This window comes from Trachypithecus francoisi, unplaced genomic scaffold, assembly GCF_009764315.1.
Source record: "Trachypithecus francoisi isolate TF-2019V2 unplaced genomic scaffold, Tfra_2.0 Lachesis_group1, whole genome shotgun sequence".
In the NCBI taxonomy this organism is placed as follows: domain Eukaryota; kingdom Metazoa; phylum Chordata; class Mammalia; order Primates; family Cercopithecidae; genus Trachypithecus; species Trachypithecus francoisi.
In genome coordinates this window covers 11369746-11441834 of record NW_022681454.1, presented here as the reverse complement: position 1 = coordinate 11441834, position 72089 = coordinate 11369746, and the positions used below count along the sequence as shown (strand labels likewise).

Sequence of the window (72089 nt, the reverse complement as noted above, 5' to 3'; positions counted from 1 at the left end):
AGGCACCCACTTCCTTGAAGGGAGTGACCAGGCCTGGCAGAGTTCATCACTTGCTGACTTGCTGACAAAAGAGCCCTTGAGCCCTGAATAATCAGCAGTGGGAGCCAAGCAGTACTTGCCACCAGCCTTGTGTAAGACCCAGGGCCACATTGGTTTCAGGTGTGACCCAGCACATTCCCAGCTGTGGTGGCTATGGAGACAGATGCCTTCTGATTGAGGAAAGCAGAAGGAAAAGAGTATTTTGTCTTGCGCATTGGCACTAGCTTGGTCATAGTAGAGTAGAACACCAAGCATGATCCTTTTTGGCATCATATTAAGGAAAGAGGCACTGAATAGGGTGGGAAAGACAGGTTTGAATCACCTACACCAACCTTCCCTCATTCCCCAGTAGTGGCTACGTGGCACAAAGAGAGAAACAGCAACACCAATTCTAGGTGTTGGCTTCTGGATGGCATTTTGGTACGTATCCTGGGTCAGAGGAGAGCCACCAGGCCTGGAGGGAGACCGTCAAAACTTACAGAGTTCACCACAAGATGAGTCAGTGACCAAAGACTTAGATCACTACAGCTAATCCCTTCAAATACCTGGACAGCCTTCCCAAGAAGGACAGGTACAAACAGGCTCAGACTGTGAAGATTAAAATACATACCTAACTATTCAATGCCAGACACCAATGAAAAATCTGTAAACATCAAGACCATCCAGGATAACATGACGTTACCAAACAAGCTAAACAAATCGCCAGTGACCAATCCCAGGGAGACATAGATGTGTGGCCATTCACACAGATAATTCAAAATAGCTATGTTGAGGTAGCACAATGAAATCCAACAGATAAGTAATTTACAATCCTTCTTTGTAAATTTAATAATTTAAGTTTGATAATTTTTTCAAGTAAATTTAATAAAGAGATTGAAATAATTAAAAAGAATCAAGCATACATTCTGGAGCTGAAATACGCAATTGACACACTCAGGAAAGCATCAGAGTCTCTTAGCAGCAGAATTGATCAGGCAGAAGAAAAATTAGTGAGCTTAAAGACAGGCTATCTGAGAATATACTGAGAGGAGACAAAAGAGAAAAAGTAAAAGCCAAGCATCTCTTCAAAGCCTAGAAAATAGACTCAAGAAAGCAAATCTAAGAGTTGTTGGCCTTTAAAAGAAGGGAGACAGACAGATTGGAATAGGAAGCTTATTCAAAGGCTTAACAGAGAACATCTCAAACCTACAGAAGATATCAATATCTAAGTACAAGAAAGTTACAGAACACCAATCCAATTTTACTGAAATAAGCCTACCTCAAGGCATTTAACAATCAAATTCTTAAAGGTCAATGATAAAGAAAGAATCCTAAAAGCAACAAGAGAAAGGAAACAAATAACATACAATGGAGCTCTGTCTTCCAGCAGACTTTATAGTGGTAAACTTATAGGCCAGGAGAGAGAGGCATGGCATACCTAAAGTACTGAAGTAGAAAAACTTTTTTTTTTTTTTTTTTGAGACGGAGTCTCGCTGTGTCGCCCAGGCTGGAGTGCAGTGGCGCGATCTCGGCTCACTGCAAGCTCCGCCTCCCGGGTTCCCGCCATTCTCCTGCCTCAGCCTCCGAGTAGCTGGGACTACAGGCGCCCGCCACTGCGCCCGGCTAGTTTTTTTCTGTATTTTTAGTAGAGACGGGGTTTCACCGTGTTAGCCAGGAGGGTCTCGATCTCCTGACCTCGTGATCCGCCCGCCTCGGCCTCCCAAAGTGCTGGGATTACAGGCTGAGCCACCGCGCCCGGCCTAGAAAAACTTTTATACTAGAAAAGTATATTCAGTAAAAATATCTTTCAAACATGAGGCAGAAACAAATACCTCCTCAGACAAAGAAAAGTTGAGGGATTTTATCAATACTAGACGTGCTACAAGAAATGCTTGTTGGGAAATCTATTGGAGAGATCTTCAACGTGAAAGAAAAGAACATTAATGAGCAATAAGAAATCATCTGAAGGAACAACAAAAACTGGTAATAGTAAATACACACAAAAAACACAATATTACAACACTGTTTTTGTGGTGGGTAAACCACTCATATCTTGAGTAGAAAGACTAAAAGATGAACCTATCAAAAATAACTACAGCTTTTCAAGACCTAGACAGTAAAATAAGATATAAATAGAAACAACAAAAGGTTTTAAAAAAGGAGGAATGAAGTTAAACTGTAGAATGTTTATTATTTTTCTCTTTCCTTGTTTCTTTGTTACTGTCATCACTACTGTCATCAGTTACAAATAATGGATTATACATTATTATTTGCAAGCTTCATAGTAGCCTCAAATCAAAGACATATAACAGATACACAAAAGGTAAAAAGCAAAAAATTAAAACATATCAACTGACAAAATCACCTTAACTAAAAGGAAGACAGAATTAAAGAAGGAAGAGAAGACCACAAAACAAGGAACCAAATAACAAAACAGCAGAAGTAAGTCATTACTTATTAACAATAAGATTGAATATAAATGGAATACACTCATCAATCAAAAGACAAAGAGTGGCAGAATTGATTTTTTAAAAATACCTCATGATCTGCTGCCTATAAAATATACATCTTACCTATAAGTACACAAATAAAATGAAAATAACGGGATGAAAATACATATTCCATGAAAATGGAAACCAAGAAAGAGTCAAAGTATCTATACTTATATCAGACAAAATGGATTTCAAGACAAAAACTATAAACAGAGACAAGAACGTTATGTAGTTACAAAGGTGTCTGTTCAGCAAGAGGATATAACAATTTTAAATATATATGCACTGGAGCACCCAGGTACATAAAGCAAATATTATTAGAGCTAAGGAGAGAGATAGATCCCAATATAATAGTTCAAGACTGTCACGCCCTACTTTCAACATTGGACAGATTATCCAGGCAGAAAATCAAGAAGCAAACATGGAACTTAATCTATACTATAGGTCAAATGTCTATTTGACCTAAAAGATATTTACAGAACATTTTATCCAACAGATGCAGAATGCCTATTCTTCTCCTTAGTACGTAGATCACTCTTAAGGATACACTATAGCCAGGCGCAGTGGCTCACACCTATAATCCCAGCACTTTGGGAGGGTGAGACAGTGGATCACGAGGTCAGGAGATCAAGACCATCCTGGCTAACATGGTGAAACCCCGTCTCTACTAAAAATACAAAAAACTAGCCAGGCGTGGTGGCGGGCACCTGTAGTCCCAGCTACTCAGAGGCTGAGGCAAGAGAATGGTGTGAACCCGGGAGGCGGAGCTTGCAGTGAGCCGAGATCGAGCCACTGCACTCCAGCCTGGGCAACAAAGCGAGACTCTGTCTCAAAAAAAAAAAAAAAAAAAAGGATACACTATATATTAAGCCACAAAATAAGTTTTAAAAAGTTAGAAAAAGTTGAAATCATATTAAATGTGTTCTCTGACCACAGTGGAATAATAAAACTAGAAATCAGTACAATGAGAAATTTTGGAAACTATGCAAACGCACAGAAATTAATCAGTATGTTCCTGAATGACAAGTGGGTCAATAAAAAATTGAGACGGAAATTAAATATTTTCTTGAAAAAAACAATAATAGAAACACAACATACAAAAACCTGTAGAATACAGCAAAAGTGATACTAAAAGGAATGGTTATACCAACAAGTGCCTACACCACGAAAGTATTAAAACTTTAAATAAACAAGGTAACTATGCACCTTAAATAATTAGAAAAGCCAGAGCAAACCAAACCAAGAATTGGTAGATGAAAAAAATAATAATAAAAGAGCAGAAATAAATGAAATTTAAATTTTAAAATAACACAAAATATCAATAAAATGAAAAGTTGTTTTCTGAAAAGATACATAAAATGAACAAGCCTTTAGCTAAACTAAGAAAAAAGAGATAAGACTGAAATAAATAAAATAAAACATCCAAAAAAAGATATTATAGTTGATACCATAGAAATTCCAAGGGTCATTAGAGGATGCTATGAGCTATCATAGCCAATAAATTGTAAAACCTAGAACAAAAATGGATAAATTCCTAGACACATACACCCTACCAAGATTGAACTGTGAGGAAATCCAAAATGTGAACAGATCAATGAGAAGGAATGTGATCAAAGCCATGTAAAAAGTCTCCCAACAAAGAAAGGACAAGGGCCTAATGTCTTTACTTTTCATTTTAAAGAACACTGAAAGAAGAAATAATGTCAATTCTACTCAAACTATTATAAGAAATACAGAAGGAGAAAATATATGCGAACTCATTCTACAAGGTCAGTATTACTCTGATATCCAAACCAGATAAATGTGAGGTGTTTTCTTTAAGCATAAAAATAAAAAACAAGAACAAAAACAAAAACAAAACTATAGGCCAATATCCATGATGAACACTGATGCAAAAATTCTTAAGAAAATACTAGCAAAACAAATTCAACAACGTATTTATAAGATCAGTCATCATGACCAAGTGGGATTTATCCTAGGGATGCAAGGATAGTTCAACATGTCAGAAGAATGGAGGGCAAAGACAATATGATCATTTCAATGGATACTGAAAAAGTATTTGATAAAGATCAACATGGCTTCCTGATTAAAAAGAAAACCCTAAAAAAACTGGATATAGAAGAAATATACCTCAACAAATAAAAACAATACATGAAAAACACATAGCTAGTATCATACTAAACGAGGAAAAACTGAAAGCCTTTCCTTTAAGACCTGGAAAAAGGTAAGTATGCTCCCTTTTACCACTGTCATTTGTTATAGTCCTAGAAGTCCTACCTAAGGCAATAAGACATAACGGAGTTCTCAACTGGAAAGAAAGAAGTAAACTATCCTTGCTTGCAGGTATTACAATTTTACATTTGGAAAAACCTGAAAACTCTACAAAAGAAAACTATTAAAACTGATAAATTCAGTAAAGTTGCAAGATATAAAATAAATAAACAAAAATCATAGCATTTTTGTATGTCAACAGTGAACAATCTGAAAAGGAGATCAAGAAAGTAATCCTATCTACAATAGGTCCAAATAAAATAAAATACATAGGAATAAACATAACTAAAGAAGTGAAAGATCTCTGCAATGAAAACCATAAAACATTAATGCAAGAAATTGAAAAGGACACAAAAATATGGAAAGATATTCCATACTTATAGATTGGAAGAATCAATATTGTTAAAATGTCTACACTACCCAAAGTAATCAACAGATTCAATGCAATCCCAATCAAAAGACCAATGGCATGCTTCAGAGAAATAGAAGAAACAATCCTAAAAATTATATAAAATTACAAAAGGCCTAGAATGGCCAAAGCTATCCTGAGGAAAATAAAAAACCTGAAGGAATCACATTACCTGATTTCAAATTATACTACAGAGCTCTGGTAACCAAAACAGCATAGTACTGGCATAAAAACAGACATGAAGAGCAATGGACTGAATGGAGATCCCTGAAATAAACCCATACATCTACAATGAACTTGTTGACAAAGGTGTCAAAAACATACATTGGGGAATTGTTTAGTCTCTTCCATAAATTATGCTGGAAAAACTAGATATCCATGTGCAGACGAATGAATCTAGACTCCTATCTCTCAACATATACAAAAGACAAATCAAAATGGATTAAAGACTTAAATCTAAGATCTCAAACTATGAAACTACTAAAAGAAAACCTTGGGGAACCTCTCCAGACTATTGGTCTGGGCAAAGATTTCTTGAGTAATACCCTACAAGCACAACAAGCGAAGAAAAGGTGAACTAATGGGATCACATCAAGTTAAAAAGCTTCTGTAAAGTAAAGCAAACAATTAACAAAGTGAAGAGACAACACACAGAATAGGAGAAAATATTTGCAAGTTACCCATCTGAAAAGGGATTAATAACCAGGACACATAAGGAGCTCAAAAAAACTTACTAGGAAAAAAATCATCTAATAATCTGATTCTTAAAATGGAAAAAGATCTGAATACACATTTCTCAAATGAAGGCAGATGAATGGCAAACAGCTATAAGAAAAGGTGTTCAGGCCGGGCGTGGTGGCTCAAGCCTGTAATCCCGGCACTTTGGGAGGCCGAGACGGGCGGATCACAAGGTCGGGAGATCGAGACCATCCTGGCTAACATGGTGAAACCCCATCTCTGCTAAAAAATACAAAAAACTAGCCGGGCACAGTGGCGGGCACCTGTAGTCCCAGCTACTCAGGAGGCTGAGGCAGGAGAATGGCGTGAACCCGGGAGGCGGAGCTTGCAGTGAGCTGAGATCCGGCCACTGCACTCCAGCCTGGGCAACAAAAAAAAAAAAGAAAAGGTGTTCAGTATCACTGATCATCAGAAATATGCAAATCAAAACTATAATACGATACCATTTCACCCCAGTTAAAATAACTTTTCTTCCAAAAGACAGAAAATGCATAGTATTGGCAAAAGTTTTTCTTCCAAAAGACAGAAAATATAGTTGGCAAAGATGAGGATGAAAGAAAATCCTCACACACTGTTGTTGGGAATGCAAATTAGTACAATCACTGATACAGTTTGTATATTTGTTCCCACCCAAATCTCATGTTAAATTGTAATCCTTCATGCTGGGGTGATGCCTGGTGGGAGGTGTTTGGATCAGGGGTGGATCCCTCATGGCTTGATTTTGTGTTTGTGATAGTGAGTTCTCACAAGCTTTGGTTGCATAAATATGTGTGGAACCTCCTCCTCCATTCTCTCTCTCTCTTGCTCCCATTCTCACCATGTGATGTGCTTGCTCCTGCTTTGTCTTCTGTCATGATTGGAAGCTCCCTGAGGCCTCCCCAACAGCAAATGACACTATGCTTTCTGTGCAGTCTGCAGAAATGTGAGCCAATTAAATCTCTTTTCTCATAAATTACTAGTCTCAAGTATTTTTTTATAGCAGTGCCAGAATGGCCTAATACAGAAAATCAGTACTGAGGAGTTGAACATTGCTGTAAAGATACCTGAAAATATGAAAGCAAGTTTGGAACTGGGTAACAGGCAGAGGCTGAAAACATTTGGAGGGCTTGGAAGAAGACAGAAAGGTGCATGAAAGTTTGAAACTTGTTAAGGACTGGTTAAATGGTTGTGACCAAAATGCAGATAGTGATATAGACAATGAAATCCAGGCTGCTGAGGTGTCAAATGGAAATTAGAAACTTATTGGGAACTGGAGCAAATGTCATGTGTGTTATGCCTTAGCGAAGAATTTGGCTGCATTCAGTTCACAACTTAGGTATCTGTGAAAGTTTGAACTTCATAGTCATGATTTACACTATCTTGCAGCACAAATTTCTAAGTGGCAATGAATTCAAGAGGTGGACTTTCCAACAACATATACTCAGGAACAGAAGCAAAGAAATGGCTTAACATTGGGACTTATATTTAAAAGAGAAGCAGAGCATAAAAATTTAAAAACTTTGCAGCCTAGTCATGTGACAGGAAAAGAAAAAGCTTTTTCAGGAAAGAAATTCAGGTAGGCTGTGAAGAAACCACCTGCTAGAAAAATTTGCGTAACTAAAAGGGTGCCAAATACTAATTTACAAGACAATGGGAAAAAGGCCTGGAAGGCATTTCAGAGACCTTCCCAGCAACTCCTTCCATCACAGGCCCAAAGGCCTAGGAGGACAGAATGGATTTGCAGGCCATGTCTAGAGCCCCGCTGCCCTGCACAGTCTCAGAACCCTGCTCTCTAGATCCTGACTACTCCAGCTCCAACCTTGGCTCAAAGGGCCCCAGACACTGCTCATGCCATGGCTCTGGAAAGCACAAACCACCAGAAGCCTTGGCAGCTTCCATGTGTATTTAAACCTGCAGGTTCACAAAGTACAAGAATAACTGAGGCTTGGAAGCCTCCACCTAGATTTCAGAGCACATATGGAAAAGCCTGGTAGCCCAGGCAGAAGCTTGCTGCAGGGGCATAGCTTACACAGAGAACCTCTGCTAGAGTAGTACAGACGGGAAATGTGGGGTTTGAGACTCCACATGGAATCCCCACTGGGGCACTGTCTAGTGGAGCTGTGAGAAAGGGGTCACCACCCACCAGACCCAAAAATAATAGTTCTACCAATAGCTTGCACTGTGTCCCTAGAAAAGTCACAGGCACTCAATAACATTTTAGGGCAGCCTAAGGGGCTGAACCCTGCAAAACCACAGGGGTGAACCTGTTCAAGGCCTTGGGAGCCCACTTCTTGCAACAGTGTGTCCTGGATGTGGAACATGAAGTCAAAGGAGATTATTTTGGTGCTTTAAGATTTAATGACTGCCATTCTGGGTTTTGAATTTGCATGGGACCTGTAGCCCCTTTCTTTTGGTAGATTTTTCCCTTTAGGAATAGAAAAGGTTAACCAGTGCCTATATCCTCATTGTATCTTAAAAGTAAACAACTTGGTTTTGGTATTATAAGCTTATAGGTAAAAGGAATATGCCTTGTCTCAGATTAGACTTTGGACATATACATATATATTAAGTTCAGGGATACATGTGCAGAACGTGCAAGTTTCTTACATAGGTATACATGTGCCATGGTGGTTTGCTGCACCCATCAACTCATCACCTACGTTAGGTATTTCTCCTAATGCTATCCCTCCCCCAGCCCCCCACTCTCCAATGGGCCCTGGTTTGTGATGTTTCCCTCCCTATGTCTGTGTTCTCATTGTTCAACTCCCACTTATGAGTGAGAACATGCAATGTTTGGTTTTCTGTTCTTGTGTTAGTTTGTTGAGAATGATGGTTTCCAGCTTCATCCATGCCCCTGCAAAGGAAATGAACTCATCCTTTTTTATGGCTGCATAGTATTCCATGGTGTGTATGTGCCACATTTTCTTTATCCAGGCTATCATTGATGGGCATTTGGGTTGGTTCAAAGTCTTTGCTATTGTGAATAGTGTTGCAATAAACATACATGTGCATGTCTTTATAGTAGAATGATTTATAATGTTTTGGGTATAGACCCAGTAATGGGATTGCTGGGTCAAATAGTATTTCTGGTTCTAGATTCTTGAGGAATCTCCACACTGTCTTTCACAATGGTTGAACTGATTTACACCCTCACCAACAGTGTAAAAGCATTCTACTTCTCCACATCCTCTCCAATATCTGTTGTTTCCTGACTTTTTAATGATCACCATTCTAACTAGCGTGAGATGGTATCTCATTGTGGTTTTGATTCGCATTTCTCTAATGACCAGTGATGATGAGCTTCTTTTCATATGTTTCTTGGCCGCATAAATGTCTTCTTTTGAGAAGTCTGTTCACATCTGTTACCCACTTTTTGATGGGATTGTTTGTTTTTTTCTTGTAAATTTGGTTTAAGTTCTTTGTAGATTCTGGATATTAGCCTTTTGTCAGATGGACCAATAGCAAAAATCTTCTCCCATTCTGCACGTTGCCTGTTCACTCTCATGATAGTTTCTTTTGCTGTGCAGAAGCTCTTTAGTTTAACTAGATTCCATTTGTCAATTTTGGCTTTTGTTGCCATTGCTTTTGGTGTTTTAGTTATGAAGTCTTTACCCATGCCTATGTCCTGAATGGTAATAGCTAGGTTTTCTTTTAGGTTTTTTATGACTTTAGAACTTATGTTTAAGTCTTTAATTCATCTTGTGTTAATTTTTGTATACGGTGTAAGGAAGGGGTCCAGTTTCGGTTTTCTGCATATGGCTAGACTTTGGACTTTTAATGCTGGAATGAGTCAAGACTTTGGAGGACTGTTAAGAAAGCATGGTTGTATTTTGCGGTAAGAGAAGGACATGAGATTTGAGAGGGGCCAAGGACAGAATGATATAGTTTGTGTATTTCTTCCCACACAAGTCTCATATTGAATTGTAATTCCCAATGCTGAAGGCGGGGCCTTGTGGGAGGTGTTTGGATATCTCATAGTTTGGTGCTAGTTTCATAATAGTGAGTTCTCATGAGATCTGGTTGTGTAAAATTGTATGGCATCTCCCCAACCCCTACCCACCTTGCTCCCATTCTTGCCATGTGGTGTGCCTTCTCCCCTCTTCTCCCCGCTTGCCCTCTATCATAATTGAAAACTTCCTGAGGCCTCCCCAGAAGCAGATGCCATTATGCCTCCTGTACAGCCAGCTCAACTCTGAGCCAACTAAATCTCTTTTTGTATTGATAATCCAGTCTCACATATTTCTTTGTTTTTTTGAGACAGAGTCTCACTCTGTTTCCCATGCTGGAGTGCAGTGGCAAGATCTCGGCTCACTGCAACCTCTGCCTCCCTGATTCAAGCGATTCTCCTGCCTCAGCCTCCTGAGTAGCTGGGATTACAGGTGCCCACCACTACACCCAGCTAATTTTTTCTTTTTTTTTGTATTTTGAGTAGAGGCAGGGTTTTACCATGTTGTCCAGGCTGGTCTTGAACTCCTGACCTCATGATTCGCCTGCTTCAGTCTCCCATAGTGCTGAGATTACAGGCATGAGCCAACATACCTGGTCTCAAGTATTTCTTTATAACAGTGCAGGAATGACCTAATACAACCACTTATGGAGTACAGTTTGGAGGGTCTTCAATAAACTAAAAATAGGGCTAGCATATGATCCAGCAGTAATCACAAAAATTAAAAATTAAGAAGCAAAGACTCTAGCCAGCCCTCTCCCTCCCGAACCCTTCCAAAAGAAACCTCACTCAGAGCCAGTGACTGAGTTCAAATTCTGTTTTCACTGCTTGGCTAATTAGTGCTTCCCTTTTTAGCTCTTAAAGTGGGGACAGCAATTCAGTTTTTGAAAAATTACACATGCTGATTCATGTAGCATCAAGCTCATGTCTGCAACATAGCAAGTCCTACATGATTATTAGTCATTTATTATTAATAATAATGAGAAATTGTAATGTCACCTCCACTGTGAATCTCTCTTGGATTCTCTCACCAGAAGTACCCCCTTCTTTGTGTAGGCCGTCCCAACAGTCACACTCTCTTTCTTTTCTCTGCATGAGTTTGAAAGCTTTAAGAAGGAGGTAGGGGCCGGGCGCGGTGGCTCACACCTGTAATCCCAGCACTTTGGGAGGCTGAGGAGGGTGGATCACGAGGTCAGGAGACCAAGACCATCCTGGCTAACACGGTGAAACCCCGTCTCTACTAAAAATGAAAAAAAAAAAAAAAAAATTAGCTGGGCATGGCAGCGGGCACCTGTAGTCCCAGCTACTGGGGAGGCTGAGGCAGGAGAATGGCGTGAACCCGGTGGGTGGAGCTTGCAGTGAGCCTTAAAGACATCTAAAAGCTGGGAGAAAATCTAGACTTCAGAGTTTTCAAACTCTTGCTATTTTTCTGAAACAGATCTCTTCAAAAGAAATCTTCGGCAGAAAACTGTTGTATGAAAACATAAAGAGGAGCTTTCATGGTTTGAAGTCTTCAGAACCTTCCGCCTTCTCCATATTCTCTACTTAGTTGTCTTTAAGAGATTCAAGAGGATCCCTAGAGATCTTCAAGGAACATTTAGGGGGAAAATAACATTTGCATGCACACACACACACACACACATACACACACACACACACACACAACTGTAAAAGGAGAAATAATTTGCTCAACTCCAAAAATAGTGGCTGTGGTTTACTCTGTGCTGATTGTGTGTCACGCAGTGTGCAAACACTTCCCAGGCATTAACTTTCACCCATGTGGAAATTCTGTGAGGTAGGGATAGCAGATACCCAATTTACAGAGGAAACAACTGACAATTAGGTCACACAGCTGATGTGGTAGAGCAGGGATATTATTGCAGTGCCTCTGATTCTGAAGCTCCAAATCTGAGCCAATGTTATATCTTTGTTTTATTAAATCAGTGTCGGAACAACAACAACAAAAATTCTCCTCATGGAACTTTGTTTTTGTGGGGAAGACAGATAATAAATAAGATTTGTTTTTTTTTTCTGAAGTGAAATATACATTTGGTTAACTGTAGTAATTAATAAGGAAAAAAGCAGGCACAGAGATTTGTTGAAATTTTATAAATGTCTTCTGGATGACTGAAAATAGAGGTGGATCAAACTCCTTCATTACTTGATTTAAATAATATCCTTCTAGTATCATCTTTCACTTCTGCCACCACACGCAGTGTGCTCACAGAAACTGAGTACTTTCTGGAATCCATTCTTTCTTTCTAGAAAGCTTCCTTCCTTTTCTACCTAGAAAATGCAGCTTACCCAGGTCAAATTTTATCTCTGAGAAACGATCTCGGATGCAATGGGAAAGTGTTAGTTTGCTACTCTTGAGACTTTCTCAACATCACTGTAGGCTAGGAATTATCACTTTGACTTTTGATTATTTGCTTGTGATTAGCTGTCAGCAAGAATTTGTAAGAGTTAAAAGGCAAAGACCTTGTGTGTTTCCCTTCTGAAATGCCAGCAGCCAGTGTGGGGCTTAGATATCAGGGAAGCGCAATAAATACCTGTAAAAATAAATTCACAGTAAAATGAGTTGGAAGAAACTATCTAAGGGATATGGGAACCTCCTCTTGTTGCTATTGTGAATTTTGTCCTGATCAAATAGTACACTTGGGCTACATTAATTTAAACACTTACATTGATGTTTCTCTGAATATAGTATTACATTGTTTAAAATATAAGAAGACAAGATAAGAAATGGCTTTACTATATTTTTTTTTGCATATTTGACAATCAATATCCCTAAACACTACATTTAAAAATCTGACTTATAAATTTTTAAAACCCGGTTTAAAAAATATAAACACACACACAAACACACACATATGTAATTATGTATGCTTATAAATACATCGATTGATATTTATAGTGCTACATCTATAAAAGTAAATATTCCATATATTCTTTTACATAACTTTTTAAAAAATCACAAGTTTCTCACTAGGACCCAGTGAGATCCTAATATTTTAAATTTTCCAACGAGTCAACTGAGATTGAGAATTCTCTTTCAACAGTGTGAAGAACTGTCAACACTTGCTAAGTGTTGATCACGGTGCTGAACTCCTTCCTTTATTTCACTTTCATGTCTTAAATGAACACTTGAGTAGTTGGAGACTAGAGAGTCTAATGATCATTGCCCAAGAACACACAATCAGAAAGTTGAGTGGGGCCCAGCAGCCTCGTCACTGGAGTCTACTTCTGTATCCCCAATGTTGCTTTGCCTCATACACAGGTAACACATGTGATGCCAGGGCTGAAATGAAATCCCTTGATCCAGAGGCTAAACTGTGTGTCCCACATTGCAGTGTATCTTTTAGTGGTTCTTGTAGACACCTTGAGCTATATACACAGACTGGCCACTTCTTGTACAAATATTAGCAGCATGTGAATGTGTGTGTACAATTTACCTAATACTAATATATACTTTTCTTAATTTTAAAAATTGACTTCAACTACATATACTGTCCTCCTCAACCTACAATGGGGTTAAGTCCCAAAATACCCATCTGCTAAAGTTTAGATTTGTTTTGTTTGCTCCTGCCAAGTCTTATGTTGAAATTTGGTCCCCAGTGTTGGAGGTGGGGTCTGGGAGGAGGTGTTTGGGTTGTGGGGGTGGCTCCCTCATCAATGGCTTAGTGCCTTCTTCTCAATAATAAGTGAGTTCTCACTCTATTAGCTCCCCAGATAACTGATTTTTAATGAGCCTGGCACCTCCTCCTCTCTCCCTTCTTTCCTCTCTTACCATGTGATGCTTGCTCCCCTCTGACTTCTGTCATGTGAAGTAGCAGCTTGAGGTGCTCACCAAAAGCAGTGATGGCACCACGCTTTGTGTACATTCTGCAGAACTATGAGCCAAATAAACCTCTTTTCTTTAGAAATTACCCAGCCTTTGGTATTCCTTTATAGCAACACAAATGGGCTAAGACATTATTGTAAGTTGAAAACTTGTAAGTTGGACCATTGTAAAATCAGGTGATTTTCAATTTATGATGGGGCTGTGTTCCAACAAACCCGTTGTAATGCTAAAAAATCAGAAGTCAAATCATCGGAAGTCAGGGACTGTCTGTATTACATTCAAACTTAAAATAAGTATATATTCAGTAACCATACAACCTGATACATTTTCCCACATCAAAGATGTTTGTGATGAATAAACAGACATTGCCAGGATCCTGGAGAAAGTTTCCTTTGTTTTCCAGTTACCTTTTCTCATTCCCAGTATAGGCCACCTATATTCCAACTTCTAACAGCGCAGATGCATTTTGCCTGTTTTTGAAAGTCATGTATTAAACTATTTTGTAATGCTAATTTTATTTAACCTTCTTTGAGTGTGTCTCCCTGCCCAGAAATTCTGGTATATAGTGTAGCATATTAGAAGAAACACTGGACTGAAGATCAGTGACCTGGCAATGCTGGAGATTCAACTGTCAACTTGATACTCTTTGTAACATAGAGGAGAAGTTGCAGGTGCAATGGATTCACTATCACTTCCTCCAAGTTCTTGGGATGCTCAGTGGCTTCCAGATGATTCTGTGAGAAACCCTAGCCCACGCCTCTGGTGTAGCAGGCAGAGATTATCAGTAATGGTTCATCTCATTGTGTTTCTCCAGCCCTAGCAGCTACGTGTGAGCCTCTAAGTCCCTGCATTAGTTTTCCTTTCTATTTCTACTGCATACAGACTGGCAGTGTTTTCCCTGACTGAAATCGAATACCCTTATCACATTATCTAAATTTTGTCATTCTTTAAGTTTATGATCAAACATTTCACCTTTTTTATATTTTTATGTTTCCTTATCTCTAAATTAATGCAGGTGAGTATCACAAGCTATAACGTCAGTCCTGATTATGCTACTTCATGTGTGATGAAGAACTAAACTGTGTTCACAGTGGAAAGCCAGATGGCATAGCAGCAAAAAGCAGTGGGACCCTGGCTTTGGACTACCTGTGTTTATGCCCCTGCTCCATCCCTGAGTAATTGTGAGAGTTGGAAACAAGTTTCTCATCCTCATGGAAGCTCAGTGCTATGGTTTGAATGTCTGTGTCCCCTCCAAAATGTATGCTGATACCTAATTGCCCATGCAACCACATTAATATGTAGGGCTTTCTGGAGGTGATTAGATTATAAGGACATCACCCTCGTGAATGAGATTAATGCCTTATCAAAAAGACTTCTCACAGAGTGTATACCCTCTTCCCTTCCATCCTTTCTGCCATTTGATGAAACAGCATTCATCCCCTTAAGAGGACACAGAATTCAAGACTCCATCTCAGAAGCAGAGTCTGGGACATCATTAGACACAAAACCAACTGGGCACTCGATCTTGGACTTCCTAGTACCCAAAGCTATGAGAAATCATTTTTGTTGTTTATAAATTACCCAGTCTCAAGTCTTTTGTTATAGAGCACAAATGCATGAAGACTTCTTGTACAAGGGTCATAAGTATTAAGTATTTGTTGCTTGTAGTGATGGTGAATGCTCAACCCAGTGGCTGATATTTAGTAAACATTCAATGAGTGTTAAAACATTCTATTCTTTTAATTCCATTTTAGGAGGCAAAGCAGGTGCATGATAATTAAAAGAAAGATGATGGTTTAAATGGTTAACTGAGAAAAAACTTGCAATTAAGGAAATATTTTTCAGTTACATGAAAACTTTGACTCATACAACAGGTTTGGATCCCCATGAGGTTGGATATAGATGAAGTGTAGTATATTTAATGATAATAATATTCTGCATTATATTATTTAGAATATCTTGTATTGATTTATGTAATATACTGATGTAAGGGACTAATTTTTATTATCTGGAATTTGTGTTATAAAAAACTTTAAGAAGGCAAAATTAGAGACAACCTAGCAGTGTTGGGATGTCCAGCCTCTATTCATAGCTAATGCACTTATCACTTTTCAGTCAAATAGTATGGGGTACTCTTCTACTTTCTGTACAAAAATAACAGATTTAACAAGTTCACAGAAGTATTTATGTTTTGACCATAGAGATGAAAATTAAATAATTTGAGGATTTCAATGCTGCAAAATTTCCTTCCCTGTATAAAACCACATTTAACACAAAACATTTAGAAAAAACACACATGAGAGTATTAAATGATATTTTATTTTAATAAACACTATTATATTATTCTATTGTTTTAATATTTTGCTGATGTAATAGAAGAAGAAATCATTTTAATTTTAATGATTTTAGGTTTGTCTTCATGAGTAAGCTTCTCTAATCATCAAAAAATCATTTTGAATACAGGAAAAATAATACCTGTTGTATCAGTCAGAAAAGACTTGTCATGCTATAGTAGCAAATGACCTCAACATCCCAGTGACTTACAACAATAAATGTGTAGTTTTTGCTCATTCTACATGTCCATCACAGGGTGGAGAGATAGGCAGGAAGCTGATCGTTTTACCATTGCAGTGTCCCTGGTTGGTGAAACTGCCACAGTCTTGAAACTTAACCAGTCACTTTAGCAGAAGGAAACGATAATGCAGAGAAGCATGACATGGCCCCAAAGTAACACGTGCCACTTCCCTCTTGGTTCATCATCCCCAAATAGTCACAGGGCCTCTCCCAACTTCAAGTAGGCAAGGAAATGTCATACTACTATATGCCCAGAATGAAAGAGTGAGAAAAAGAGCCAAAAAAATTACGAACAGCCTTCATGATATCATTTCTGCCCTACCATTTGATATCGTGAGAATCAAATAAGGTAAATATGTGAAAAGATTTTACAAATTGTAAAGAACTATAAAAATATGAGACAGTAATGTTATAATGAATGCATTTATTAAAAAATTGGAAAGTTGAATATGGGATGCCAGATTAGATTTTATTTACTGAGAACTTGAAATATTTATGGACTCAGCAGTGTTAATTAATACCAGAGTACCTCATAGACTTGTGGGCCTAGATTTTTATCTTGAGACAGATAAACTTTCTGTTCAACCTTTCACACTTAATGGTAACTCATGTTTGTATTCCCATTCCTCAAATTAATTAGGACCCACAACTGTGAAAACAGTTTTCTATCAGTGGTTCCATCATGAGAGCTGCATAATGTTGATTATAACAGCTGGCATTTTATCATTTGTTTCACTTTTCAATTTTTACTTTCTAATTGTATGCATTTTCTCACATATGTTGATATAAAGTTTACACAGAAAATGAAGAACAAATAAAAAACAAGGTTAAGTCTATAAGAGTTGATTTTCCCAAGGTTACTAATAGTATGAGATGATGAGAAAGTTCAAAATTCACTGGAATTTTATTTCTTCCGATGAATATCAGAAAAGTATGTTATTATTACAAAGCTATCACCATGCTGAAAAGCTCAACTTATTAAGTAGATTACTCAAAAGTATGAGTTATAAAGTAATCTTGGAAATCTTTTGTGATTTTTTGAAACATACTATGTTTTTATGAATATAAGAGAGACAGAGAGGAGAGGGATGAAAGAATGGGTGTGTTCTTTGATACTCTCAAATTATAATCTACACTTTTTGTGCAGCCTACTCATATTTATTCTCTCTGATATTTGCTGCTTCTGATAACATTTTCCTAGTTTTTTGAGCTAGCCTGAATGGTTTTCTTTACTTTTTTCCTATAACCCATCAAAAAATTAAGAGAGTTTCTACTACTATAGATTCTTAGTTTCTGGAGATGTCCCTCTGTTTGATTCTCAACGTGTCTTGTAAAAGTTATTCAATTCTCATACTTTACTGGATATTATCTTAAATTCATAGACAAACATGTATTAGATTCCTACTTTGCTCATATACTGCCTAGTCCCTTAGACTAACAAAAAAAAGCAAACAAACAATTTTCCCACAGTGTTTGGGATAATGCAGGAGTATAATAAGATATTAGTTGTAATAATACAATCAGCTACCTTTTTCAAGCATTGACTATATATTCCAAACTATGTTAAGCAATTTTGCTCTCTGTATTTCAATTAGGTTTCATAATGATTAATGGGGGGAATACCATTATCCTCTTCAGTTTTTAAGGATGAAGATATCTGCTATAGTTTGTATATTTATGGCACACCTCCCCCCAAAAAATTAGTCATCGAAATCTAATCACCAACATTAAGGCATTAGGAGGTGGGACCTTTGGGAGATGATTAGGTCATGAGGATGGGGCCCTTATAAATTAAATTTGTGCCCTTACAAAAGAGTCCCCAGAGACACTGCTTGCCCTTTTCACCATGTGAGGACACAGTGAGAAGGCCCTGACTATGAACCAGGAAAAGAGCCCTCATCAGACACAAAATCTCCTGAACTTTGATTATAGTCTTCTCAACCTTCAGAACTGTGAAAAATAGAGTTCTATTGTTTATAATCTACCCAAATTATGCATTTTTTTCATTATAGTAACTCACATGGACCAAGATAGAAAATTGATACCAAGAAGTGCAGTGCTGTTATATTATCTAAAACTGTGAAAGCAAGCTTGGAGCTGGGTAATGGGTAGATACTGAAAGAGTTTCCAGGTGAATGCTAGAAAAAAAATCTACATTGCTGTGAATGAACCTTACAGAGTGATTCTGGTGAGCGTTCAGAAGGAGAAGAGGAGAACTGCAGAGAAAACCTCAATCTTCTTAAAGAATACCTAAGTGGACCTGAAGAGAATGTTGGTAGAAATATGAACCATGAAGTCCATTCTGAGTATATCTGATGGAAATAAGGAACACATTATTAGACAATGGAGGAAAGTCCATTCTTGTCTTAAAGCAGCAAAGAACCTGGCTGAATTGTGTATATGCCCTCATGTTTGTAGCAGGTAGAACATGTAGGCAATGAAATTGAATATTTGGCTGAGAAAATTTCTAAGCAAAATGTTGAAGATATAGCTTAGCTTTTCTTAACTACTTATAGTAAAATTCAAGAAGAGAGATATGATTCAAACACAGAATTCTTAATGAAAAGAGAAGCAAAATTTAAAAATTTAGAACAATTTTAGCCTATCCATACTGAAAAGGAAGAGAAAGCATGCTCAGGAGAGAACACCAAGGATATGGCCAAATGACTATCTGATAAGAAGATTGGTCAACCAGAACCTATTGTTCAAGACAGTGGAAGAATGACTTTACAGGCAATTCAGAAATCATCAGGGCTGCCACTCCCATCACAGGCCCAGTGTGCAAAGTTCACAGTGAGTATGGGACTATTGCAGGGACCTCACATTAATATAATGCTCAGTGGACCCATGGGTGTGCTACTAGCACATAATTCCAGCCCAGGGAAGCCCAAGTTGCATGACCTAGGTACAGAGGGGCTACAGAGGTGGGGTCATGACTGAGAACCATTGTAGGGGTGAGTCCAGGCACAGAGCAACTGTGAGGGTTTGTTTTTGTTTTTTTTCTTTCTTTCTTTCTTTCTTTCTTTCTTTCTTTCTTTCTTTCTTTCTTTCTCTCTCTCTCTCTCTCTCCTCTCTCTCTCTCTCTTTCTTTCTTCTTTCTTTCTTTCTTTCTTTCTTTCTTCTTTCCTATTTCTTCTTCTTGGAATGGGAATTTCTAGCCTATGCCTGTCTCACAATTGCACTTTGGAAGTACATACTTGTTTGATTTCATCGTTTCACCATTGGAGAACTGGCTTCAGGGTGAATAGTATCCTGAGTTTTGCTCGCATCTGATTTAAATAATTTTTAAATGAGACTTTGGACTTTTATTTGAAAGTGGATGCTGGACTGAGTTAATACTTTGGGGGTTATTGAGATGAAGTGAATGTATTTTGTTTGTGAGAAGAACATGGATCTTGGGGAGTCAGAGGAAGAATGCTATGGTCTGAATGTTTGTATCCCAACAAAACTCATGTACTGAAATCAAATGACCAATGTGATAGTTACAGGTGGTGGAGCCTTTTGGAGGTGATGGAGTCATGAGGGGAGGGTCCCATAATAGAACTAGTGCCTTCTTAAAAGAGGTCCCAGGGCTACTCCTCATACCCTCCACCGTATGAGAACACAGTAAAATGCCCTGTCTACAAATCAGTAGATCAGCCTTCACCAGATACCAAATCTGCCAGTACTTTGATATTTGACTTCACAGCCTTCAGAACTGTGAGAAATAAATTTCTACTGTTTACAAGCTACACATTTTATGATATTTTGATATAGCAGCCTGAATGGACTGAGACAACACCTATGTTTGAATTGCTTCATAAAGTTGCCCTAAATTATACATCATTATATGGCAGGACCTTGACACCAGTTCTATCTCATTCCAGATTTGAAGCAAAGACAAAGCATGGAAGATGAACATTCCTGAGTTAGAAAAAAACTGTTCACACATTATGAGCAAACAGGAAAGTACTAAAGGACAGTTGAATGCAATACTCTTAGAGGCATCACAGCTCATAATTGACAAACATACAGTGAAAACAATAAAATGTTGTTTGTACAAAGAGAAGAGAGAAATCACTATGATCTGAAATTTGGTGAACAGACTTTAGTTATGAGGATTTTATTTATCTTTTCATTAGTTGTTCTGTCACTGAAGTGAATGGGGCACATACACAGGGAATATGTCAGTTTCAGGAGACCTCATTTTTTTTCTTTTCTCCTTCAATTCTCTGTTTTTCAACTGTACAAGTTATTTATGCGATCTGCACCTGTATTTCCTTTTTTTTGCAACATAGTAATCTTATACAATTAGGAGAAATAATATAGCTTACTCTACTTATGGCACATATTTGGTGAGATAATGGATATAAAAACTAGAAAGCATTTAAACTGGTATTGAGTTGACTTTCAACAAATTGATAAAATGGCAAAGATTTGTAGGGAAGATGCATGTTGTTTACATTATATCATTTTATTTTCCAGAAAGGCAAAGATGGATTTGATATTATGAAATGGCAATTCTAAAACCCAGCAGATATTTTGGTGTTTCTGAGCTCTTACTCCAGTGTCCACTTCTCCATAGAATCACCTTTCACTTCTGGGGTCAGAGGGTGAGCTTTAAATATAAATCTGATCAGCAGAACTCTGGAGTCTGGTTGGGAAACTGTATTTTGCACTACAGTTGCCAGAACTGCTTCTAGCCTACAGTTGCTTATTTAATCTTGAATGACTGAGTGAATGAATGTAGGTATGTATTAATGACTAGAAAGATGGAAGAACACTTGGCTGTCTGGCTGAAGGACATGAAAAGATGTTTGAGTGAATGATATGATGGATGGTTTAGACACCGAAGCTAAGTCCATGGCTTATTCCTTCCTTCCTCCTTCATTCATTAAAACGTGTTTATTGTTTAGCCCAAGGAAGCCATCATAATAGACAGAATGATATGTATGACACAGTGCTTGCTTCAAAATATTTAAATGCCAGCACAGAAAAACATATAATCCAAGACATAATGACAGGTCGGTCTTGAGAGAGGTTTGGATAAATGTGAGTAAAAATTCACAAGAGTTATAGATTTTATAAAGGAAGGGATGATTCATGGAAAGTTTTGTGAAAAGGTTATATTATTAGACAGAATGCTGCAATTTCAAAGGTGTGGGAAGGGAAGGCAAAATCATATTGATCGATATGTACTTGTGATGAAGGAGATATTTGGCAGTGTGTATAAAGTTCCCTTGCTCAAATTTGATCTTTCTTGCTTTTCTCCTAGTGAGTTCCTGGAGTGATCTCCCATCTTATGGCAAAAAGGTGAGAGAACTTGGCTGGGCGCAATGGATCACGCATGTGATTCAAGCATTTTGAGAGGCTGAGGCTGGCAGATCACTTGAGGTGAGGAGTTCGAGATCAGACTGGCCAACATGGTAAAACCCATCTCTACTAGAAACACAAAAAATTATCTGAGCATGGTGGTGTGTACCTGTAGTATCAGCTGCTTGGGAGGCTAAGTCATGGGAATCACTTGAATCCAGGAGGTAGAGATTGCAGTGAGCCGAGATCATGTCACTGCACTCTAGCCTGGGTGACAGTGAGATCCTGTCTCAAAAAAAAAGAAAAGAAAAGAAAAGAAAAAAAAGAGGTAAGAGAACTTAGTCTTGCGTCTTGATTCTATTACTGATCACGCAATGTTTGATATGCAAATTACTTAATCCCTTTAACCCTCGCCAGACTCTCCTATACAAAGGGAATGACAGTGCCAGGCTTGAAGTTAAAGCCCTAGAGGTAGGTATCTGCCTAATGAATAAATGGGTACCACGAATGAAATTCAAGAATTGGTGGGGGTCAATGTGTATACAGGGGGATTAGAGAAACTCTGAAGTTTTTTTCAGACTTTTATTTCTGATTAACATTACCTTTGAAAATTCTGTTGTGCAATATGGGAATATTGTAACATCTGAGAGAAAGGGGAAGGAGGGATAAAGTAGAGAAGCAGGTTCTATAAAATGGCAACATTAAGTTACTCTGATGTAACACCTGAGCGTTTACTTGAGTATCTCCTCCAATTCAGTATTTTATATCAACCTTACAATATCCTTCCACAGGGAGACTCATGTACTAGAAACAGTGCAGCAACTTCACTGAGCAGATAAAATTCCAGATTGTGGTTTTACGTCAAAGTACACATTTTCAGAAATATCACTCTTTAATATATTTAGCAATTGCATGGATGATCTACTATCCCTGAACTAAAATTACTCTCTCTACAAATAATCTGCAATTTGGCAGGATTTTGCACAGATGCCTCAGTGCCCTCCTCATTATGTGCGTGTGTGTGTGTTTATTTTTTTGACATTTGCATTTTTTATTGACTCTTCGAGACTTTGGCAAGGTGAAAGGCTTGTGGTGGTTAGGGACCATGTGATAGTATTGTGAGTGGTTTGAATATAATGCCTTTGCCAATGAGCCACCCACACTGTTTAGTTTCTGAGTGCCATTCTCCAATGGATTCCTATCGACTCTCAAAACACGCTTGGCTAGTCGAGGAAATTGTTTGAACTACGTTGGAGACTTCAGTCAATGGTCTAGTAATCACACTAGTCCTTTCATTCCAAATGATCCATCTCAAATGACTTTGTCACATGGAGTTTTCTCTTATGTGATTTATCCTAATAAGACAGGGTACCCACTGAGAATCATCATTGTATTATATGCACGGTTTACATACCACCTCTCACTCTGTGCTATGATCCCCAGGGACTGTAGACAGGAACATCAGTCTTCCACTGTAAAGCATCATTGGGCTCTACCTAAGGAAGCTCAGAATTCTCCTATGAGAGTGTTCATGTCAGAATCAACTAGAATTTATTTCACATTATTGAGATTCTGGTGCTCCCTTTGAGGCAAACAGTTAAATATAAAAATGTGAAGAGCTCTGACATGGATCTGGTGTAATTACTATAAATAACTGGATCCCACAATAAGAGTGCATTTTCTTTTTATAATGGCTAAATACAATTTCCAAGTGTTTTTAAAAATAAGATCACCATTAACATTGAACTATTTTAATTATTACTGAATGGAGTCCATTTTTTATTCCTTGTGTATGTTCACAATATAATAATAAGGTCTTCACATACATGTACATAGCTAGATATGCTTTTATATATGTGTGTATATATAAAACAGTCAAGAAGAATAGAGCATCCTGAAACTCCTAACTTCAAAATTTGGTTTGTTACTTGATTGGCCATATATTTTACACCTAATCTGACATAATCACAATTTTATGTAGAATTTAAAGGTAAAAAAGATGTAAATCAATTGATATCTGCACAGTTCCCAATCTTAAAAAAAAGTAGGATAAATATTTACATGTTAAAATGTATTCGAGAATTGTTTCTTGTTTTAACACCATCATGAGAGTTACAATTCTGTTAGTATACCAAGTGCTCTGAGGTGTCTTGCCATAGAGAAATCCTTTTAGTGTTGTTTCATTGGGAATGAGAGGTTCTCAAAATTATTTGATAGCTTTTTTCGTGAACATATATAAGCACATTAGGTTCTTGCAGAATTGGTGCTCTACTGTTCTTATTTTCAAAAATATTGAATTAGAAACTTTCTGTACATTTTCTAATGTACTCTTACTTTTCCATGGGGTATTGTAGGGGATATTTGTTGTTTTATTTACCTAAAACCTTTCTTCTGGCTGACCAGTATCTTAAATTTACTGTGGAGAAAAAAAAAAAAAATCACTCTTATCTACCTTCACCATTAACTGTAGAGGGAGGCTCTGGATGATTAAATGAACAACTCATTCATTAATTTATTGATTCATTAATTTATTCATTCAGTAAAATATATGGAGCTTTATCTGACATGCCAGACATTTTTGTAGGTGCTTAAGATACAGCTTAAAACAACACAAGCAAATCATTGCACTGATAGATGTGCAAACAGACAAATACATCAGTGAAATGTAGAGAAGATCAGAGTTAAAGAATGCTGTAGAGAGAAACCTAAACAGGGAAGGGGCATTGAACACTGGAGGTGTGATGTAGTGGCTTCCTTGCCCGTAGTAATTTATGGAGAGGAAAATGGATGATCTCAGAGCCCTGTGCTCTGTGGTGGCTAAATTAATAGAATTAAAATAATAATATTGGTTTGGAGATATTGATTCAGTAAATGTTTCACGCACATTAGTGTGAAGAGACCACCAAACAGGCTTTTTGTGAGCACTAAACCTTTTTAATCACCTGGGTGCGGGCGGGATGAGTCTGAAAAGAGAGTCAGCGAAGGGAGACAGGGATGGGGCTGTTTTATAGGATTTGGGTAGGTAATGGAAAATTACAGTCAAAGGGAGTTGTTCTCTGGCGGGCAGGGTCTGGTGCTCAGTAGGGGAGCTTTTGAGCCAAGAGAAGGAATCTCACAAGTTAATATCACCAGTTAAGGCAGGAACCAGCCATTTTCACTTCTTTTGTCATTCTTCAGTTACTTCAGGCCATCTGGACGTATACATGCAGACTTGGGCTCAGAGGCCAGACAAAATGTTTGTTGAATGATTACCACATGTCAGGCTCAGCTATGAAATTATGGAGATGGTAATTAATGAAACAAAGATCTCTGATCTCATGAATACAGTTGTGTGCTAGAAAATATTTAAGAACAGACTCTTCAAAAAATCAAAGTGAGGCTTGATTTGGATCATTTGTGAATGTTTGTTAGGTAAATAATACACCATGACCAACTACAAGGTACCACTTGAATACAAAGTCGGGAAGAATAAGTATATAATCAACTTTTATGTGAAAGTAAAGGCAGGCTCAAATCCACCATTGCGTGTATCTTATATTTTAGCCTGTCATATAAACGTACTAAATGATTAAAGTAACACATGCATTGGCAGGTGATAGGTTCTAGTAAATAAAAGAGAGTACAGCAGTGTAAGAGGGAATCAGGATGCTGAAGGGAGGCAGAGTAGCAAGCAATAAAATAGGGAGCTGCCAAGTATTTCTAATGGTGCTCAGAGGTCCGCAGGAGGCCTGAGAATAGAACTTTGGATTTAGTAACACAGCAACATCAATGTCAGGCCTCTGAGCCCAAGCCTGCAGGTATTCATCCAGATGGCCTGCAGTAAGTGAAGAATCACAAAAGAAGTGAAAATGGCCTGTTCCTGCCTTAACTGATGACATTACCTTGTGAAATTCCTTCCCTGGCTGATCCTGGCTCAAAAGCTCCCCCACAGAGTACCTCATGACTCCCACCCCCGCCAGCCAGAGAACAACCCCCTTTGACTGTGATTTTCTACTACCTACCCAAATCCTATAAAATGGCCCCACCGCCATGTCCCTTCGCTGACTCTCTTTTTGGGCTCAGCCCGCCTGCACCCAGGTGAAATTAACAGCCTTGTTGCTCACAAAAAGCCTGTTTGGTGGTCTCTTCACATGGTCATGCATGAAAATCAACATTGTGGATGTTTACAAGGATCATTTCAATGGATAAAGAGTGAGAAAGGTTCTTAGTGGATCCAAGAAAGGTAATAGGATTAAATAATTTTATCAGGGCAGATTTTAACTTGAGCCTGTGATTTATGGAGAAAGTTGTGGGGCCTTTCCAGGCATGCTCAGAGCTTGGCATTCTCCATTCAAAGTTATCCTCAAAGGTTACGTGGAGGCTGGAGAAAGTTTGCATTATCTAAATAGTTATAGGATTCTGAGGTTTTCTTGTGACTCCTGCCTTGAGGAAATAACACTGGAGAGGGGTGGCCTTATCTAGAACTTACACACAAAACTCATTGACTTGCTCTTGGTTCTTGCTGATAGAGAGGCATAGGCTGCAGGTAGGTCCAACTTAGCAGGAGCACTGGAGAATTGCAGATAAGCTAATTAATATATTTCATATCTCCAATACAATGGCTGGATATGGTGTGACCCAATGCAAATCAATGAGAGTTAGGTTCCCATGTTTTAGTTTATCTGCTGGAGGAGACAAGATCTGTAGCTGCTGGATTCGAACCCTGGGTGTGCAGGAGAGTTTTAGTTGGGACAGTTATATTGTACTTGAGCAGGTAGAGCCTAGAGCTAGCAGAGACTCTTAGTGGATCCACAATAGGGCTGAGAGATGGAGAGCAGCTGAGCCTTCTTGCCAACAGTAAGTCCTAAGTCAAGCCATGCCTGCAGCTTTCCCTAGCTCTGACCATTTTATTCACCTAAGCTAACATTAGTCACTTTTTAGGCTTAAGCTGATTCATGTCAGATTTTCTGTTGAGGTTTCTACCTGATCCAGGTAGGTTTTACTATCACCACCCGAGTACAGGTGAGAAAACCAAAACTTATTTCTCAGTGAATGACTAATTGTTCTAGTTCACACAACTAATGAATGAAACCAGGTATAGCTCAGGACCATCTACTTTCCCCTTTCTACTGAGAGGGAAACATCAGTGAGTTAGAAACAAAAAAAAATAGCAGAAATAAAGAGAGTCTATAATTAGAAGAGATTTTCATGAGCTTTTTTCTGATCTCCTTAGGAGAAACTTTCTCCTTCAAGAGGAAAATATTTGATTTCTGATTCTGCACCCAAGCTTTAAGCTTTTTCCAATTCCAAATGATGCTATTAACAAGATAAACCAAGATACATAAAAATCAGAAAGTTAGACATCAGAGGGGATGGAAAAAAGAGTAGGGTTTACATGGGACTTAAAAAGAAAATTTAATTAGAAGCAAAGATAGCTCTGATATCTTCTCTACATTAGTGTTAAGAAGGTAGAGGAAATTATAAGTATGTAGGTAAATAGCTGAGGATAGTATATGTCATGGGAATTGGGGGTCCTATTAAGAAAGCCAATGAGGGGTAAATTCTACTTAATACTGCTTCCTAAAGAAGAGCAGATACAAAAGGAACCAACTAGGGAGAGAAGACTATGGATCACTCACGTCCTTAGCTAATGAGTTCGTGGCAATTTTGGTGTGGGGCGGCAGGAAAAAGGGGCAGGTAAGCAATATGAAGTGAATGTGAAAGTTTAGTTAATAGAAGCGTAGTTTTGAGTATCCACTGTCTGCTAGTATTTTGAGATTTTTATAATTTTTACACAGAATCATGTTATCTAGCCTATGCCCCAAAAATTAAAAAATAAATAAAGCAACAAAGAAGAGGAGCTCATAGTTATCTAATGTAAAGAGATCAATCAGGTCTTATTGCTTATAACTCACATCACGTAGCAGTGGCTACACAGTACTGCACTGAAAAATATATGGTGGGTGGGTGTAAACTAACAGAAAAATAATTCTTGATCACTGGCACTGTCTGTCCTTTTGATCCCAGAGTGATGTGGACATACCTGTGCTATGTGCTTCTTCCAAGATCTAGTACCCTGGATTGGCGGTCCATACAAACTGTACCATTGGGTCCTCATAACCCTCCTGCAATGATCAGCTATTGTTTCTTCTGCTAAGCATACCTCCTTTCATTTCAGAAGGGTATCCATAATTTTGGTAAATTCCTCCAAACCCTACTTCAACTTAATAGCTCCAGAGGAAATTGTACATTATGGCACACTGCTTACCATGAGGAGTGGGGAAGTAAGACAAATTGGGCCAGAAATCTGCCCTAGGATTTTTAAGACACAACTGATAGAAGAGCGACTGTTGCTTGGTAAGGTGAGAGATGTGAACACTGAAGCTGCTAGCTGCTTAGCCGGACTTCCACTCCCTTAGTTTAGAAAAAGTTTGTCTAAAAATCAGAGATAGGCAGCCCACATGCAGAGAGAAGCAGTGATAAGAGATATAGTCCGACAGTCCTAAAGGCCTTTTGGTCATTGACTCAGGTTATCTGCAAAGCTAGTTTCATCTCATATTCTGTGGCTTGGAATACAAGAGCCTGTAAAATCCATCCTTGTTCTAAGAGAGGTGTTTCAGTTTTTATCTTTTCCAATCATGAGAGATATGGCCTTTTCTGTGCTATGAGTGTAGAAACCAAGGCTTACAATGGCTAGTTAACCTGCCTGAAGTCACACTGCTACCAGCTGTTGCTTGAGAAGTTGTTAGTTCTTTTTCCTTTTATATTTACAGGCATCAATCCAGCTACGCACATGATCAACTGCTCCAGTTTATTGATCAATCTCCTGAAGTAACTTCTTTTGAGTGGATATCTGCGATCACTCTATTTAAAAGAGTACCCTTTATTTCACATCTCTCGCACTCAATGTTTTCTTTTTTCTTTCAATTGCTTGTCATACCTTTCCCTAGACTATGAACTTAATGTGAAGTTTGTCATACTTACCATGATATCCCCAGAACCTAGAATAAGTATATGTCCATACATATTTTTAAATACCCGAATAAACATTTATTTTTTAAATGGTAGAATATTTTACCCTGATCTGCTACTTCTGTTTTCACTTCATAACAATTGGAGATTTCTAATTTATGATAATTGAGTATTCCATTATGTGAGTGTAACATAATATAGTTAATAATATTCTTTTTTTAAAATAGAGTGTTGGTGGGGGACACGTGTGCAGGTGCTACTTGGCTACATTGTGTAGTGGTGGCATCTGGGCTTCCAGTGTACCCATCACCCAAACAGTGACTCTTGTATTTTCTAATCTTTCATTGTCAGGGGTGAAAGTTGCAATAAATCTCCTTTTTGAACCCTTTTTAAAAATTATACATGAGTCTAACTGTAGACTGGGTCAGAAAGAATGCCCATTTGATATGTGTTGTCATTTTGTTCTCTAGTTGAGAATGTAACAGCTTATCCTCTAATCACTGACAGGGGATATACTCATCCCCTTTCTTCTTGCAATTACACTGTGTTTTCACACCTTTTGCTCTTTCTCAATCTGGTAGATGAAAATGATGTATTATTGTAGCCCTGTTTTGCATTTCACTCATGAGTGAGATTTTTTTTTTTTTTTTTTTTTTGAGACGGAGTCCGGCTCTGTTGTCCAGGCTGGAGTGCACTGGCTGGATCTCAGCTCACTGCAAGCTCCGCCTCCCGGGTTCCCGCCATTCTCCTGCCTCAGCTTCCCGAGTAGCTGGGACTACAGGCGCCCACCACCTCGCCCGGCTAGTTTTTTTTTTGTATTGTTAGTAGAGACGGGGTCTCACCGTGTTAACCAGGATGGTCTCGATCTCCTGACCTCATGATCCGCCTGTCTCGGCCTTCCAAAGTGCTGAGATTACAGGCTTGAGCCACCGCGCCCGGCCCATGAGTGAGATTAATCCTACTTTTATATTTTATGCCCAACTGTGTTTTCTGTGAAATGTGTATTTTGCTGATTATTTTCATGAGCTGTTGTTATTCTTATTATTAATTTGTATTAACTATTATATTAAGAAACTATGACTTGCGCTCATGACATATGCCTTTCGTTTGAACTCTTATTTTAGTTTTCGTGTTGAAGTAAATTTTTAGTTTATACTTTCCATATTGTCATTTTTAAACATTTGACGACTTCTGGTTTTTATTATTATTAAAGATGTCTTATTCATAAGAATTTATTTATGATCCTCCCACATTCTTACTTTTTTTAAAGCATTTGTAGTTTGTATTTATTCTGGATTTTGTTTTATTTTTACTTATATATGGGACATCATACACGTGTAACTTTACACTATGAATCTTGAAAGAAAGATAGTCTGTCTTTTCAGGGATTGGAATTCAAAGACATGAAGTATACTAAACAAGGGGTAGATTTTTAATGTTCCTTACGTGCTTCTATGTCAAGCATTGAGAAAAGTGAATTCGGTTTTTATAATAATTTATTTTTATCTACTTTCCCAGTAAAATTTTAGTTTTCCTATATTAGTATTGATTATATATTCTTAGCTACACACATACACATTTAAAACCACTTCATCTCTATTTAAATTTATAAGCTTTATCTATAAATGATTCTTATTTTCTTAACGTGCCCTCAAATTACCTTAACATTTTAGCACATCCTTTGTTTACATTTCTCTGTAGAAAATTACTCACATTTCTATTTTTCAACCTCTGAGTAAATTTACAGTTATAGATATTTTTGCTTTGTAATCCAGTCTGATATTTTTGTACCTAAATAGGCGATTTAAATTTATTTTAATTTATTGATATAAAATATAGATTTGGTCTTAATTCTGTCTCATATTTTATGCGATGCCTTCTGCTTTTACTGATTCTTTAAAAATTCTTTACTATGTGAAGCATATTTCTTTGGTATTTGTGTGTATGTTCCCAGATAATTCAGAATTATGTTCCACTAATGGCTTTTCTTAATGTTGTTTTATAACTAAACCTTTATATAAAATATTGGCTATTTTATATAACTCTTGCTATTCTATTGATTTAGACAGAAAGTGTTAAACACTATGAGCAAGTATACAATTATGATAGTTGTGTCTTTGCTTAGGTTCTTCCAAAAGCCGACCTTGAGACAAACAGTCGAATGTAAGATCGTAAGTTCTTTATTGGGGAAGTAACAGTAGGGAAGTAGGAAAAGAAGAAACCAATAAGGTGGCCTCATCAAGCAAGGTCCCTCCCTAGAAGACTGCAGTGAAATCCTGCTGGGAAATTCTGGATCCAGCACAAAACACCATCCTCAGAATCATCTCAGGTGGAGGTGAGGGAGCTGGAGTGATTGATGATAAATCAACCCACACTAGGAAATTATCGAGGGCTGCTTTCTGGGGTGTTAATTCCCCTGCAATTTTGGCCTTTTTACAGTCACAAAAATGTGAAATCAATGGCAGAGACAGCCTACAACAAAGAAATGCAGGTGCTAGAATTTTGAATTCAATCTGTTCTACCCTAAAATGGGCAGAGCACTCACGGTAATTATCTTATACCGCTCAGATCCACCCATGCTGTATATGAAAATCCTGCAAGCAGTTATTTGAGACAACGGCCTATTTCAATATCTTAAAAAAAGGAAAACTTGCAAAAGACAAGCTCTAGTCCCCACTGCCAGAGCTGATCCTAGCAGCTTAACAGGTACAAATCACCTCTTTCCTCGGCTACACACTCTAGATTACCCCATCAGCATTTCTGCCAGGCATTTGCAGTTATTAAGGGATTTAGAGGCATAAAAGTTTCCCCCCCAAATTTCAAGTATTTCATACTTAGTACTTTCTATCACCAATATGTAGCAGTAAAACTATCTTGTCATGATTATTGGGGTCTTTTACACCTACCAGTTACAATCATTCTTTTCTTTGACTCCTAGTCTACTGGCATGAAGAGCCTTATGGTGAGAAATGTAGAATAATTCCTACTGCATTCCTAGCAAGAGCATCCCCCAGCTCTGAAACCAGACTTCTAGTTTAGCAAAACCCAGAGCTATAGGCATAGGAAGGACACATCCCCACACCCCAAGTTTCACTAAAAGTGATAAGGAGTAATTATCCTATTGCTAACTTTTGTATTCTCAAGCTTATTCATCTCCTGCACAGTCAACACCCTATCATGCCCATTGGTTAAAGTATCCATCAAACATGGAAGGACATCACTTCAGATCCAAAGAATGCCATACCTAACCTGCCATCTTAGCTGCATTTTGAAGATCCCATCCCAAGTTCTAGAAGAATGACAGCATGTATATGATGGAGTACATGGGAGAACCAGTGTATCCCATGCTCATGTGCCAATTGTCACATCTCCTTGCTGCTTCAGTTGAGCCCCTTGGTGATATAGTTCAGATATTTGCCCCCTCCAAATCTTATGTTCAAATATGATCCTCGGTGTTGGAGGTGGCCCTATTAGGAGGTGTTTGGATCTTGGGAGTGGATTTCTCATGAATGACTTGGTGTTGTCTTTGAAGCGATGAGTGAGTTCTCATTCTATTATTTCACCAGGTAGCTGGTTGTTTAAAAGAGCATGGCACCCCTTCTCTCTCTCTCTCTCTCTCTCGCTCCCACTCTCACTATGTGGCACACTAACTCCCCTTCCCCTTCTGCCGTGATTGAAAACTTCCTGAGGTCCTTACCAGAAGCAGATTCTGGTGCCATCCTTCCTATACAGTCTGTAGAACCATGAGCCAAATAAACCTCTTCTTTATAAATTACCCACCCTCAGGTATTACTTTATAGAAATGCAAAGCAAACAAAGACACTTGGTCTAAAATAATATTATGCAAAATTTCATGGCATAAACTACATGTCAGGGACCCTTTGGATAACCATACTGTCCAAAAACACTCAGAGCCTAGTATAATCCCAATTCCAGTAATTATAAAAGAGGCCTCCTCTAGGTAAAAGGGACCTCATGAAATCAACTTGCTTCCCAGTGACTCATTAGTTTTCTTGATAAAATGATGCCATATCATAGGCTCACTGCCCTTTGTTGCCCCTTCCAGTTTGGACATTCAGTAGTAGCAGTAACTAAGTCAGTTTTGGTGACTGGGAACCCAGAGTGCTGGCTGACTTCTACTGAACCAGGCCAACTCTCTTCTTGGTTATTCAGTGCTTTCACTACCCTGGCTGCTTTTAGGTGGGTGATGTGGGGAACCCAAATACCCACACGTTTTGTCTGTTCACCATTGTAGAACCAGCCTTATGCTTCGTGCTCTAACATCATTTTCTTCAATCTTCTAATTCTGCTCTTTCCAAGACGTTGAGAAATAGACAAGCCATTTGTCACTGTCCAGGGATTCCACGCACATTCTTTACTCAGGCTACTTTTCTCTGTGGACCAAGTTGATGACTAGAGGTTTAATGGTTTTAGCTCTGCCCAGTAGGATTTCCCTCATAGTAACTTTCAAAGCCTTTGCTGAGCAAGGCTGTAGTACAGTAGCTTGAGGGCTGATCTGAAGGGATTTTCATTCCCTGGCACTAATGGTTGATATTTGTGTGGGCAAAATGATTTCCTTGCAACAGAAGGCCCTCATGCAAAACAATTATCAAGTGCTGGGAGTTGTAACTTGTGCTGGCATGCACTATAGTTGAAAGACTGATGGGAAGTGCATGGGACACTATTGATGTCTGGCATAAATTGGTTGTTTTTTTCTTAGTAAAATGATGGATTTTTCTTAATATCTAACATTATAACTCTACATATATGAATTGCATCCTTATAACTAAATTTATCTACTTTAAATTATATAATTTTGAAGGCTTGGTTACAATAAATCAGAAAATGAGTCTTCTTAAACTACCTCTTCCAATCTTCCTTTCCTTCCTTTGCTATTTACCATCATATCTACATTCCTACATTAATAACATTTCAATTTTTTCAGGTATATATCCTGCATTTCAAGTGTCGTAATCTCACCCCTATAAATATATGAATTCAATATTCACCATTATTCCCTTCCAGAAAGATTTTGTATTCATGTTTAGGTTTTCTGAAGTGTATCCCCTAATACTTTTAAAATACTTTTATAAAACATGTAATTCTTTTTAGGCTAAAAATGTTTTATTATATGTACAACAACCTATTTAGCTTTTCTATGTGGATTTTTAGTAGGTCTCCCAAACTGCACAAGTTCTGAAGTGGGCTTCTGATCTTTTCCCTACCCAATCCAAAATCGGCTCATTTCAGAGTACAAGCTAAAATCCTTAAAACACTCAACACTCCTTTTCACATTACCTTCCTCACCTCATCCCATTCTCATTGCCTCCTCCTCACTGTTCCAGCCATCCTGACCCGTCTTTACCGCTCAGCATTCCTGGCTCCAGGCACACTCCTGCCTCAAGGCCTTAGTCCTAGCTATTCTCAATGCTTAGAATGCCCTTTCTCTGGATGACTGCAAAGCTTCCTCCTGTACTCACTAAAATGTTTACTCAAATGTCCCCTCTCATTCAAGCCTTCCCTGGTCATCCTCTCTAAAGTGACAATGCTTTTGACAATGACAATCCCTATTGACTTTCTAGGCTTTATTTTTCCTTTGAGTAATCAATGATCATCTCTTTACACACTACGTATTTTACTCTTCATCTTATTCATTGCCCTTTTTGCACTCTAATTAGAATATAAGTAGAATGGGCCAGGTGCAGTGGCTCAGGCCTGTAATCCCAAAACTTTGGGAGGCCAAGGCAGGTGGATCAGAGGTCAGAAGTTTGAGATGAGCTTGGCCAACATGGGAAAACCAGGTCTCTACTAAAAAATACAAAAATTAGCCAGGCATGATGGCGCAGGCCTGTAGTCCCAGCTACTCAAGAGGCTGAGGCAGGAGAATCACTTGAACCTAGGAGGCGGAGGCTGCAGTGAGCCAAGATCACACCACTGGACTTCAGCCTGGGAGACAGAGAAAGGCACTGTCTTAAAAAACATTATATATATTTTTATATATATACAGAGAGAGAGAGAATGAGAGGAGAGATATGTGTCTGCTTGTTATGGTTGTTGTTGCTGTTGTGTCCTCTCTACCAATAATGCTTGAAAATAATAAGCACTCAGTAAACAGTTTCTAAACAACTGTTTAGACTTTATAGTTAGACTAAACTTCATTGGGGCTAAATGTCTTGTTTCCTTGAGGACGTTACGTGCAAATGCTTCACGGTCTTCTATCCTTGAATGTTGCTGCGAATCATTTTGAATCTAGCCTGGTCTTTTTTGTATGTGGATGATTTAATCATTTTGCCTAGCGCACAGTGTAATCTTGATCATAGAAGACCAGTAACTTAAACTTTTCAGCGTTTCCTTTAATTTCTGGAGCTACCTATTATGTGTGAAACCCTTTTGTCTCTCCTATGTTACATAGCTGCCATCAGCATTTTTAAAAAATGCTTTGATCATTTTTCTTCCATTTTTTTTCTCACTCCAGTCTTTCATGGCCTTAATGTATCTTGAACAGCTTCTATTTTTCTTTATGCTGCTTCCAATGCAGACCTGATTTTGTAGATGATGTTCTTTCTTTTTTCTTTCCACTTATTTCCCAAGTTCTGCCAGCTCATGTTTCATCTCTTTTAGTTAACTTGACATATCTTACCAGTGCACTTTTTTTAACAGTATTTTTAAAATTGTATTTATGGCTTATGTTTGCTCATACTTTACATCTTTTCTGTGGTAATATTTTTCTGGTGAGGCTTAGTCATCTTTCACATGTTTCCATTCCTTTTTTCCTTATTGCTTGTAGTATCTTTGTATGATCTATGCATCCAGGGCTGCTTCCTTTTTATTTTGAGAGACAGAGTCTCACAGTGGCCCAGGATGAGGTGCAGTGGTACAATCATAGCTCACTGCAGCCTCAAACTCTTGGGCTCAAGTGATCCTCTTGTCTCAGCCTCCTGAGTGACTGGGTCCACAGGCACACACCAGCACAGCTGTCTAATTTTTAAGTATCTTTGTAGAGATAGTGTTGCACTATATTGCCCAGCAGTCTGATCTTGAACTCCTGTCCTCAAGTGTGTTTCTCCCACCTTGGACTCTTTTTTTTTTTTTTTTTTTTGAGACAGAGTCTCACTCTGTTGCCCAGGCTGGAGTACAGTGGCACAATATCTGCTCACTGCAAGCTCCGCCTCTTGGGTTTACGCCATTCTCCTGCCTCAGCCTCCCGAGTAGCTGGGACTACAGGCGCCCGCCACCTCGCCCAGCTCGGTTTTTTTTTGTATTTTTTAGTAGAGACGGGGTTTCACCATGTTAGCCCCACCTTGAACTCTTAAAGTGTTGAAATAGCAGGTGTGAGCCACTGCACCCACCCTGTACTACTTCCTTTTTAACAATGGTTTATCTTTGAATGAAACTGGTTCTCACAGTACCAGCTATTTTCAAAAGATTTGAGTTACGCTGGAACCAGAACTGATTTCTGCACTAACAGAAGCTTTCTTGTGTTACAGTGTGATAACTTATTTGGCAGTATTGTGAGACTACACAAGTTGTTGGAGCCTTTGCTTTTTCCTGGAAGGCAAAGATGGATAGCAGTCAAATCTCTCTGAGAAACTGCTGTAAGATTTCCTGAAACCACCCTGTCCTTATTTTATTTCCCTGTTGTAGAACAGGATAGAAGCTGCTCCTCTGGCCATTCTGTGTCTCCTGTTCTGGTTGTTACATACGTGAGTATTGGATTTGCCTTTTATGTATCGCACTTCCTTCTGAACATTTTTTGTTTTCTTTTGTTTTGTTGCTAACTTTGTTTTATAGATTTGCCATTATCAACATCCTTTTCAACAAGTGTCTTTTTGACCTTTGTTGCATTCGGGCAGCTTTTTTCTCATGTATTGTTATTCAAGGTTATAGATGTTATTAAATTTTTATTTTTTTAGAGACAGGGTCTCGATCTGTTACCCAGGCTAGCTTGCATTGGAACCATCATGGCCTACTATAGCTTGGAACTTTTGGGTCCAAGTGACCCTCTCACTGCAGCCGCCCAAGTAGCTGGGACCACAGGCATGCACCATCATGCTTAGGTATTTATTTTTATTATTGTTTATAGAGCCAGGGATTTTGCCATGGTGCCCAGGCTGGTCTCAAAGTCCTGGGCTCAAGCAATCCTCCTGCCTTGACCTTCCAAAGTGCTCAGATTATAGGCATGAAACTTACCTGTTATTAAATCTTTAAAGATAAATTTAATTATTATAACTTTTAATTATATCCTACAACCTCTTATAATTTTTATTATACTTAAATTTGTACAATAAGAGAAAAACAGAGCCAGACATGAGCACTTGAGAAACAACACAATTTAAGGGAAGACAAGAGCAGAATTTAAGGAGAGAGGGCAAACAGGAGACTGCAGAGGGTGCTGATGTATCTGCTGGGTGAATGCTGATGACATCTGCTCAGATACAAAATTGAGCAGAGGGAGAAGATTTAGGAAAGAAGACAATGAGCTCTGATTTACACATTTTAAAAGTCATTTGGAAGCTCCCCTGGTAGAAAACTCTAGCTTTCATTGAATATTACATGATGAAGCTTGTGAGGAGGATGAGTTTGAGGACGAAATTTGAAAGTTACTACTGCAAATGGTAATCAGAAAAAAAAACGTCTATATGATATCATTGAGATAATGTTTGTATTATCGGAAAAGCAGAGGGTGGTGTGCTGGACCTTGTAGGGCTGAAACTATGGGAAGTAGCCCTGTGAAGAGGCAGAGAAGTAAGGCCAAGAGAGGCACCAGAAGAACTTTTATTCTCTGCAAGAAACGTTAAGTTGGATTATTTTAACAGTGATATTTAATGGTATTGTTTTGTTGTTCCAATACAAAATGTCTATTGATATCTACTGATTTATGTAAAACATACTTATTCAGCCTCTTTTATGTGCCATTTCAAGCCCTGGGGAAAGCCTGGTGGATAAGTTATATCCTCAGCTTTGATTATGATTCTTTATAGAAAGAATAAAGAGTTCTTCACTTTTCTTTTGGCATGAGATAGAAGATCCAAATGCAAATTTTCAAGGACATAATTCATCAGTTCGGCCAATACTTGTTGAGTATCTCTTATGTATCTGATACTTATCCAGGTACTAGGAATTAACCCATAAATTACATAGAAAAAAATCTCAACCTTCGTGGCATTTCACTGGAAAATTGCTGGTTCTCCCCCCCGGGGATTGGAGGAAAGCAGTTAGGAATATAACATGATTTCTTTTTGTATAAACTTCAGGAGATCACCAACCAAGTGTTTCTAGTTATAGGTTACGAATAGCTGATTTAGTGCCAGACTATCTAGATCATTTTACAGACAATAGTTAAAAGAAAGATAAAAGCAGACAATAATTGTGAGTACCAAAAAGTTGACACTAACAATTATCTGATAAGCAAAATTCAGTGAGGTGTTATCAGCCCCGTTTTATATTGAGGTAATCTGAATCTCAGAGTTTCAAGTACCTTGCCCCAATCCACAAGTACTCAGTAAAGAGATCTGGTGTTCTGGCCCAGGCTTCGTGACTTACTGCACTTTTCACTCCATTGTCCATGAAATTATCGCCCATTTCCATTCCAGGAGTGTAACTTTAGCCTGAAGGAATGAAGCCACTCTGTTACTCTGTTACTGTTCTCCAACTCCAGTTGTTTTTGCCTAAGGTGAGGGAAACAGCACCCCCTTTCTACCGTTTCTCCTCCTCACATGCGCCAAAGTAAGTGTTGATTTTAAAAAGTTGCTTAGATTTTTAAACATCTAAAAGGCGTACCAATGTGGAGAGTTGGAACAACAGCCTTTCTTCTTTTCTTGCCAGATCTGCAGACTTTTCAAGGTGATCATAGGTGCTAGATGCACTAAACAGACACAATTTGTGTCACAACATGTCAAAACTAAACAACCATGAAGAGTTTCTCCAGAGTCAATGGTGCTAAAAAACAGCTCACAGCTATTGAAGGCAGTAACTTTTTACATAAAAGAAATATTAGTGTGATTAAATGTTCCAAAACATTGTTATGAAAACGTAACTCAAGTACCCTGAATGGCAAAAAACAAAAAGAGATAAACGTGGAAGATAAAACTATTTACAGTGAAGTATATTAATGCTACAAAGTGTGGACATTCCTTTGTTTACTCTGCGTTTTACAGTCTTTGTTCAGAGCAAAAACAGCTGCCCTTTCCAACTTCACTCCAGAAACTTGTCTTCGGTCTCTTGCGTTGGGCAGTTGAGTGTGTGTGTGTGTGTGTATGTTTGTGCAAGCTCATGTGCATGTTTAACTGTATGAGCTCATGCATTTAAGCACGTCTGTCTGAGAAATTATGTCTCTGTGTCTTCTGAGTGCATGACCTTGTGAGTGCTGGCTTTGCAGTGTGTGAATGAGCCTGTGGACAATCAAAAGGGCACATAGGGGTCTATTTGCATGCATGTGTGTATGTGCTTTTGCAGATGTTAGGATAGTCGTGTCTATGGAGTTGTGAAATGATGCATGTGTGGGTAAATGAATGCATGAAAGTTCCTAAGGGTAAGTGTGTATTTGTGTGTGTACATGAACACCTATATGAAAGGGAAATGAGTGCGTCCATGCACGATCCCCTTGATTTGTGTGCATGTCTGAATGTGCAAGTTCAGATATACATTCTTATTTGTAAGAATGTGTGCATGCATATGTGTTTGTATAAGCCTGGGGAAAGTAAGGAGTCTGTCAGCAATGTCGAAGAATGACAAAGTGTTACTGGAGGCGCTGTTTCTCAACTGCCATTCTTCACTGTCAGTGTGGAAGCTGTTTCCAGAATCAGCTGCTGATTTGTCGTGCTGTTAATTGATGTCAAAGCTGAGTCTGCTGGGTCTGGCACTCATGCGGTAAAGTGAAATTTCCAAACAAGTCCAGACCCCGGCAGCTGGTCCTGAGTTTACAAGGTGATAGAAAACAGGCATTTTTAGGAAAACAAAAACAAAAAGATTACATTTCTATTGGTACTTCATCTAGAGAGCGAGTTTGGCAGGTCTGTGTGTAACACACTGGGTTGGGTTAGTGAGGATGAGGACCCCACGGCAGGAAAACTAGGAAGAGACAACCAGTCAAGCTCCCACTGAGACAGCTTCTCAGGGCATTTTCCTAGATTCTCAGCAGCTATTCACCACCTTAGGGCTTTCTTCACAAACAGTGAGATCCTAGAACTGAGTGAAAGGCCGTACAGCAGATACTACTTTGTTCAGATTTTAAGAAATTGAGCCCCAGAGGGGAAATTACTTTCCTGTTATAGTAAGAGGCTGATGTGGTTTGCCTGCATCCCCACCCAATTTTCATCTTGAATTGTAGTTTCCGTAATCCTTACGTGTCGTGGGAGGGAGCCAGTGGGAAGTAATTCAATCATGGAGGCAGTTAGCCTTATGCAGTTCTGCTGATAGTGAGTGAGTTTTCACAAGATCTGATGGTTTTATATGAGGTTTTTCCCCTTTTGGTTGGCCCTTCTTCTTTCTGCTACCATGTGCAGAAGGATGTGTTTGTTTCCCCTTCTGCCATGATTGTAAGTTTCCTGAGGCTTCCCCAGCCCTGAAGAACAGTGAATCAATTGATACGGCTTGGTTTGGCTGTGTCCCCACCCAAATCTCATCTTGAATTCCCACATGTTGTGGGAAAGACCCAGTGGGAGGTAATGGAATCATGGGAGCAGGTCTGTCCCATGCTGTTCTCGTGGTAGTGAATAAGTCTCACGAGATCTGATGGTTTTGTAAGGTTAAGTTTCCCTGCACAAGCTCTCTTTGCCTGCTGCCATATGTGTAAGATATATCTTTGCTCCTCCTTGCCTTCTGCCATGATTGTGAGGCCTCTCTAGCCATGTGGAAGTGTGAATCCATTCAACCTTTTTTTCTGTACACGTTACCCAGTCTTGGGTATGTCTTTATTAGCAGCCTGAAAATGGACTAATAAGGCCGGGCACAGTGGCTCACACCTGTAATCTCAGCACTTTGTGAGGCCAAGGAGGGCAGACCATGAGGTCAAGAGATCGAGAGCATCCTGGCCAATACGGTGAAACCCCGTCTCCACGAAAAATACAAAAATTAGGTGGGCATGGTGGTGCACGCCTGTAGTCCCAGCTACTTGGGAGGCTGAGGCAAGAGAATGGTTTGAACCTGGGAGGTGGAGGTTGCAGTAAGCAGAGATTGCACCACTGCACTCCAGCCTGGCAACAGTGAGACTCTGTCTTAAAAAAAAAATGGACTAATACATCAGTTAAACCTCTGTCCTTTATAAATCACCCAGTCTTGGACAGTTTTTTATAGCAGCATGAGAACAGACTAATGTAGAGACAGACTTCAGATTATAACCCAAATCAACACACAATGAAAACTATTTGTGGAATGCAGATTTTTTCAGTGTGATGGAAATATTTTATTTCATATAGTACCATTATCAGGTTAATTTTTTTATTTTTAATTGATACATAATGGTTATATATTTTTGTGGGGTATACATATTTTGCTACAGGTGTACAATGTGAAATCATCAAATCAAGGCATTTGAAATATCCATCACCTAAGACATTTATCATTTCTTTGTGTTGGGAACATTTCAAATCTTCTTTTAGCTATTTTGAAATACACAATATATTATTGTTAACTACAGTTACTCTGGTGTCTCATTGAACACTAGAATTTCTTCCTTCTGTCTAACAGTGTGTTTGTACCCATTAACCAACCTCTCTTCATTCTTCCGACCCCACACTTTGCACAGCCTCTGGTAACGAACAGAGATTTGAAATTTATGATTTTTCCTAATATTCTTTGTTTTCTATCAATATTTATTTAAAAATACATATTCCAAAAGGATGGGTACTGTGCAACCCCTGATTTAGTCAGGGTGGCAAGAAAGAAGGGCTATATGGCAGCAGGGTTCATGACTGATCCTTTCCTTCCATGAATTCCTGCTTCAATCCTTTTATTCAAAATTGAAACAAACACAGATTCTCTTTTTTTTTTTCTTTCTCATTAGGTAGTTTAGAATATTGGCATAACACACAACTACCTCTTCCCAGAAGATATTTTTAATTTTCTTCTTACTTATAATGCCCATGTTAGCTGAACATCACTTTTCTCAATTCATGTTATAAGTAAATAAATTTAATCAATCACATATATACTTGCATTTGTGAAATTCACAATAAGAGTAAAAATGCAAATGTATACGTGGCCATTAGGATAAACTATGTTTACTACTCACTATCTATAATGCCAGTATTACTAGGATATTTACATGTCTAGAAGGAGATCAAATTACCCTTCCCATGACTGTTCCAAGTTCTTAGATAATAAAGTTCCAGTTTGTTTAGCAAATACATTGGGTATTTTTAGGACTTCTTTGGCAGGTGTATATTCTTTTCCTCCTTGAATTGTCTCTCTTGGCCTATGGCCTTTTGGTAATGTCTCAGCATTTCCCCGGTTTCCCACTGGTCTAGTGCACCATGTCAGGTCCACAATTGCCTCCTCTAAGGGACAGCTCCTTGATGGGGCAGCCCAGATAAAAGGAGGCTATTTAGACCATCTATACACTGAATAAGAAGCATCCTTCTTCCTTCAGCCTTCAGAACACTGAGAACTCAACAGCTCATGGTCAGAATTGGTGTTAAAAATCATCTCCAAGAAGGATACTTCACTTGAATTGGGATGTGCAGTTTAGATCTGTGACCACATATGATATGGTTTGGCTCTGTCTCCACCCAAATCTCATCTTGAATTGTACTTCCCATAATCCCCACATGTCCTGGGAGGGACCAGGCAGTAAGTAATTGAATCATGGAGGAGGAGGGGGTGGTTCCCCTGCTGTTCTCATGATAGTGAATAAGTCTTATGAGATCTGATGGTTTTATGAAGGGCAGTTCTGCACACACTGTCTTGCCTGCCACTGTGTTAAGACGTGCTTTTGCTCCTCCTTCACATTCTGCCATGATTCTGCAGTCTCCCCAGCCATGTGGAACTGTAAGTCCATTAAACTTCTTTTTCTTTTTAAATTACCCAGTCGTAGGTATTTCTTCATAGCAGTATGAAATTGGACGAATGCAACACAGACTTTTCATGTTTTATTTTCATAGTCCAGAGATCTGTGGCTTTCAACTGTAGCTAGAAGACTTTTCTTAAAATCCCAATGCTGGGGCTTATTTCAAAGGATTCTGATATAGTTGGTCAGCAGGCAGTTGAGGTCATAGGCTAGAAAGAGTAAAGAAATTGAGGTTCATATGTAGATAAGCCTAGATTACATGGAAGAAGACAAACTAGAGACTTGTGGCTAAAGCCCTATTATAATACAATTAAATCTTCACCTGCAGTGACACCTACATATTATCCTCTGGGATCTGTGAAGTTAAAAATTAGTAGGGATTCAGAGATTCAAGAACCTGGATATTTTCTTTCTATGAAAGACAAGGTTAACATCAAGCAATTTATGATGAGTTAGGTTAAGACAAAACATTCTTGTCACCTGTCCACATTCTTCCCTGAGCTAAACCTCTTGGAAGGATTGGTGAAATGGTTTGTGTACTTCCCCCTGCTTCTTTACTCATTTGTTATAAAGTAGTGGCTTGTAGTATTAGTGTAATTGGGAAAAATAACTGCTGCTCCTCTGTAACTCAAGCCTTTTGTAGCCTCTTATGAATCTTTCTACTCAAACAACATGGTCGTTATGCTTTGCCTCTGTTTTCATGTCAGAAGCATACTGGAGTCAGGGCCAGTTAGCTCTGTCTTTAACTCAGACGATTTTTCGCTATTGTAAATACAACTGTGATAACTTATGGGTAAATGCGTCCCTTTGGTGAACAATTTATTTTCCTTTGGGTATACCCAGTAATGGGAATCAACCGAGGTGCTCATCGACAGTGGATTTGATAAAGAAAATATAGTATATATAATCTATGGATTACTATACAGCCATAAAAAATAATGAAATCATGTCCTTTTCGGTAACATGGATGCAGCTGAAGGCCATTACCCTACGTGAACAAACACATAAACAGAAAACCAAATACCACATGTTCTCACTTGTAAGTGGGAGCTAAGCATTGGGTACACATGGACATAAAGATGGAAATATAGACCGTGGCAACTGAATTTTTAAAAGCTCTTCACATGAATACGGAACCAAAATCGAGTGGCCAGCAGCAAAGTAGTTAAAAGTCTATTTTAAACACTGACATAGGTTAGTTACAAACTCGATTTCAGATGTTTCATCAAGAAAATCAATATTTTGACTTTCATCCAAATGATTTCACTGTCTATATTCTAATTTTTACCTCTTAACATATAGGGATAAAAACTAGGTGCTTTGCACTGTCTCTTTTAAATATCAGCAAACTATTAGGTCCCATTCAAAATCTTATATTTTATTGAAGAAAAGCTGTAAGCCTAGACTGAGACACTAGCACATTCTCTAGCACTCGTACATGACTTTCAGGGTTAATTAGAAATATAAGAAGAAGGTAAAATGTTGCTGCTCCTCCTAGTATCATTCCTCCAACATTCTCAGAGTCTCCTCCACTTATGTAGACACTCCCTGGGTCCTTCCTTTTACTGTCTGCTTGGTGTCTCGGAGTAGATATGTATGCCTTATTTTACCTCTCCTATTTCTCTGTGGGCAGGCTGGGTGGAGGGGTACTTGTCAAATGAATAGGCATTTTGAAACTGGGCTGAGGAAGAAAATGTACAATGTTAATGGAGTTAAAATCATCATTAAAGAGGGGGATGACAGACAAGTTTTGAAAGTCTTCTGAACCACCTCTTTTTGCATTTTATAACAGTCATCTGTTCTTACTGCATAAAACAAAGATCACAATCTAGTGGCATATGGGAAAAATTGGGCCTACATGTAAGTTTTAAAACATTTGAATTGACTGCTGAAAGTTAGAAATTGAGAGATCTCATATAAGTTTTAGACTTCTGATGTCTCATAGACAATGGGAAGAAACTGGCAATATATGTTCCTAGTTCAAAGCCTTTCTCCACCACTTAGCAGTTAGAAAACCTTAAAGCAAGTCATATAACTGTTGGGGGCCTCAATTTCCTTGTAAGATAGGAATAAATATATTTACTTACCTCCTGTGGTTATTGTGAAAATGAAATGGGTTAATATACGTAACTCCCTGCACATTTTCTGACTTTTAGTGAAATCTCAGTATGAACTTTATTATCATTAATATTATTGTTCTATAAATTACAAATAATATACAGGCAAAAAAATGCAAAAATTGTGATGTTAAATACCAAGATTATCTCATTGTTTATTGTAAAGCAGAGTACCAAACGATTCTTAAAGTGTTATTTCTATTCTGATCTACTTTGAGTGTTTTTAAAACTTGCTGTCATCTTTTATCTTTTTTTTTTTTTTTTTTTTTGAGACAGAGTCTTGCTCTGTTGCCCAGGCTGGAGTGCAGTGGCCAGATCTCGACTCACTGCAAGCTCCACCTGCCGGGATTACGCCATTCTCCTGCCTCAGCCTCCCGAGTAGCTGGGACTACAGGTGCCCGCCACCTCGTCCGGCTAGTTTTTTGTATTTTTGGTAGAGACGGGGTTTCACTGTGTTAGCCAGGATGGTCTCGATCTCCTGACCTCGTGATCAGCCTGTCTCGGCCTCCCAAAGTGCTGGGATTACAGGCTTGAGCCACCGCGCCCGGCCTCTATCATCTTTTTTCATCATTAACTATCAATTGATTTTGTTTCCTTAAAAGTTTTACAGATTATATTTGGATTATTCAGGAACCCATAAGCTCTGAACAAAATACTTTTTGGCCTGCTTAATGTGGGAGAACATATAGACTTTTCTAGTTTCAGAGATACTGGGAGACACTCCACATCAACTCAGTGTGAACAAGTGGTTCACATCTCTGCTGTGAATATAGGCAGCTTTGGCTAAAATCCTGTTTTGTTTTGTTTTGTTTTTCCTTTTTTTACAATAACTTAGTAACTTAGCTGGTAAATTTTTATTACTTCAAGCCTGCCATATGTAGAATCAAACACAGTGATATGTTTGACCAATCCTAATATGATATTTAGAACATGAACCAAAGAAGAGTCTGTAGTCTTAGAAATAAAAATGTATTGATGGCCATTGTGTGTCTGACCCTGAATGGGCAATAGAATATAGAGGCCCAAGAAAACCTTAAAAAGCTTACTTTGTTTTCCACAAATCCCATTCTGGCTGAGTTCTTCTGGTGTGAGAGCTTGACTTTTCTGCCAAATTAAAATTGAAATTGTAATTCAACATATTCAGCTTATAATTTTTCTTGTAGGAATGAATAATATCCACTGAGTAAAGTCAGTTTTGATGCCCAGACTTGTTTATAACCACCAATGATTTAATTGAAACACAGTTGCAGGATTAAAAACACAATAATATTTAGAGTTTTTCAACATTTTCACATCTTTTATCTCATTCGATTTTTAAATCCACTCCCAAAGACTGTAAATGAAATTAGTTAACATAGTCTAGGTTATTCTCAGCTAACGAATAACCTTTAAAAGTCAATGGCTTAAAAAAAATAAGGTAATTTCTTGCCCACACAATTTCTTGTTTCCTGAAATTCCAGGTGACTCATAGCTCCTGACTTTTTTTCTGTGTTATAATGCTACCATCTCAACATGTGGTCTCTAAACTGGTCATGAGGAAGCGAGTTAGAGCAGTACTCTTCGATAGAAATAGAACGCTATCACAGATGGAAGCCTCTCTGTATGAAAAAGACAGTGTGGTGTTATGAATCAAAGTGTAAGGACCTGGGGTCTGGGCTCAGCTTCCCCTTACCAACAGTGAGTTTTGGCCACTATTTGAGAGTCATTAGCCCTAGTAGCCTCTTTAGTAAATTGGGAATAGCAATATTTGCTTTGCATTTAAAGAGATAATGTATTAAGTGCTCTTTGAAAATTATAAAATAGTAAAAAAAAAAAAAATGAATTACTTTTATTAAGAGTTGAAGATTAGGGCCGGGCGCGGTGGCTCAAGGCTGTAATCCCAACACTTTGGGAGGCCGAGACGGGCGGATCACGAGGTCAGGAGATCGAGACCATCCTGGCTAACACGGTGAAACCCCGTCTCTACTAAAAAAATACAAAAAACGAGCCTGGCGAGGTGGCGGGCGCCTGTAGTCCCAGCTACTCGGGAGGCTGAGGCAGGAGAATGGCGTAAACCCAGGAGGCGGAGCTTGCAGTGAGCCGAGATCCGGCCACTGCACTCCAGCCTGGGCGACGCAGCGAGACTCCGTCTCAAAAAAAAAAAAAAAAAAAAAGAGTTGAAGATTACCTCTGTTAAGGTTATTTTGATGGTCAGTTTTATAGGTCAACATGTCTAGGCTATAGTACCCAGGTGTTCAATCAGACAGTGATCAATGTGCACTGTGAAGGTATTTTTGTTGATATAGTTACCACCCATAATAAGCAAACTTGAAGGAAGTCTTATCCTTGATACTCTGAGTGGGCCTGATTCAATCAGTTGAAAGGCCTAAGAACACGATTAAGGCTTCCCTGAGAAAGAGTAAACTTCACCTGTGGACAGCAGGTTCCGTTTTTTCTGGGATGTTCCCGCTTGGTCTTCCTGAGGGCTTGCTCTACAGATTTCAGACTTGCCTAGACACCTCATGGCAATCATGCAAGACAATTCTTTGCAAGAGATCATATGTGTATATATATAAAATATGATACATTATATGTCAACATATAGTTTATATAATACCTATATCTGTATATCTATAGATAAATATATATCCCTTTGCTCTATTTCTTTAATCCTGATGCAGTTGTTTTGACACTTTATGGAGCATCTTATGGCATTCAATTACCTTGTTTTAAGTCACTATAAAATCCAGGGCTGCCTCAAAACATATAGATAATGTATATTTTTTTGAAAAATGTTGAGCAATATGACTTGTTGAGCACAATGATCAACATGTCTTGATTCTTAAAAGAGTTTCTCATTTGGTGAAATAACATGTCTGCCAAAATGGTTACAAGGCAGAGAACAAAATAAGTGCTATAATAAGTGAAGATGAGGGACAGGAAAGTAATGTAGAACACTTATTATGTTCTATAAACGGAACTAGCTTATTTATATGGTGGATCACATTAAAGACACAACCATCGCATGACCTGTGCCATCAGTAAGTTTGAATGGAGGAAATTCAAGGCCAGGTAAGTTACGGTGTTTTTCTGTTACATGAGAGGACAAGAAATAAAGAATTTAATTCGGATCTTCCCAACTCCCAAAATCATCTTTGTATGTGGTGGAGATGCAGAGGGCAAATGAGGATAGGAAAACAGGGGGCAAGATATGTATTAGATCTTTGGGGAAATAGACTGTTTTCCAGCCAAACCGATGTTCATTTGCCCATATCATTTCTCATGTATAGGCAAACACTTCATTCCTTGTATCTACTTGAAACCTTCCAAGACACCAACACAAGGATCTAATTTTTCATGAAAGCTTTATGACCACCTCTCATACATCAAGATATCCTTTTCTTCAGATTCTTGAGTCTCTTACATTCTGTACCACTTTTTTTTTCATGTGGCTATTGTTGGATAGGTGACCCTTGCAGTATGGATGAGCCTTCATACATATGAACAACCTGAATGAGGTACAGGTTTTCAGCTTATTCTCTTAAAGTCATTTGAATCCCAGATCTGCTGCCATTTATGTAACTTTGGACTAGTGACAATACAGATAGCTCTTAAATTCTCCTCTGTGAAACAGATGGCTTAGACGTCCTTTAAATCACTTTCCAAATCTAATATTCACTCATTATTTTAAGAATTATCTTTTCTGGAACTATTATGTGCCAGGAGGTCATCTCAGCTGGTGGATGAGATGGCCAACAATCCTGAGGCAGTATTTAAGAGAGGATCTTAACAGGAATTGTAAACATAATTAGTGTCAATTTAGATATACACACACAGACAAACACAGAAACACATACGCAGGAGACACATAAAATCACTTTGTATATTGTTTCATGTGTGGTGAGAATCAATGAAAAAATGTCCTCTCATTCTCACTCCTGCCCTCCCACTGTCTTTTTTACTACTATGCAGGAACTATCAATGTAGGTATGCTCTGGCACATCAGCCGTCATCCAAAATCCAGAGATAATGTGTTACCTGTCTAAAAGGCACCAGATGAGACTCTTTGCCAAGCCCTCACTCTCTGTATCACTGTTTTATCCTTCATCATCTTATAGAGACAGATTCACAATTTTCAGGAGTTCCACAGACTGAAAGCATTGCTATTATTTATATTTAGTCTCTTCCTACCTGCTCTGAAAAAAATAATAATGGTTTGTAGTCAAACAGAAGGGAAACAAAAATTTGCATGCTCTTTCAATCTTTCTGTCTCCTTACACTGTGAGATTTATAAGAGCAGAAGGCAGTAGTAGAAAGATCACTAGAAAGGGAGCTGGAAGACTGGTTTCTCGGTTAAAGGAAATGATTTAAGAAGTGCTTTGCGTGAAAAGTCCTACATACATGTTAGGCACCCTCATTCTTATTTTATTATTAAATATAATATAATCATCAATATCATTATATGTGTTATAACATCTAATATTATTATATATTACATTATTAGACATTATATTAATTATAATTGATATATATTTTTGTATTAAAATATAACCAATATAATGTTAAAATAGTACTATTTTATTTTTATTATTATAATATGGGTTTCTTTGCCATGACATGTATACATACTTCTGAGTGGCCTTTAGGCCCTCAGTTAAAATTTCCTCTAGAATGGTAGGTTTCAATGAAACATTATTACCAGTCTAATATTCAGTCCAAAAATGTCTGTTTATTTAAAAACATAATTACCTTTTAATTTTGGTTAACACATTGTATCCAGTACTAACAGATAACAGGATTATCTATTGGCACTAGAGAGAAGGGAAAGTATAACTAATAGAATACTAATTGAAGTACACACTAACGGGAAATTATTGTGCTAAATAATACAGATAAAAAGCATTTTTTTGTTGTTATTTCAATTTTGAACCCATCCTTGATATCAAAAATTACTTTTCACCCTCTTTCCTCTTCATAGTGTAGCTTTTCCCATGGGGCAAAATCTAACCCTGCTTCCAATGTAGCTACCGTGCTTCCAGACATCACACCTGGAAGCCAGAACCAGAGATCATCACCCTCCCCGCATTCTCTCAAAAGACTCGTTTTTTGGTGAGACAAAAATCATTCTCAGAAGTATCTTCCGTGGATTTTCTCTTGGGTTGCGTGCTGGAATTATATGACCACTAGTCATTGGCTAGGGAAGAAAAATATCAGGAATGTTCTAATTCAATTAAGATTCACATTTCGGTTTGGGGAGAAGAACAAATGCTCCAGAAACCAAGCCTGGCTAATAAACATTGGGGCTAGAGTAATAAAGAAAGCAGGCAACCAATGGTGTCAGTGACACTTTCTCCTGTATCCTGCTCCCCCTGCCCCTCTCCCCTGACCCCGCTCCCTCTGCCCACCTTTCCCGCCCCCCAACCCCAGGCTCTCAGGCTATTCTTTCACCTGTCTTGTTCAAGTCATTGCATGTCTATTTCTAAAAAAAAAAAAAAAAAAAAAAAAATGGAGTCACAGCTCATCTACTTGAACTGTCCAAACACGGTTTTGAAAAGGAAAAACTTAGCAGAGCGAATGAAAATATACATATAGACACATGCATACACCTAATCCATGTAAATGCATATGGAGGCATATATCAATTAGATAGGTATAAAATTTATAAATTAGTTATAAATATTGAAATAATATACCTATCAATAGTTGGTGTAGAAAATGAATATCCCATATTATCTTAGAAATATTTTTAAAATAATTATTGTCATTACATAACTCTATTTGAGTGAGAATATACATATTCACTTAATTGCATATCACACAGGTAACATATATGTGAATATATACACATCCACAAACACACATATGTGTGTGTGGGATGTGAGAGAGAAAAAATGCTTTTTGGTTTTCTTTAAGCTCTAGTCAGTTCTTGCAGTGGAATATTTTTTCTGCTTACTTCTTATTGCAACATCAAAACCATTTCTTCACTAGCTATAAAAAAAAGCTCCTTTTAAGTTTCTGTCATTACATTTTATCACCCATTTTTCCTCTTCTTTTTTATTGCTGTCGTCAACTTCTCACTAGTCAGTAACCCTTGTTCATTGATGTCTTTAGCATCTGGCTAACTGTCTTTCTCTACCAATAACTCCTGCTCACATTATTGGTGGTCTTAACCACAACCATGATGATATAATCCAATATCCTGGACTGTATTTTCTAGACATTCCAGCTCCAATGACCTTGTCCCTTCTCATTCCCATTTTCTGATGTGCACTCCCGTAGTCTTACACTGGATCTTGTTTCATCTATAACTGCTCAGCCTCTAAGATATCTATTTTAAGTATCCCATTCTCCAACAATCATCTTTTTCTAAATAAGAAACCATGCTTTCTAAATAAGTTCTTTTAGTCTTCTCCCAGAAAACTGTTTCACATATTTGTCTCCCTCCTAAAAACATCAGCATTCTCTATGCCCACACACAATGGTAATCAATGGCCACAGCTAACATTGCATGATGCCTACATATAAGTATGACTTTTTCTTCCTACCATCAAGATTCTGGCTTACATCCATCTGTACTCATGTTCTCATTCTTCCATCTGGTTAAAACGTATGGACTTTCTCTTTTTTTCTATTACTGGCCTTTCTACTCTCCCCTAATCAATTTGTTCTCAAATAAAATTATTCATTATCTTCTTTGTATTCTGCATTATTTTATATGTTATTCTAAAAAGATCATCTTCCTCTACTGTCCACTTTTACAGTTTCCTCCTTTTGCTTGTCACTTCATTTACCCCAACCTGCTAGTCTGGTGGGTTGAGCCTAACACTTGTACCTGAATACCCGAGCCTTTTATTTCTTTGCTGTGTCAGGCTGTTTGCTGCAATTGCCTATTTACTATTACCTCTAAGCCTCTACTATCTCGAGGCACCTAATGATACCCCAGTGACTTCCCTGAGGTTTAGAAATACTCCCCACTTTTTCCATTGCACAGCAGACACGCAAGATCCTCATCAGATTCAGGGTCCAATACTCCCATTATTATGATGAAACTCTCTTGCTTGGTGTTTGACTGCCCTTAGGACTAAAATTACCAAGTGGTAGTGTACCTTCAGGTTCAGTAGAACTTTACTGGTATAACCTTTACCCCCACACCCAACTTCTCGGAACATAGTAATCTAACCTATCAGAGCCTAAAGTTGTGGGGAATTAAACACACATTCACTTGACTTCTTGGTTTTCAGATCTACATATTCTACCTAATGGGGACACAGAAACATAAGTTAGCCACAATTTCAGTGGTTCTACTGTATCCTGGAAGAGCACACACCAATCCCACAACATGCCATTCCAAAGCTAGCATCTTAACCAAGACATTAATATTGCATTAATATCTGCATTATTCTTTTAGGTAAGCCACTTTTGGATAATATGGTAATATAGCTTAGAATCAGTAGATCATAGGGTATTAAAACAATTCCTTCAAATTGTTGCTGAGAAAATGAGTGTGGGGGAATTATATATGGTGGTCCGTGGTATTCAGTCATTTATGAATAACTCATAGTAATTTTAACAAAGGTCAGGCAGGAAGGAAAGAATCAATTAATATTTGGAGTGTTTATTAAGTCTGGTAGAGACTTAATGCGGTCTCCTCCAGAGTGAAAGGAATCCAATAAACTTATCTTGTATCATGTGTCCAGTTGCTCTGCTCAAGGGATGGCTCCATGCTCTTTGCTGACAGATTGGCTTTTAGCAGCAGCTGCTGGATCAGCTTTGATAAAAGGGATCCCATGCTCCATCCTGACCCTGTGGTTACTCCTTTCTTGGGTTTATTGCTCAAGCTAATGACAGTGATTGGCTACAATCCATCTCCTTCTTCTGACTGACAATTTTTGTCTCTGATGTGGATACTCTCTAGTTGGTAATGATATGAGTATGCAAAATCTGCATGCTTTGTCCTCACTCCTTTAGATTCGTGTTCCAAACATGAATGTTCAAAACTTCCTTCTTCCAGATCCCTGACCAACCAGAGAAGCTTTTCACCACAGACCAGGAATCCATATATATTCTTACTTCAAGCCACTCCACCATCCTTAAAAACTGGGCAGCCCAATGCTCTGCCTGTACACCCACCTACACACACCCACTGGAAAGGTTTCTCCTTACCTTTGTTCTTGGAGCTATGCTAGGCAGGGATATGCTGACGCTGAGATCCATTTTTGGCTTCTGTCAAATCAATGAGCCAGGCCTGAGTTTTTCTTCTATCAGCCCATTGCAGGGAGCTCTTTATGAGACCACAGGTGTGAATTGAGGGACAGGCATCCGTGAAACAGATGGGTATTATAAGCATCAGGACCATCTGCTAAGTCCCAATTTCAAATACACCATTTTCAGTACAAGAAGGATGGTATGTTCTGAACCAAACTTAGGAGTTTGTCAGTCTAAAAACACCAGGCTTATGATAGACAGCTGTGTAGCTGTGTTTTCTCAGTCACTTGATTTCTTATGGTCAGGCACAGAGTCTCTACCAGAGCCGTCTGGAGTGACACAGGCTGCATTTCAAGTATCGAATGCAAATCAGTAGAGTCTGTGTTGTGACTCTCCTCCTGAAGCTTGTGAGAGCTCCAGCAGAGCATCTTTATCTACCAGACATACCTGCAGCACCAGCAGAACTTGCAGATATTTCTCCTGAGCTCCAGAGCAGTTTTCGCTGCAGCCTCAGAATCCCAAGGTCAGTGGATAATCCCACCGTATCTCCCTGAGTAGCTGGGATTACAGGCCAGTGCCAACATGCCTGGCTAATTTTTGTATTTTTTTATAGAGAAGTGGTTTTGCCATATTGTCCATGCTGGCTTCAAACTCCAGGGTTCAAACAATCTACCTGCCTCAGCCTCCCAAAGTGCTGGAATTACAGGTGTGAACCACCACATCAGGACAGTTGCCCAACTTTGTTAATCCTGGAAACTGAATCCTAAAAACAGAGTTTTTTCAGCCAACATGGGGTGTGAAACAGCAGATAAATGAGTAGAGAAAATGGCTTGAGCAAAGACAGGAAGTAAATGCATGGATGTTGGGTTCTGTGAGGTGGAAAGAGTTTGCTGTGATGAGAACTGGTATGTGAGAAGTTTTAGAGAAGTAAATGGATAATATGAGTGCAACTGTAAACAGAAAACAGTAACAGAAATAAGGTCAATATGGTTATAACCTGGCTGATACAAACTCAGCAGCAACCAAGAGTGAGTTCTGTAAAGTTTGCATATTCTGCATTTATCTGAGTTCATTGGATTTCTAAGATGGTGCGGTAGCAATTCTGAGCCAAACACAAGAGAAATTGAGTGTCTAGATCTGCATAACCATTCTGTGAAAAAGACTCTCACTCATTGTGTCATCTTGGATTAAACTAGATTAAACAGAAGTAAGCAGTTCCAGGTGATGTTCCTTACAGATCAGATCTTTATTATGCAAAAGTACTTGTGACCTCCAAAAAGGAGCTGTTGTAAGCAGCACCCCTGTAAATATACCCTACAAATTTCCATTATTTTATTTTAATTGGAGCAATGATTTACAGAGCTCCCTACACTCTTGTTCTGAGGACTGGTTTGGAAAGTAGTGGTTTGGTGAAATTGTCGGTTGAGTTGACTTTGTGATCCCAGAATATCTGAGATAAGTCTCAGTCAACCTAGAAAGATTATTTTGCCAAGGTTAAGGATGTGATCGTGACACAGCCTCAGGAGATGCTGATGACATGCGCCCAGGGTGACCAGGGCATAGCTTGGTTTTATACATTTTAGGGAGACATGATACCTCGATCAATACATGTCTCAACCAAAAGAGTCAAACTCTGTAAAATATTTGACGAGATTTATTCTGAGCCAAATATGAATGACCATGGCTCATGACACAGCCTTCAGGAGGTCCTGAGAGCATATGCCCAAGGTGGTCAGGGTGCAGAGGTTTTATCCATTTTAGAGAGGCAGGACATATTAATCTAATACATTGAAGAAATACATTGGTTTGGTCCAGAAAGGTGGAACAACTCAAAGCAGGGGCTTCCAGGCTATAGGTTTATTTAAATATTTTCTGGTTGACAATTGGTTGAGTTTGTCTAAAGACCTGGGATTGTTAGAAAAGGAATGTTCAGGTTAAGATAAAGATTGTGAGACCAAAGTTCTTTTGAAGCCTTACAGTGACTGCCCTTAGAGACAATAGATGACAAATGTTTCCTATTCAGACCTTAGTTAATCTCTTTAGGATTGGGAGGGTCTAGAAGAAAAAGGTCTAGCTATCTTAAAAAAGATTCCTTAAAGATGCAAATTTTCCCCCACAAAGAACAGCTTTGCAGGGTCATTTCAAAATATGGCAAAGAAACATGTTTTACGGTAAAATATTTTTATCTTCTGTGTCTCGTAATGTTATGCCAGAGTCAGGCTATATAGGGTTAAATAAAACCTAGCTGATGAGAATTTATGATTTGTAGGGCATAACTCCTCTGGCCCCTTAGATAGGAATTTGGGCAAAATTAAAAAAAAAAATCAGAGTTTAGTCCTCACATGTAGGGCATATGTTGGTTTGGTTTAGAAAGACAACTGGAAGCAGGGAAGTGGCTTCCAGATCATAGGCAGGTAAGAGACAAATGGTTGTATTCATTTGAGTTTCTGATTAGCCTTTCACTGAATACACAATTTATAGGCATAGTGACTTGTGCCTTAGTCTGGCTTAGTGAAACAATAGGATAAAGAAAGTAATCAGATATGCATTTGTCTCACTTAACCAAAGGGATGACTTGGAGTTTTGTTTCTTCTTTGTCCACGAGGAATTTCCTTGTGGGCAAATTATGGGGGAGGTATGTAGCTTTTTTTTGTCTTCCTAGCTATCTTATTTAGGAATAGAAGGAGAGTCAGATATGCACATCAGTACCCAGCTTGACTTTTCCCCTTGCTTTAGTGATTTTGGGCTCCTGAGATTTATTTTCCTTTCACATTTCTCCCCTTTTCTTTTTAAAATCTTCCAGAGAAAGCATTTTAGAAGTAAATGAGTCCCTGGTCTCAGATTTTGTCTGATCTCTCGTGGCCAGGATGGTTTATTCTAATACATGTAGGTCCTACGTTAGCAGGAAAGCTCAATTTTAGCAGACGGTGAAGTCTCCCATCCTGCAGGAGGAAGGGAGAAGAACAACAACAAACAAAAAATGAAGAACAATACTGGAAAATCAATATACGTCATGTTAGATATGGGTTCTAAATATCTCTTCAAAGAATCAATATGTCAGTATGTTCAATGCTTTGCCTTCTACTTTTAAACTTCCTCGTAGAGCAACCTTTTTCGATTACTTGCTCCACCCTGACTCATTCCGATTACCTGCTCCACCCTGACTCATTCCGATTACCTGATCATTCGACTCATTCCGATTTCCTGCTCTGCCATAACCATTTTTCCCACCAAACCACTCACCCCCCACCATCAGTTTCTTTAAATTAGCCAGTTTGAATTAGTTTAGCCTGTAGAGTCTAATACCAGCCAGTAGGGGGCCACGTGCATCAAGGATAAGAACCCCTTCCCCTCCCTTGTCCAAGTGTGCACTCACCATTGCTCCATCTGTAAGGGTGCACCCTTCAATAGAATTACATTACCTTGCTGAGAATTAAAAAGAAAATTTTATATTCAAGTGCTGTTTCTTTTGCGGCACTAAATCTTTATTTGTAATAGTTTGAGGGCTCGCCCATGATTACATTCCGCTCTGGGGGCTGTCTCTAGTTCTCTCTCAGGAGGAGGCACGCCCCACCCACTTATGGCTGCCTCAGGGCTGAGAAATCAGGACCCACCTAGTGCGCGGAATAAACCGAGCTCTCAGCAGCATGGAAAGAAACTGGCCAGCAAAATAGCTTAAATGATCCTTACATACTGTGGCGACGACTCTGTGCACAGACCAAGGAAGGAGAAGCTGCAGGAGCCGGTAAAGTACTTCCTTGGTGGTCAAATTCTGGAGTGCTAACTGTGTGTGTGCATGAATGATCACAAACAACCCTACTTGCAGTGTTGTTCATGTGGATGGTGACAAGTCCTACTGCTGGACGGAGTGAGTGGGTCCTCTCCACTGTTCCGTAGCTACCTCATATAGCTTAGGGCAGATCCTGCCTGGGATTTATATCAACATGTCAACACTAAGAGGGGCCTAATTCTCCCTTAGGGGAGCAGCCAGGAATGACAACACGACTGGGAAGTGCGCAAAGGAACCTAAGAGGGGGAAAGGGAGGAAACAGGTCAATCTTCCAGAGCAGCAAAACAAGACACCCCCTGTTTTGAGGGGTTGAGCCTTCTGGGACAGGCAAGGCGAGACAACCCTGGTTTGAGGGGTTGAGCCTTCCGGGGTAGGCAAGGCAAGACAACCTGGTTTGAGGGGTTGAGCCTCACACAAATCTCTGGTAGCAAGAAAAATATTCATAACTCCCCTCTCCTTTCTTCTTGGGGCAGGAAAGAGTAGCTCCACTCCTGCCGGTCCCTCCCCTAGGGGAAGGGGAAGAGGAAGGAGACACGAAAACAGCGGCATAAGTGGCTGGCAGAGGCAGGGAAAGACCAGCAAAGAGGAAAGAGAAACTGGGAGAGGAAGTCAGAGAGAAAGAGAGTCAAAGAGAGAGAGAGAAAGAGAGAAGCAGAGAGAGAACACGAAAGAGACAGAAAGACAAAGAGGGTGTCAGAGAGAGAAAGACAGTCAGAGAGAGAAAGAGAGACAGAGAGAGAGAAAGAGAGACAGTCAAAGAGAGAGAGAGAGAAAAGAGAGAGAAATAGTAGAGAAAAGAGTGTATCCTATTCCTTTAAAAGCCAGGGTAAATTAAAAACCTGTAATTAATAATTAAAAGTCCTCTCTGTGACCTTATAACACTCCAATACCACCTTGTTGTCAGTGTAAACAAGGGCGTAGCCCAGAAGGACTGAGGCCACTGACAGCTGTAGCCTTCCTAATCAAAAATCCTTAACCCAGTAACCCACGGATGGCCCAAATGCATTCAATCTGTAGCGGCAACTTCTTTGCTAACAGGAGAAAGGAGAAAAATAACTTTTAGAGGAAACTGTTTGGACGAACAGAGGCAAGATGGCGCACTTCCGGGTTCTTCATCCCCCCCCCCAACTTTTTCCCACGCGCGCGAAAATGCAGCCGACGCCCGGGAAGGTGCAGACCAACTGGGCATGCGCCAGGTGACGTCAATCTGAAGAGACCAAGATTTACCTGGTCTCACCTGCAGAACGCCCCCGGACACGCCCGTGCCCCGCCTATTGCCCTCCTACTCCTAGAAAAGCCGCTCCGGAGGGACGCCACGCGCGGCCTTCCTCAGTCCTTCACTCCTATCAGGATGTCAGGACTCCAGGAACGCCATCCGAGAGCCCCACGGGGGGACTCTGTCGGCCTTCTTTGCCGGAGGCCGACAGACCTCTTCCCCACACCTTAGGTGACCAAAATAAACTTGCAGTTTTGCTCCTACCCTTGCCTAGTCGCTGGTTCCTTTGCGCCCGATCTGGTGGTCTTAGAAAAAACAAAACAGAAACCTCATTGTGAGCATACCTCATCAGGTCAGAGCTATCCTATGTCCAAAAAAAAGCAAAAAAAAAAAAAGCAAAAATGTAGCTTACTGACTCAAGAACCTTAAACGATGAGGTTATTCTGTTAGAAAAAGATGATTTAACATTAACCACTGAAAATTCCCTTAACCCAGCAGGTTTCCTCACAGGGGATCTAAATCTTAATTACCATACAAGGGTCCAACCACAGCTAGGAGGAACTACCTTCAGGACAGATTCCTCCCAGTGACTGAGGGAAAAAGACACAATGGGTATTTAGTAAGTGATAAGGAAACTCTTGTAGAAGCAGAGTTGGGAAAATTGCCTGATAATTGGGCTGCTCCAACATGTGAGCTGTTTCCACTCAGCCAAGCCTTAATGTACTTGCAGAACCAGGAAGGAACCATCTATATCAATCTAAGTTAATTTGGAGTAAACAAGGTCTTATTAACAGCAAAGGATAATTGAAATCCCAAACTTACAAGGTTTTCCACAAAAGTAAAGTTTGCTAAAAGTTAACAGTGTAACATGTATTATCCTGACTTCTAATCTTGTGGCCTTAGACAGTCTAGTCCACAGACATGAAGGAAGTTCTCGTTTTGGAAAAGAATGTTTATCATCTTTAGGAAAAAAAAAAAAAGGTGGGGGGGTGGGGGGAGAGAATTTGTGTCAGTTGGAATGTTATATGGTAAATTCTTGTCCTAAAATAAATTAACTGGTTGTTTAAAGAAAGGGATGTTAGCAACAAGTCAGAAATTTGAAGCATGTTGAAGAATCATCTGTGAAAGTTGTGGGGAAAAAAGTTATAAAAGGAAATTTATGCGAGAAATGTTGTATAGTTTAAAAGTAATTAGGCCTCCTGAATGTAAAACTATTGAAGAAACAGTTTATGTGCAAGGTGCCTAAGGAAAGTAACATATACCTTTGGTAAAAGGATTATAAGGAGGCATAAGAATGTGGATTTTTACCTACATTAAAAGGTTAAAAAAATATTTTGTTTTAAAGGTGTAAGCAAGTGTTGAAATGTTAATTGTAAAGGACATTCTGTCTGTAAATGTAGTGGCTAAAGTTAAAGCGGTATCATCCAGTTTTTCTGGGAACTGGACATTAAAATAAAAGCACAACAGATTTTTCTTGAAGCACTAACCTTTTCTTTAACAAAAATTATAAAAAGTTAAAAAGAGTCTATAAAAATCTTACCTTATGGTCAGACATTAAAGATTGGATAAATATGTCTACAAGGTTTTATTAAAATTAAATTTAACATTAATAACATACTAATATAAAGGTGAAATTTAGCTTTTCTGGTATACAAATTACACAGGAAGCAGTGTCAAATATAAAATGGTATTTGACTTTCTTTGGTGTAAAAACTAATAAAAATAGGCGCTAAAGGAAATTTCTCAGTAAGACGGCACCAAGGACTATAAAGTCCACTGCTGATGTCCCCACATTTAAAACAAAAGATGAATTTCTTAGAAATTATATACTTAGTTTATCTTCCACTTTCCTTTCCCTCAAAACTAAAAGTCTTTTAGCACAGGTACCACCCCTAGAATTTCTAGTAACTCAGCACCAGCCTGAGAATCACGTTCTCATCAAAGGGTGAAAAGAAGGAAAACTCCAGCAAGCCTAGAAAGACCCTACCTTGTGCTGCTAACCAGCAAGACTGCTGTTCGTACAGCAGAAATGGGAGGGACTCATCACTCTCAAGTCAAGAAAGCGCTGCCCCTCCCAGAGTCATGGGTCATAGTCCCAGGCGGAAAACCCTACCCAATTAAAGCTAAGAAAAACTTAACTCTCTTTTGTCTGTTCTATTACTCTTTCTTCTTTCCTTGCTCTATTGCTGACCATCTAGTTATTAACATAACCAAGTCAATTTTGCCTCAGACTACTGCATTTGATGCTTGCCTTGTTACATACCCTGTGGGGACCTGCCAAGTCAAAGACAGCTCTCTACTTCAGAAAAGTACCTCTGTCCCTCCTGACTTTCCTCAGACTGGGCATTAGTGAATTGGGACCATTTAATGTAGGGAGATTTCAATAAAGACCCCAGTGCTAACCAGGAGTCTCACCCCCCGATGTAGAGCTTTCATGCTGTACTTGGTCCAACATTCTGTGGACCACCAAAGAGCAAGGATGAACTGCCCCAACCATTTTTTATCATTTCCTAAAACCATACATTCATTTTACTAGAGGGACAGCCCTCCCCTGCCACACACACACTGTCAGCTAAACCAGTGCAATCCTATACAGGTTATTATCTTGAATCCTCAAAGTTCTTCCCCTTTTCTAAGCCAGTTCCCTTCTTTAAGCTGGTTTTATGGTATGGGGGCTAAGGTTTCAGGGACAGTCCCTACTGGATTCTTTGAAATGCATTTTTTTGATCCCCCATCACCTGTACCTTCCTCTAAGCCCTCTTCCAAAACCTCTCACAACAGAACAATTGCTCTTCCGTCTAATGTCAAGACAGCTATCATAGAAGTTCAAGACTTAAAACAAATTTTGCCAATTAAGACAGGATACCAAGATGCAAATGCCCAGTTGGAAGGGATCAAATGTTCTGTCCACACATTAAACAAAAGTGCATGGCAGGCCAGAGGCCCAGATTGTCCCCTTTCCACTAGGGTGGTCCTCCAGTCGGCTGGACATGGGCTCCATGGTAGCTCTTTTCCAGGATTCTACAGCCTGGAGTAACAAGTCATGCCACGCTCTCTCTCTCTGCTATATCCCGAAGTTGGGCACTCTGCGGGTCAGCCCCCAAAGGCCATCTGACTTCTGTCTCCCAATACTAAGTTCACTTCATGTCAGTCATGACAGGGAGGAAACTTTAGCGTTCCTTGGAAATCTGAAGGGATGCAGTGAGCTTAAGAATTTTCAAGGGCTTTATCAATCAGTCAGCCCTTGTTCATCCCCCAGCAGATGTGTGGTGCTATTTTGGTGGACTTTTACTGGACAAGGCTGAATAACTAGAGTGGCACTTGTGCTTTAGTCCAATTGGCTATCCTTTTCACTCTGGCATTTGATCAACCAGAGGAAGGAAAAATAAGACATTGTAAAGCTAGAGAAGCCCCTTATGAATCTTTCGACTCTCACATCTGTTTAAACGCAATTGGAGTCCCACGGGGAATGTCAGATGAATTTAAAGCCCCAAAATCAAATAGCTGCAGGATTTGAGTCAATATTTTGATGGGTAACAATTAATAAAAATGTAGATTGGATAAACTACATCTACTACAACCAACAGCAATTTATTAAGTACACTAGATGTGCTGTTAAAGGAATAGCTGAGCAATTAGGGGCTACTAGCCAGATGGCTCAGATAAATAGGATAGCCTTAGACATGATATTAGCAGAAAGAGGAAGAGTTTGCATCGTGCTTAAAACTCAGTGTTGGACCTTCATCCCAAACAACACCATCCCTGATGGAAGTATAACAAAGACATTGCAAGGTCTGTTTGCTCTATCCAATGAGTTATCTAACAGCTCGGGGGTAAATGACCCCTTTACAGGATGGCTAGAGAAGTGGTTCAGTAAATGGAAAAGAATAATAGCCTCAATTCTTACTTCCCTCACAGCCATAATGGGTGTACTTATTCTTGTCGGGTGCTGTGTCACAATGTGCATCCGTGGGTTAGTGCAGAGGCTCATAAAACTGGCACTTACTAAAACCTCCCTTAACTATCCTCCACCTTATCCAGAGAAGATTCTTCTTTTGGAAAATCAAGCAGAACAACTAAGCCAAGACGTGTTAAAGAAGTTTGAAGAGAGAGAGCTGTAAGGAAATGCAAGAGGAGGGGTTCTTAGATAAGAGTTCTAAATTTCTCTTCAACAAATCAATACGTCAGTTTGTTCAACTATTTGCCTTCTACTTCTAAACTTAACTTCCTCGTAAAGCAACCTTTTTTGATTACCTGCTCCACCCTGCCTCAGTCCATTTACCTGCTCCACCCTGACTACATTCCAATTACCTACTCCATCCTGACTCATTCCGATTACCTGCTGTACCCTGACTCATTCAGATTACCTGCTCAATCTCCATCTTGACTCATTCCGATTTCTTGCTCTGCCATAACCATTTTTCGCACCAAACCACTTACCCTGCCACTCTTTTTAAATTAGTCAGTCAGAATTAGTTCATCCTGTGCCGTCTAACCCTAGCCAATAGGGGAACGGCACAGCAGCAGGGGCCACATGATCAGGGATAAGAACCCCTTTCCCTCCCTTGTCCAAGTGTGCACTCACCATTGCTCCATTTGTAAGGGCGCACCCTTCTACAGAAGTAACTTGCCTTGCTGAGAATTAAAAAGAAAATTTTATATTCGAGTGCTATTTCTTTGCAGCAATGAAACTTTATTTATAAGAGTCCTATTATTCTGAAGTCCATACATCAGTGGGAAGTATGAGAGTGGCTTATGTATGTAAACAGGTGGCTGTTATATTCTTCTGAAGTTTAAGTTGTGTAGTTTCAGTTTGCAGGGCTTTAAGAAAGCACAGCCTAATTTTTACTGATGTAAAAATCAGAAAAAAAAAAAAAGGGGTAAAAAAAGAAATGAAAGAAGAAAAAAATGGAAACATTATTTTGGAGACTTGTAGCCAGGAAAAATCTTAGAATTCAGTTGAAATTGTAGAAAATAATAAAAATTGAAAAACATTAGGCAAGACTAGAATCTAACAACAGGTGCACTATACTATATTTTGAAATATAATTTTTTCTCTCTCCAGTCCTATTTTCACTAAAGACAAATCATAGGACAAATCACTTACAAAATAAGTTTTAGTCTTGTTATTTTTGGCTATAGTATTTATATAAAGTCAGCAAGAATGATTATTTGCCATATTGGATCCTGTATTTTTGTTTTTAAACTGGTTTTGCAGGAACATTATTCCATAAGGAATCCTAGATTCAACTTTAATGCTTTAAGCCCAACTGGTTTCTGCAAAGACCTGTATTAACTGGGTGAATGCCTTACTTTGAAGTCCCAAGAAAATTTGGGGCTCCTGGGCCTGTTAAAGGGTGACATTCTTTACTTACTATAGGCGAGGAACCTGTACAGGGACTATGTAGATAAGGTATGAGACCAGCTTTACCAAGCTGCTTTTGTTGGCTCTATAAGTTAATTTAATTCCTTCAAGGAGCCTGTATCTGAAAGCATTCATTCCCGTGAAAACTTTAGTAAAATAACCAGTGTCTCCAATTGTGTCCTGTTACAAGATAAAACAGATTCTTATTGCACTTATGCAAATAACTATTACCATAGTTAAGAATACCCATAACTAGATTCTAAATTTTGGAGAAATCAGGTAGAGAGAAATATGCTTCACATTTTGTTTATAGAAGTATACTTAATTGCTAAAAGCTGCAAATAAAAGAGAGGTTTCCTTGGCTTTGAAAAACAAAGGATCAGCAACATTTTAAGCAAAATGTCATGAAAAGATAATTTCAGTCTTCTATAATTTCAGTCCATGCAGTTAACTTGTTCTGCTTGATATTCATGAACATTTCAGCTGTCCATGGGAGTCATTCAAGTTTTTTCTCTATTCTAGTGTCACAATCTCCAAAGTTATCAGATACCTGAATTCAGGAGCAACTGCCAGAGTCCTATGCTGATTATAAAACCACTTTTTGAAAAGAATATAAGTAAAACAACTGTAGATGACAAAAGTCTTGAAACAGGCATAAAGATACAACCAATAAGGAAATTTGGTTACTTCTGTGGCATACAATAATTTTATCTAATAAGCATAATTACTACTCATAACATATTGCCTAATAAACATAATTACGACTCATAACATATGCTAAGGCATGTCAGAATCATTGGCAAATGATACAATTCTGGAACACATGCTAATAATATATTTATATAAGTATAATCCAAAGAAGGTTAAACACCGTTACATAAGTGGCAATATTTCCTAGATTATCTTATTATATATCAGATAAACCAAATATGTATTTTTGGGACATCAGGAGACAAATATCAAAAATTAGTGAAGACCTAAGTAAGAATTTGATTTTCAAAGTTTGCCAACTATAAAACCTTTAAAACATTTGATATCACAAATAGAATCACAGGTCATTTTAAAGTAAGTCATTTATTTAGCTAAAGTGATAAAGATTTCAAAAAAAAGGTGAAAAACTTTATTCTTTGAGAGAGGAGACTTAATTTCTCAAACAATAAGCCCTAATAAAGAGAGCATGAGGCCAATTAAATTTGTTTTTCAAATTTTTATAAACAATCTATAACATTTTAATCATCTTGACCATATGATACAATTTTATAAGCCTTTTAATAATCTTTAGAACCTTTTACTAAGGAGTGGGTTGATGCTTTGAGAAAGCCTTGTTAATTTGACACAAGCACTCATGCTGGCTTGCATCAGTGTGCCTCTGACACTAATGGTTAATTTGTAGAGGCACTGAACTTATTTTATCTCTCAATATCATCTGTTATAATCTTACATGCCCACTTCTGCAATAGTCCTTGGACCTTGAGGAGTCAGTTTTAATTTCTTGCCCTGTGTCTCACAAACACAGTTATTTTGATTGGCATCTTCTAACAGTTATGAAGATGAGGCTTTAACCGCTATCAATGTTTTAAGATTTAACAGTACTAGGTGTCCTTTATAGACCCAGGAGCAAAGCCCTGTAACTTAATGGCACAATGACTTTAAAAGCACAATGACTTTAAAAGTTACATAGATGTAATAACCTTAATTAATTTTTTATTTTCATTTTTTCTAAGCAAAGTAGAAGCTAATAATAATGACATAGGGATTATTTTGATAAAGCATAAATCTGGTTATTAGGCCAGTTACCCAAAGGCAAAAGAAAAGACCTTCTGCAGTACTACTGCTCTTCCCTATGGGTAGTCCATTTAGATAATCTGCAAATTAAAACTTATGAAAATGATATTTGAATTACTTAGACACAGAAAGAGTGTTTCCTGGGTCATAAGTACAAATTTTCAGATTTATAGAACAAATTAAGCCAAAAGCAAATAATATTATGTTAGAACAAAGCATTTCCTTTAGGCCTTTAAGATAAAACCATTTTTGGCATCAGGCTACAGCGAACAGTTAGAACCCAAAGTGGAGAAAAATACTTACAGGAGCTGAAAATGAGTTGACGGATAGAATTGTTATTTCAGATATTTTGTAAGGGGAGAGAAAACTGAAACAGATAAATTTGAACTTTGTATTAAAAAATAATACCCAGTAATTTTTTAAAGAATAAAGCAATACCTTAAGAAAATTCTTTTGTTCTAGCCAATTATTTATTGTATACATGTTCTTTTAATAGCAAACCCAATCTCTAGAAAGACCATTATAATTTCCCTTTAATTATAGACAACTTGATTATGTAAGTTTTTTTTTCCCTGTAAGTTCTCTTATTATGATTGATACAAACCATTTATTACATGCTTGGACTTTCTGGTTTGCCCTGAACATCCCTCTTTCTTAAACAATCAGTCATTTTATTCTAGGACAAAAATTTACCTTATGAGATTCTTTCTCATATAAATTATTTTTCTTTACACTTTCTTAACAAAAATACCTCTTTATTTCTGTAACGTTCTTTACATCTCTGTTGTTTCCTGGTTCCTTTTATCTTGTTTTATACATAACGTTTAAATAAGCTTTGAAGTAGACAAACAATATTCACCTTTTAACAAGTCCATATATTTTTTAAGACTGTTTTCCTACAGGTATACATTTTTAATTGAAAAATACCCATTTAATGAAATGTCTATTATTTAATTGAATATAAGTTTAGATCCTAAATTATGACAAGTTTATCTAGGAGTATTTATTTCACTACATTTCCCTAATTATTTTATTTTAATAGTTTACCTAGATTATTTATGAAAACTGCAATAGTTATCATTTAATGCTACTTTCCTGTCAACTATTTTATAGCTTGTGAATTTCAGGTGTTTACCTAAGTGAGAACCTTAAGATTAAATATATGATTATTTTATGAAATAATTCAAGATTTGGCTATTTTCATTAAACCAATATTAATGTCTTATTTATCAAAAATTACACAAGCAAAGGTCATTCTGTTTTGATCTGGGTTTATATTTTAATAACTCTTATTTCAAATTTTGACCACTTATAGTATTTGGTAGAGATAAGTATGCAGTCTCTTGACTTCAGAAAAGGAGTTGTATAGCAAAACAAACTTTTGATCTCAACTACATTGGGGAGATTAAAGATTGTCTGGAGGAAAGGGGGGAGCTCCCAAGCTTCAGCAATTTGTCCTATTGATTTGAGTCATAAAGATAGCTCCAACTGGTACCAAGCACTGATAGGAGATTTGCCAAAGGTTAGGGCCACCTCCACTCAGAGTCCCTTCCATTTGTCACCAATTTGTGAACCCAACATTTGTGAAATAAGTCTCAGTCAATTTAGAAATTTTGTTTTGCCAAGGTTAAGGTGGTGTTAGAAATAAATGCTTGTTCCTCGGTGCCAAAAAGAACTAGTGCTCAAAGAATTTTCTCAGCAAGGCAATTTTACTTCTATAGGAGGTGTGACTTGTGGATGGAACAATGGCAAGAGAATTCCTGAACAAGGGAAGGGAGAGGGTTCTTATTCCCCATGCAAGTAGATCCTACTGCTGTGTTGTTCCCCTACTGGCTAGGGTTGGACCGCACAGTCTAAGCTAATTACAATTGGTTATTTTTATTTTTATTTTTATTTTTTTGAGACGGAGTCTGGCTCTGTCGCCCAAGCTGGAGTGCAGTGGCCGGATCTCTGCTCACTTCAAGCTCCGCCCCTCGGGTTTACGCCATTCTCCTGCCTCAGCCTCCCGAGTAGCTGGGACTACAGGCGCCCGCCACCTCGCCCGGCTAGTTTTTTTGTATTTTTTAGTAGAGACAGGGTTTCACCGTGTTAGCCAGGATGGTCTCGATCTCCTGATCTCATGATCTGCCTGTCTCGGCCTCCCAAAGTGCTGGGATTACAGGCTTGAGCCACCGCGCCAGGCCTACAATTGGTTATTTTAAAGAGCACAGGGGTACGAGTTGGAGTGGCAGGGTGAGTAGTTTGGTAGGAAGCACAGTTACAGAACAGGTGACTCAGGATGAGTCAGGATGGAGCAGGTGACCAGGGGTGACTCAGGTCAAAGCAGGTGACCAGGGAAACAGATGTGAATTACTGATTAGAACTGGTGTGAAAGTCGTTTACTGAAACTAGAGGCAAGGGGATGAAGATAACTAGGAAGTTAAACTTTAAAATGGAGAACAAAGAATAAGAGAGCTGAACACACTGACATACTGATTCTTTGAAGATAAACTTGGAGTTCACTATATTTAACAGTGGTAAGGGAACAGCTTGCTTTACTTATATTTTAGGGAGACATGAGCCATCAATCAATATATGGAAGTTGTACATTGGTTCTGTCTGGAATGGAGGGACAAGTTGAATCAGGGAGGGAGCTTCAAATCATAGGCAGAAAATAGATAAATGGTTGCATTCTTTTGAGTTTCTGATTAGCCTTTAGCTGCATACACAATTTACAGGAATAGCCAAATGTGCCATAGTCTAACCTAGTAAAACAATGGGGTAAAGGAAGCAATCGGATATCCATTTGTCTCACTTGAGCAGAGGAATGACTTTGAGTTCTGTCAGTCCTTTATTCACAAGGAATTTCCTTGTGGGCAAATTGTGAGGGAGATATGTAGTTTCTTTCTTTCTTTCTTTCTTTCTTTCTTTCTTTCTTTCTTTCTTTCTTTCTTTCTTCTTTCTTTCTTTCTTTCTTTCTTTCTTTCTTCTTTCTTTCTTTCTTTCTTTCTTTCTTTCTTTCTTTCTTTCTTCTTCTTTCTTTCTTTCTTTCATCTTTGTAGCTATCTTATTTAGGAATAGAATGGGAGGCAGTGTTGCCCAAGGCAGTTCCCAGGCTGACTTTTCCCTTTGGCTTGATGATTTTGGGGTCCTGAGATTTCTTTTCCTTTCACATCTTCAAGTCACAGAGTCAGAGCAGTTTGATGTGGCTCAGAGAGTGAGTTGGACCAGGTAAACCTAAATTACCTTTCTTACACGTAAATTCTACAGAATCACATGAGTAATCTCTGCTTCTTCTATAAAACTTTCCTGCTATTGAGGCTCCATTGATGACTCAGTCCTCAGCCTAAAAACCAGTGCATGGCTCGTTGTCTAATACTCAATTCTGTATTTTATTCAGTCATTCACTATTGCTGTGTTAGTGTGATTCCTGTATCTTCCTCTAAATGGACAGGGGTTTTGTCTTTTGAAGGCCTAGATATTGGCTTTGTTGACCAGATATAAATGGTTGTATTTTTTTTTAATTAAGGTCATTTTCAATTGAATATTGTCAGCAGCACTCTGATAAGTGGTTTCAGCTGCATTATTTTCTGTCATCCTTAAATTGTTTTTTTTTTTTTTTTAATCTGTTTTGTCTTCAGAGTACTTACAGAATCTTAGGACTCTCTCCCTTGCTAGTAACACCCATACAGTGGTTTGTTTAAACATTTAACAATTACTAGGGAGATGGCAACATTCTTACATCTCAAAGAATCTCACAGTAAGGTCTGTTAATGTCTTGCATCCTCGTCATTATTCTTTCAGTTACAAATGAAACCTAAAAGGTACTTCCCACTTTGCAAGAGTTCTGGGAGGAAATCCCATTGAGACCATGATGACAGCAAGAGTAAGTTTCAGATAATTTGTTCACTTCTTGTTGTGTGTGTGTGTTTTCTTTCTTTTTCACTTTGTAAGCCTTTTATATTTTCATGTCTTTTAAAACATATACAGGCTGCACTGATGTAGTAAGGTATATTTATGGACCCTGAACGCTGGCAGACCTGGTCCTCATTCTGGTACTTCCACTTACTAGCTGAGTGACCTTGACAGAGCCCTTAGTATCTCTGAACATCACTTTTCTAATCTGTTAAAAATGGGAAGAACAATAGCACAATCTAGCAGAATTGTCATGCATATTCAGTGAGTGGATGTGTATTCTTTTTGTATTCAGTGAGCATGTGAAGTGCTCAGTACAAACTTAGAATTAAAAAACCAATGAATGATGGCAATTTGTATTATTACCATCATCATATAGGAAATTGAAATTAAGAAAATTTGTCTATACACAATATTTCTTTATGCCCAAAGATAACTATTACTATGTTGTTTATAAAATTAGATAGTAAATAAAAATCCAACTGACCAGTGTTAGAATGAAGAATATACATGACAAGATTGTGTGTATTAAAAATTATATCTATAAACACTTAGAAATAATATACAAGTCTAGTTTCCCTTTGCAATTAAGTCAACAAAACAGAAGGTAAGATTTAATATGTAGCTTGATGCTAACAAAGTACAGACATATCTTCCACACATATAAGCATGGCATATACAAGCTGCAGGTGATGGCAGGAATAAAGCTACGTGACCTGGAGGCTTTGCTGACAGCACTAGCAGAAGAGAAGCAGCAGAGAGTGGCTTACTTGAGCATTTGCATATCAGCACACTGAGAAGAAAGGAAAAATATATGAAACGGTGAAGATGCAGACCTCAGCCTAATGATCAGGAGCCATGAGTACCACTTCTTTAACTTGCTAAGGCATTTTGGGCAAGTCCAAATATGTCCCTCAGTGGACCCACTTGCTCATCTGTAGGAAAAAGAGATCACACTAGATTAAAGAGCACAGCACGAATGAAGATGATAGCAACCAGACTTTCCTAAGGGCCTACTAAGTGTCATGTAAGTTTCATATTTTTCCTGAAGGGTAGCTGCCATGATTCCCTTTTTATACGTGAGAAAGACTCAGAAAAGTCAGGAAAATGTCTAGGTTTGCACAGCTAGTATTTTGGAGAGCTGAGATTTGCACGTAGTTGTATTACATCCCAAAATTTACAGTCTTTTTTTAGACCATATTACTGTGAATATAGGAATCTCAGAATGAGGGAACAGGATAGAAGAGGATATATTACTTAGCTTAACACTTAGGAAAAGAAAACCAGTACAAAGCAAAGGAAGACATTAAAGAACCACATGCTTTCTTACGGATCTTTCTTTCCTGAGTTATCTTTCCTCTCTTCCCGCTGTATTCTAACCTGTACCTGAGGCCTGAGAAACTTTCTCAAACAAGGTCCTGGTCATCTCACCATCTTGCTCTAAAATTTCCCCACTACTCACAAGGACATTCAGCATTTATTAGAGTAGCATTCAGTATCCCCTCACTGTGGTGTTACCACATACCCATCCCAGCATTAACTCCTTAGTCTTAGACCCGAATCCCTTCTCTTGGCCTGACTGGTCCTCCAACATACCCCAACATGTGACATTTGACTATATTCTCTTTTTTGCTAAGGCTTTTACTTGTGACATCTTTCTGCCCTCACCACCACCCTTTGAACCTATGCCCCTTTTCTGCAAGCTTCAAAAGTTTAGATTTTAATCAAAAAGCCCTCCTAGTTCTTCTCTGTTAAACTAAAAAAGGAACCAGGATCCCATAAATGTGGATGTGTCAATAGCTAGGAGATACAGAGAATCTTTGACTTCAAGTGGCTTATAGGTTTGAATGCCAAAAAAAGGAAAAATGCTGGAAGCATTAAAGAAACACAGCAGGTTAGAAGATGTATAGACAAATTTTACTATGTTGTTAAATACCTCAAAGTGCTGCTGTTAGTTATAGTGTATTGCTTATAAAGGTGATGCATAATGATATATAAATTTCTGTTAATTAATTTCATAAATCTATTGATTCATATGTATGTTTTTAACATATAAACTATTAGTAGATTTGTGTTTATGTGGTTTTACAGCTTGTAGACATGAATAATACATGATTTTAATTTGAGTCTTGTTTTAATACTATGAACATACTTTTTATCTAGGGAATATACCATAATAAGAGTGATTCTTTATATTTTAAAAGCCCTTTATATGTATTCATTTTTAAAGTTTATTTTCTTATTTGATACTTGAAGAACTGCTTAGAAACACTTAAGGTAGTGAAAAAATTGAGGATCAGAGAGGTTAAGTGGTTTTTCTTAAGCCACACAGTATCCAAGGCCCAAGATCAGAATATCTGATAAGCAGTTCCATTCCCTCTCTATAGGTCACAATATTTCTTTTATGAGAAGAAAGTGGATGATTTAAAGTTTAAAGCTTTGATGTTTGTCCGTCTATTCCTGGAAGATGGGAGGTAGAGGGAGGAACTCCCTTTCTTGCTTCTTGAATGTATTGTTTTTGTTATTCTAAATTATGTAATAAGAACATAATTTGTCTTCACTGATTCCCTTTCTTCTTGGTGAAAGAATTCCATTCTGTATTAAGTAGACATCTTTTTGATAACTGTGCCATTTGGTTTTTATATTCTTTTTAGTTATATTTATATTCCTAAAATCCAAATTTATCAACAGCTACAAATAAAATCACCATCATCATCATTCACAATATTATTTTCACCAAGTGAAACATATAAGCAATGGCTTGGCTGAAACATATTGATCATATTTCTTTGGAAAATCGTGAAACTTCCTCTGAGATACACTATCTGTCATAACTGTATTTCTAGCCAAGAATAATGAATAACTGATAAAATGAAATATGGTAGGACATAATTGGCAAATGGAGAGCATTTTGCAGAAATCACTCAAAGTATTTTGAATTTCATTTCTTGTCATGGTTTATTTAACACTAGCTGAGTGCTTAGAGTCATGCACAAAAGATTGATGATCTTTTAGAGCAATTCCTAAGTGTAATATCATGTCTTAAAGAATTATGCCACTCTCTTTAAGGGTGCTGAAAAAGATGTTAGGAGGCATCAATAACAATTCAAGAATTACTAACCATCTGCATATTGTAAATCAAGTAGACAAAGGGTTTCCTCACATATTCCCTAAAGGAATTACATGATCCCAAAAGACATTTACTAAAGTATTTGTATAACT

General features: G+C 38.3%; 1 long non-coding RNA gene across 1 annotated transcript in view; it reads left to right on the top strand.

Moving 5' to 3' along the window:
• LOC117086293 overlaps positions 1–1079 on the top strand; it is a 4119-nt gene extending 3040 nt beyond the window's left edge. Inside the window, exon 3 of the long non-coding RNA XR_004438264.1 lies at positions 896–1079. This is a non-coding gene — a long non-coding RNA (uncharacterized LOC117086293). The remainder of the gene's footprint in view (positions 1–895) is intronic.
• The last annotated feature ends 71010 nt before the right edge of the window (positions 1080–72089 follow it).